Source organism: Accipiter gentilis, chromosome 10 (assembly GCF_929443795.1).
Source record: "Accipiter gentilis chromosome 10, bAccGen1.1, whole genome shotgun sequence".
NCBI classification, from domain to species: Eukaryota; Metazoa; Chordata; class Aves; order Accipitriformes; family Accipitridae; genus Astur; species Astur gentilis.
Window position 1 is genome coordinate 16198901 of NC_064889.1, and position 60948 is coordinate 16259848.

General features: G+C 38.5%; 2 long non-coding RNA genes across 2 annotated transcripts; both read left to right on the forward strand.

Annotated features, from left to right (window-relative positions):
• The first annotated feature begins 27121 nt into the window (after window positions 1–27121).
• LOC126043623 (uncharacterized) lies at window positions 27122–32410 on the forward strand. The gene is made up of 4 exons (XR_007507485.1): window positions 27122–27205; window positions 29596–29706; window positions 32026–32123; window positions 32277–32410. It is a non-coding gene; the product is annotated as an uncharacterized LOC126043623 (long non-coding RNA).
• Window positions 32411–38317: 5907 nt separating this feature from the next.
• On the forward strand, window positions 38318–60737 carry LOC126043622 (uncharacterized). The gene is made up of 6 exons (XR_007507484.1): window positions 38318–38387; window positions 38617–40532; window positions 54837–54926; window positions 56358–56583; window positions 57049–57193; window positions 59622–60737. It is a non-coding gene; the product is annotated as an uncharacterized LOC126043622 (long non-coding RNA).
• The last annotated feature ends 211 nt before the right edge of the window (window positions 60738–60948 follow it).

Below are 60948 nucleotides of genomic sequence, written 5' to 3' on the forward strand. Positions count from 1 at the left end.
AAGTGGAGATAGGTGGGTTTTCCTGCAGAAAAATATTTATATTTTACAATCTAAATCCTGAAATGGAATAACTCCCAACCATACTTTTTGATCTGCATGAAATGATGAAGGACCAGATTGTGTGCAACTTGTCATTAGACCCATAAGGCTGTTTGGGTTTGGGAAATACAATGCATGCCTCAGCACTACTAAGGAACATGCAAAGGCTTTCTTAGTATTGTTTTTTCACAGCGTTTAAAAATAAAAAAAAATATCCTTGTATAGTTACATTTCTGAGCCCTCACTGTCATTCAAAAATAGTTTTCCCTATAGACAAGAATTGATGTAGATCTTAGATCTCAGGGTGTGAATTTTTAGCAGGCTAATAAGAAGGAATGCAAGTTTAAATCTTATTAGAGTCAGCACAGGAAAAAGTGTACTGTGAAACTGAACATTCACGAAGGCCTTAGTATCTGAGAGTCTTTATGTCCACAATTTAAAATCTGATCAGTTTTAACTCTTCTAAAAAATATTTAGTTTAAAAAAACCCAAACCACCACAATAGCCATTTTAGATTTGTTTTGATTACATGGATTCAGATCATAATGATTTATATCTTCGGAATTAAAAAAAACCTAAACACATTTGTTGCTTATTTTTCATATCAGCTTAGTACTACTTTATTTTTGTGATTAAAGACCACATGAAGGAATGCAGTTTCTAAGCCACAGCTTTTGCATAGAGAGAATCAACTAAAGTTAGAGCAATTGGAATGACTTCTATTGATTCTATGATGTATTCTTTTATTGCTTTGCCTCAAAGTGAAACAATTATAAATCTTAAATCTGTAAACACTGATATGGGATGTAATACTTTCTGTTCTTCTAATGTTCAAATAATCATATTTAGAGGATTTGATGCATGAAGATTCTTGTATCTCTATGTCCTCCCTATTCTAATTCAGTTGAAATACCAATGGAAAGCAGAAGAGAAAATTCTGTGAATTTTTTAAGACCCAGTCAGGTGGAGCCTTCCCTTTTCCTTATGTCAAATTACATCTTCAGTATTTCAATCTTTCCTGTTTCTCCTTAGAATGAACATTTTAACTGTTTCTCGCTTACTTAGTCCAGCTTTATCAAACCTGACACCAAAAACTCCATACTACATAGCCTTCCTGTTTAGAAAGGCTCTACAACATCCTGTTGTGGTTGTGTTGTTTTGTGGGGTTTGGGTGGTGGGGAGGGTTGTTCGTTTGTTTGTTGTTGTGTTTGTTTGTTGGTTTGTTTTTTTTTTTCCTGACAGAAATCTATAAGTCTACAAATGCTTTCTCACGTTGTATTAATGAAGGCAGCCAAGGCACTTACCTGGATGTGGTGGACAGAAGAGAAGAACATTTACAGAAACGTTGAACTTTTGAAGGTTGGCTCTGACGTACAGTGTAACTAGTAATCATTGTAATAATCATCCTAGTTTTTCTTTGTCACATTGGTTAATAACAACCCAGGATTACATGGCCATGAGTCTAATGGCTAGGTCAGACTTCCCAGAACAGTTAGAACTTTAATTCCCTTGCATTAATCCTTTTGATGTAAGTCATGAAAGTATAGCCTGTAGCTGTCAAATTACATATGCACTGTGAGCGTAGTCTGTTTAAGTTCAGGACTTAGCATCATGTATTCCAATTCAATTTATTTTTATATCTCATCTTTCACACAGAAGGTCTGAAAATGCTCAACAGTGAGAGACAGAATAATGAGATAATGCTTTACAGAACTGTGTAAAGTGACTTGCATATAGATAGCAAGCAAGGCAGAGGTTGGACTTGAGTGAGAGAAGACAGCTGTAAATTAAAAGCTGTAGTAGTACTGTAGAATTGCAGAGCAATTCTGATAGAAGAGACTTGAAGGGTGTATGGAAAAGGGTTGTGTTAATGTTAACTTCTAGTAAGAGTCAACAGTAGACGAATAAATCTTTCTATATATACGGTGATGAAACTTCATGCTAAATAATATTTTGCACTACAGGAATTTGTATTATTGGGATTGAACACCATGCTTCTAAATTTGTTAGCTATGGGAGAAATAATATAAGAATGGAAAGGTAAAAATTTTATGATAGCATCTGCCTGATGGCAAACAGAGTTCCTACTGAGGGGATTTGAAAGGATAGCGTGATTAAACTGTGTGAAGGAAGAAAAAAATCAAGAAAGGGAGTTTTAAGGGTCATTTTAGATGAAATTAATCCAGGTCTGAGCAAGAGTCATAGTGACAACATGGAAATAGTGGTAAGCTTTCTGGCAGGGAAATGTTGGGGGAGGGAAATAAAAATATAGGAGTCTGCTGAGATGACTAGGTATCTTGGTTTGGGTGTTTACTCCCAGATAGTTTCACATGTCTTTCATCCAGGACATGGGACTTTTCCCATTTCTCCCAGCCTGCAGCGTTCAGCACTGCAGAAGGAAAGTAGAGTTCCCCATCATGGGATTTTATCCTGGTTTTGCTTTGTTAAAATGGGGTCTTTCCTGGTAAGGTCTGAGTCTTGTGATCTTTAGTGAAGTAGTAAAATTGAGTTCTTATTTCAAGAGAATAGTAGCAGAAAGAGGGAGAATATTCTGCCTTTGAACTGCTCTATAGCAAAAAACAATATACTATAGCTTGATAGTGTTTATACTATATACTACATAATATACTTGCCCCACATTCCTTAACTACCTTAGCTGTATGTACACAACTTATATTGTAGACCAGATTTGAGTTGAGGACTATAAATACATTTACATTAATTGCATAAAATTGATGGGCTAGGCTGAAACAAGCATGGAAGTTCAGGAAAAAAATGTAGTTGAAAACACAGAGCCTTAAGCAGTGAAGAATAGACGAGATATAAAGCCTGGCGGAAGTGGAAAAAAGCTTCAAATACAGAGTTTGCTCTTTGAGGACAGCATCAAAGGCTGATTGTGGCAAGGTTTGCGAATGACAGACTAAATAATCAGTGCTGCCATGAAGATGGCTTCGGAGAAGCCCCGTACCAAAAAAATAATAATATTAAAAAAAAAAAAATTAAAAAATGGAAGTGGCTCAAAGCTGGGAGGAAAGATTTGGGAAGAGAATATCACCTCCATTGAATGTTCAAAGAAATAGTTACTGAGAAATGAAATGGTGATTATCTAGCCAAGAAGGGCATGCTGTGAGGAGAAAGAACAAGTAAAGAAAATGGGGAAAGAAATCAGGGATGGAGAAAATGGGATGAGCAGGATAGTGCAATGGAGAGGAGATCTGACATAGCAGATGGGATGGAAAAGAAATATGTTAAATTAATTTAATGGTATCTCCATGCTTTCTGGCACAGTTGTGCTCATTCTAGAAGTAAAAACTAAAGTCTTCCCTCTCCACTCAAGTGTTTTTAGAAGTAGACCAAGACTTTTCACAAGATATAATCCATCTATTATGAGCAATTCTAACAGTTCAATACTTAAAAAACAGTGAAAATAATGTGCTATGTCTTCAAAAGTTGACGGTGAATTTTAGGATTCTGCCATTTTTTTGGATTTGCAGTATGCATCACCTTAAAAAATTGGTTTGGACGAGAGGAGTGCAAATACAGTATAGCTACATTAAGGGAGTGCACATTTTTGCTTTCATGGAAAAGTGGATTGTCTCATTATTTTCTGTGTCTCTGTCAGCTGAAAATATGAAGACTCATCACAGCAACAATACCATTTTTTATGCATCTGCACAAAGCCGCAAGCCAAAATTTGCAAATCTTGCACTGATCCTGTTAAATGGTTTTGTGACATCAGGCATGCTCCTGGTAATGCTCTGTTGGTGGTTCTTCTGGTTGCTAACCTCAGTTGACTACATGTAGGTTGCAGTCTGAGGTGTTTCTGTTGCTTGCCTTCTGTAAGACTGAGTCAATAACTGATTTTAGATAAAAAGCAGATGTCAAATAATGTATTATCGTGTGGTTTATGGTCAGAAGTACTTGGAAAAAAAGGCGTGGCAAAAAGATGAAGTTATCACTGTGGGAGAATACATAATAGGGAAGGTATCAAGAAAGGGTAAATGCACCTCTTTGTTGAAGAGGAGAGGAGTCCTGCCTCAAAAATTGCCAACTGGTTGGTTGGTCTTTGCAGGCCTTCACTCAGCTTCTGAAAAGACTTGGTTTTAGAAGGTAACCTCACTCTGATTTGCTGAGACATGAGCATCTGTGTACAGCTTTCTGCAAATTTTTGATATACACCTTAATATGCAGTGTAGTCTGCTATTACCACATAAGTTGTTTTACTCCTAAAGTACCTTTTTATATAAATGAGCTGGCTGGAATTCTTAGACAATTGTGGGGTTTTTTTTCTCCCAGTGATGGATTTGTCATAGGACTACAATTTAACTAGTTATTAAGTATTGCTAATATAGTAACTACTAATAAAACAGTCAAACTGTTTAACATCATTATGCTAAGAAACCACAATGACCCTTAACATAAGTCCTGACATAAATTATTATTGTTTACACAGACCTCCCAGCAGTCTACTAAATGCAGTTTGCCACTCAAAGTTTTATAGCTGTGTTGCTTGAGACAGACTATTCTTTTACATACAGTACTGGGCTGTAACACACACTATCAGTGTAACAGTGCATAAATAAGTCCTGCTTTCTGCTTCTTCTCATGATGCCACATATGTTATGAAAGCAGAAAATATGTTTGAAATAGTATCCTCGCAGATTACCTGGGCAATCTTGCATCTTCCCTCTATCCTTTTCATCAATAACTTTCTCAGAGTTAGTGTAAAATTCCAGCATGCTGAGAAAGGTTTTGGATCTAAAAGATTTCATCACCTTTAAACTACATTAAATGCTTGAGCTTAGCTGAACACATGCACTTTCTGCTCTATGGGGTTGTTAATAAAATATGAACTTAGCACACAGTCTAATATTGATTTCTCTGGAAAGAGTGGATTGATATTAGATAATGATGTTGCATATGGACAGCAAATGACTTAAAAGACCTCCTCAGCTTTTTGATATTCACACTGCACTTTCAGCATGTTCTGCAAATATATCTGAACATTTCCTATGTAACCAAAATGACTGCACCTGATACTTGTCAGAAAGTTGGTCAGCTTTCTCTTGGTGTCTCAGTGAAAAGGTTTATGGCAGTGTTCGCAATTTAGGGGCTTGGTTAGAGAAAGTGGTGATATACCCTCTAATATTCAAACAAGGAAGGCCTCTAATGTACCTCAAAATAACAGTCTTGACTTTGTTATCTTCCAGAAAGAGAGTTAAAGAATGCTCAGGCCATTCTTTGGTGAAAGCAAACCCTTCACTTTCTGTTCCCTTGCATTGCTAGCCCAGAATCTGAGCTGTACCTCTGCAAAAACATGAACATAGTCAGGAAAATAGCAGGGAATGCCAAAATTTTGGTTAATGCTAGGGTTGAAAAAGTGAGGTCAGAAGAGCTATGTCAACTACCAGAGTGTGGCAAGTCAGTCCTTCAGTATCCATTGGTACCGAACTTGCCTTAAGCTCTTTTATATATTAAACCACAGATCTAGTCAAGGACCAACAAGAAGCAATTTACCTTTGTTAATACTATCTCTTTATTGAGGTTTTAAGTATGCTGTATGGAATAAAGGTTTACATAACTAAGAAGAACATAGCTTCTCCTATTTTTAGAGCCTTATAATTTTGCAGTACGCCTCAGCCAGTATCAGGGCAAAGTGGTCATATAAAAGAAATGGTTTACCAGTGGATAATGAAAAGCCTAGCAGTAGTAACTGGATGGAAATGTAAGCAAGAGGTTGGAGATTTGCTCTGTGGCATGTGGGATATAGGGTGCTATAGTTAAGACTGGAATGAGCGTTGGCCTCAGGGGGTAGCAGTAGAATTTTGTAAATAGTGGGCTGAATAACTTCCCTTAATAAAGCCTGAGCACCCTTATGAAGAAGCTACCATAGCACAGTCTGAAATTATGGGCCTGATCCAGAAATAATTGAAAGAGGATACTGGCTTATGTTATACAGCAGTTACATTAGATGATAGGAATTGTCCCTTCTGGCTTCAAAAATATGACTACTCATTTCTCAAAGGATCTGCTTCATAAGCTGAAGAACTCTGGTAATCTTTTTTTTCTTTGTCTTGTGAATAGCCATGCTTTTGGAGTCTTCTGACATCAAATTCTTAAACTGAAAAAGACTTACAAAATGTCAAATCAAAGCAACTAAAAATGAAACAAAACAAAAATCTAGGCCTTTTTTCACGGTTGGGAAGCCACTGTGAAAAAATAAATACATAAATAAATAAAAGCTACATTTCTCATCCAGAAAATCATTCCAGTGGAACCAGAGTTTTTCTTGCTAATATTCTAGTATTAACCTCATCTGACTCTTTTTTTTCACTGTAGTTGCATTGTCTGTATATTTATCACAGATCTGCCATGCAAAAAATCATCTGGGGTTTCCTTGCTCAAACTCAGATACAGTAGAGCCTCCAGATAATTGGCTTAAAGATTGGCAGAAGCCTATAGGTGGTGACTTGGTCTCTAGTATATAACTTTTTGAATGCATATGACCACCTTGTACATTAGGATAAACAGCCATGTGCATTTCCAACTGCATGCTTCTAACTTATATGTGGTGACAGAAGTTCAAAAGTTTTCGTATTTCCTTCTGAAAAGCGAGTTATTTACTTACTACATCTTTAAAATAATCTGGACTGTCTTTTCAGAGATTGGGGTGGGTTTTTTTGGAAAACTGTATTGATTTTCTTTTCCTTTCATAATTGAAAACTAATAAGTAATTCCATAAGGGATAAGTTAAAGAATCCGCTCAAGGATGTATTCGGTCGTAAAGAGTAGGTGTGACAAAGCTTTCTTTACACTAAGGGTTAAATCTAGTAAACCTTGAAGCTTTGGAAGTGGTTACAAACTCCAGGAGACATGTGCTAGTACTGTCCTGGTTTGCACAACCTGAACTGCAGATGTCTCCTGCTCAGGAAACTCAACCCTTTTTTTATTTGCAGCATTGGGCTGCACAAACCACACCGTTCCTCACCCTACAGAAGCGTCAAGAGGAAATTTGGTGGGCTGCGACTACCAAAAGGGAAGCTTGAACAGGACGCTATGATTACCACTAATATTCTGGAAAAGGTACTTTGGGATCTTTGACCTTGTGCGATTAAAGTTCTCCCTGTAGTATCTACTTCATCATATAACATCTCTGGCACTTAGTAACATGCTGGTGCTTTGGTTCTGTACCAACTCCAAGGGAAGAGTGCCACCTACTGAACTACCGATTTTGTTTCCTGCAACATCTGTATTTGCCAGTTTCTCACCCAAAACAGTGACCAAATCCTGTCTTGCTTATTGTAGGAAATGTGTGAGGATCAAGGCCTTTATATGACACAGCCTTATATAATGTTGTAAACCTGGATGAGATTACTGCAGCATGGCACTTGCTAACAGATTTATTTTAATTATTTTTTTCATTGTGGGCATTGGAACTTGTATTTTAACATGTTAATTATAATAGATTGCAATAAAAGTGAAGTTAACAACAGCCCACACAGCATTACTATTATCTGACCCTGATTTGAACTCTTTACTGCTATAAGTGCTAAAATATACTGCTAATGATTTCTTTGGAAATACACTAATAATTGATGTGATATTTCAGTCTTAGTCTCATAAAAATTAGAAATGTCTTTAAAAAGAAACCAATGAGACTCCTCATGCTTCCCACTAGACACTCAAGTGCATTTCATCAAAGTCTCTCATGCAAAAAATTTCAATTATCCTTCCATAAATATGGATGAAATAAAGTATATATTTATCCCATAAACTCTTCTGCTCATTCCAGCATGACTGAAATTGCAGATCTCGCTATGCTTTTTCCTTCTTAAAATCTTTCTTTTGGCAAAGCAGAGGGAAAAAATTCCATATTTGGACACGTGCGTGTTCATTTCCAAAGGAAAATAGGACAACTTCAGTTTTGTACAAAAACTGAATCTCACAGAATGAGTATTTTGGATGCCTTTCAGATAGAACTTCAGACTTTTGTTCAAAGTTGGTAATTTGGCTTCTCATAGATTATTTGGATTAGAGGATGACTACAGTAACTTCATGGAACTAACCCAAGTATCTCCAGAATATAAGGCTTTATGTTTTACATGCTTCTGTTAGAAAGAAGAGATACTGAAATAAAGGTTAAAATAGGAGCAATGAGGGTCTTTCTGATTGGCAAAAATACTTTGAGAATTCTTCAGAAGTGTTTGCTTAGATTTAGACCACAGTCCTTTTGTGACCTTATATGAACAAACTTCTGCATCTGACAACTTGAGGCCTTTCCTTTAGGCAGCTGCTGGACCATTTGTAAAATTAAGATTGTTCATAGTTCCTGTCAGACTTCAGCAAAATCTTCTGCAGATGCTCCCTCAAAATTTGGCAGAAAACAAGATAATGGGCATGAAAGGGGGTGGGAGAAGAACATGTAGAGAAAACAATTGCAGAAGCAGCAAATCTATATTCTGCTTTTTTTATTATTTTTATTTTTTTACATTGGCAGGATTTAACTGTTACTGTGCAAAGTAGGCAGTGCTGCTTTATGCATCCAGCCTGACAGAAAATTATCTTCAAGGAAAATCAGCAAGATCTTGTATCCCAGTTTAGTTACCTCTGTAGTCTAGCAATACTGGAAACTCTTGCCGAGAAAATTCTCACTACTTCAGTAGTTATATGTTCCCCTTTATTGTGCAGTGTATTTTTTAAGAGCCATCACAGTTTGCAACTGGTGTACTTGAAGTAGAGCTGAAAGTTATTTTAGGTGGCAGGTGGTTCTAGATATTCCACATGTTGGACAAAGCAGGTTATGACTTGGCCATAACAGCACCTACCCATATTTCTTCACCTTATTTTTGCATATATTTAAAGGAATCATCTCATGGATCCACTCTTGTTTCTCCCAGGTAATCAGAGCCGCTGCTGTAGCTCTGTACTTGGAGAAGGGTGCAGAGGAGACCGTGGTGCAAATTCAGCAAAACGTTCACCCCAAGCTTGGTGGTCCTGGGTAAATAGCGATTTAGGTTCTAACCCAGCCCTGGTTTTTAGCTTAACTACATCAGCACTGCTTCAGGCATCCTGAACTGGTTATTTTGCTTTGGGAAAAGAGCAGCTGATATAACCATTTTTATTTTGTGATGAAGCAGAAAATTCAGTAGAAACAAGCTGTTATAGTATGCTTTTTATGCCTTTTCCTTTGCCCCTCCTCCATAGTTTCCATTCTTGGGTTCTCTTCAGGTGAGTTCTCCCACTCATGAAAGCTGACAGGTTTGAAAGGATGCTCAAACAGTTGGTTCTGATGAGATGGTTACCTTTTCCAGCAGGCTTTGGCTTGAAATGCAGCAAACCTTAGCTATCTTCCACAGGGATCAAGGGCTCAATTCTGGGAAACATTAAAGCATCCAAACACTTGTGACTGCAGTGAGATTACTCATGGGCTTAATGTGCTTAGTACCTGGCTGATTCATGCTTTAATAGGAGGCTCTTTGTGCTGTAGAGGAAATTAACAAGAGGCTTGACTCTACCTTGTTACGCTTGTTAGGTGAAGTTCACTAGTAGAGCTCTTCTCCCCAAACAGCCTGTATTTAGGGGATGGTTTTATTTATAGAAGAAATTCAGTGATTATGGGGGAAAATTTTATGCACACTTTCTTTGTTTTATTTCTTTGTATTGTTTATTTGGAGATTTATCTTTTCTGATTATCACAAACATGTAGGTTGCTAGAAGTGCTTTATATGTCATGCTTCTTACTCTGCAAGAGCAAGCTGATGCTTTATTCTTTTTGCAGCAAATTGTTGCTGAGTATAGATGGTGCAGAGCATAGAGTTTCATGTGTTTTCTTTGTTTCTTTGCAGAAAAATGAAGTGACAGGTGCTTAGCCTCATTTTTCATGCTAGCTTTGCCATGCCATTTTCACCAATAATGAAGGCAGCTGCCAGAGCTTGAGGAAATCAGGCGAAAAATTCAGCTGGCAGGTAGACACAGTCACTTTAAGAAATGTAATCTTATGTTAGCAGATGGTAATTAAAAGGCAGAAGAAATAAAATTTTGTCTCAGTTTTCTGCACTGTTACATCAATTAAATCTGCAACAGAAATGCAAGCAGAAAATATAATTTATTTTCGCGTGGCTACACGGTATGATTGTATGCAAATCTAATGATTTGTTTCGCAAAGACAATTGCAATTTTTTAAACCTAAGTAGAATAACTGATCATTTCCAGAGAGTATGTGTATGCAGTAAATCTTCAGTCTTCAATATGCCTAATGCAATGAAAAGCATCTCCTTCTTGTTTTCTATTCATTGTTAAATCTCAAATTGGGTTCCGCTGTCTATGTGCTTCCAGCTTTCAGTAACACCAATTTTAATCCTAACAGTTCAGTAAATCTTCGTGCGGAGAGCTAATCTAGCTCAGGCCTCAGCAGGGGTGCATCCTGTTAAAAGAGGATATCCAGAAAGTGCAAGATTGAACCTGGTAAAGAGCTGTTATGATCTTGCAGGAAAATGATGTTTCAACTCTGAGAAGATTCCTAAGGATTCTCTGTTGTTCCTCCTACCTGCAGACGTCTAGCTTTGAGGACAGAGCCTTATCACTCCTCATGTGTTACCTCTTAGGGCTGCTAGGATCACGAACAACATGTGCAAATCAGCTGAAGTGTGAAATAATTACATAATTAAAGCTCATTATGGTAGCGGTGAAACTGAAATGCTGGTGTAGATATGTCACTGTTTCCGTAGCTAGCTTTGATTTGCAGGGGTTTTATGAGTCATGCATATTCACCCAATTTTATAAAAATTCACCTGATTTGGAAAGTTACAGTATAGTCAAACTTGAAAGATATTTTACTAAATGCAGTCAGTCATTTTTAAAAGACATGAGGTTGTTTAGTTTAAAATTTGATTGAATTACTAGATCTTTATTTTGTATTTCTGTAACTCCAAGCCAGGTTTGTCTGTGATGCTGAAACCACATGTCCTTTCTTACCTTTCTCGCACAAAGTCTGCATTAAAGACAATGAGACATAACTAAGATATGTTGCTTAAAAATGCAGTTCCCAGCTCTTCTGTCCCATTGACTGATTGCTGATGCCTCTAAGCATAATGGAAATTTTATCGCAGTAGCTCCCATTCTAGTGAGACTGGTATAGCAAGCAACGTTTTTTAAAATAGTTTTTTCTTAAGTGTTCAGTCGAGCAGAAATGCAAACACACTCCTTAAAGCTACAGTGATCAAAAGCATCACTTCAGATCAACTAGTTAACTCTAGTTGAGTCTGGTGACGTTCCTGCTCATGTAAATATATAAAAATAGAAGATCACATAAAGACGTAGGATTTTTTAAGTTCTTATGAGTAACGACAAATATTAGTTTTGAATCTGAGTTCACATTTATTTCATATTTGCCCATGGAGTATCTCCAAACTTTTGCATTTAAGAAAATATGTAGTATTTCAGTGAGGGATTTCACTTAAGCAACTCTACCTGAGAGAGAAAAAAACTGGCAGGGGGAGGCATCTAATTTGACAAAATTTAATTTCTCTAATTGAGAGGCAGCCATATCTCTCTTGGCAGACACAAATTTCCATGAGTGGGACCACCAGTCATAAGAAGTGGATGGGCACCAGACTCTTCATTAATGCAGCATAGCACAGAGAAACCTGCAGGAACAGGGTAGCATAGAAAGCAAATGCAGTGTCACAGCTTCTGATCCAGATTAGGCTGGTGGTGACTGGAGACACTTTTATCTCCTAGCATGGTCTCTGAGGTTGGGTTTTGCTCTGGTTTTTATTCCAGGTCACAAAATTTGCCTCATGGTCAGTGGTGATGAGCACTGATGTCCACAGGGGCAACCTGGAGGCAGCGGCAGAAGGGGAGCAGAGACTGCAGCTCCTGTTACCCCCCCGCCCCCCGCCCAGGGAACTAAACACACAGGGTCAGCAAGCAGTGAACTTCAGCTTCTCCGGGGCCCAGGTGTTGGCTTTTGTAGCCCCATCAGGTAACAAATCACTCCGTATATTGCTGAAGGAGTGGCAGCTGTGGGCAAGCAGAAAGCAGAGCAGTGGAGTTTGGCTGTACTAGAAAAGCCTCTGTTCGTGGCGTCTGGGCAGCAGTGGGCAGCTGAGCCTGTGGCTGGGGATGTCCTCTACAACTCTCAACATGTTTTCTTTGCTCTTGCCACCACCCTGACCCGCAGTGCCCTTGGCACTCCATTCCCTGAGCTCTTGTTCCCCCCAGACTACTACCGTTGCCAGGTGGCGTGGTACTCTGAAATGTGTTTGCATTCTCAGAGGACTGCAGATAGGTTTTCCCTAGAGACCCAGGCCAGGGCTGATTCTTGGACTTGGCTGAAAGGCTAGGGCAGTTAACCCATCTTCCCAAATATCAGCTTTTAACTTCCTAGTTTTTGTCATGTTTGCCTCCCCACATTATTGAGTCCTAAGCATTTCTGAGTATCAGAGATTGTAAAGGAACAAATAAATAAAAGAATTAGCAAGGTAAAAGTACAAGTGTGTGAGAAACTTTTCCTGCCTGCTCTTTGTTAAATGGGGGTGCTATTGATAACGTTGCTTAGTATTTATACTTTTTTCAGCAGCCTTATCATTGCACTTTGGCATTGCGTAAGCTACTCTACCACTCTTAAGCCTTTTTGCCTTCTCTAGAGACCGACATTTAACCTCTGAGGTGTTCAGCCACAGGTTTTAGATCTGGAAGCTGTGTTTGTACTTGGCTTTGCCACACACAGCAAGTCCGTAGCAGACTATGAATTCCTGGGGTAGCTGGGGATGTTCGTTATTGTCTGAGAAGCCAATGCTGCTGCTTTTGAAATTTTATCTGCGTCCTTTGAGACAGGATCTTTTTATATACCCAGAAGGATAAAAACCTTTCAGCTCAGGCCTTCCAAAAAATGAATGCTGTATTCCTCCTGCTGGGACTTTGTGTTGAAGGAGGAAACAGATGCTTCATTTGGTTTCTCCTCTCACACAGAAATCAATGAAGAAGGTAATATAAAGTCAAGATTTTGAAAATGTGCAAAGCAATCTCAATGCAATTACACTGGGCATTCTTTAAAATACTTAAATGCCATTAGGAAATTAGTGGCCCTAGTTTTAAAGTGCCCCATTTGGGGCATTTTGCAGGGCCCAATATTCTTAAAATGCTGAACAGCCTTTCTTGACAAGCTGGGGTTTCTGGCTGTGTCGTATCCTTCATAGAAATCACTGATAGTAATAAATAAATAAACATTGGCTTCAGCATTTATGCCCTATCCCTTATGAATCTCCAAAGCAGTTTCCTTCTCCATTTTCAGAATTAAGACAGAAATGTTGGGAGTGGTTTGGAAAATGGCAGGGGTGTTGGGGCTAGGAAAATAAAATCAGAGGGGTTAAGTAAGTTCTTAAAGAGGGAGGTGAAGTGGGAGAATAAGAAAATAGTTTGGATTCAATTTGACATTTTCTTTTATAATACTTGCCCTCAGTCAGCTCGTGCAGCGGTAGTAATTTCTCAGCACAATGTCAGGCACATAAAGAAATGTGACAGCCTTCCCTGCTAACCCAGGCTGCCTACTAGAAATTATCATTCATTATCATTATTATTATAACTAACCAACTCCAAGTCTGATCCCACTCCAGTGGCACGGAAATGGCAAAAATCCCAGTCACATCAACAGTATAGGCTCAGGCCTGAGGCTCTATTATTTAAAGAAATCCAGTGGTGATTAGTGGCTGTAGTTCTGTTATTGTACCTGGGATTTATGTTCTGGTTTTTAATGGAGTGTGTTAAATGAGGAGCTGTAAAATAGTAGCTACTATGAGAAAAATAGTCTAATGTGATTTTAGAGTTTTGATATGTTACCAGATGTAGCCACTCAATCAGTAAAACAGCTTTTCTTGGACAGCGTTCTGCTCCAGTGGATAAACTTCCATAATTACCCTGCCACCACAATTAAAAAATATCTAGACTCCTTCCTTCTAGTTTGTTCAAGCTGATGAGAAACTGATAAGATGGAGTTTCAGCGCCTGTGACATGTTGTTATCACTTGGCAATGTTCAAATGCAGAATATTTCAAAATCAAATCTGTAAGTCTGCACATTACTTTGAGGAAATGTGTCAACAAAATGCTGTCAGCTCCTTGCCTCTGACAAGCTGTACAGATTTCAGACTACTCTGAACCGTAGCTTGTCCGTCAAACCAGCAGATGTCCTTTTTGGCACTATTGGTAGTGCAGTTAGGTCGGTTGGTGGCTTTTTTAAAAGGCAGGAGAGAGATTCTGGTTGTAACTGAGGCCTAAGATCTGGTCTTAATGGAGTAGAGATGGGCAAGTGAAGCTTCTTTCTGATGTATCTGGCAACGAGAAGAAGGAAGCCCTGAAGACTTCCACGTTTTGCTCATTTGATTTCAGATAGGGATGGGGTGTCCTGAAAGACAAGAATGGCTAATTGGAAGCTGCTTCCCTCAGCCCTAGAAAAGGAAATAAACACTTAGAGCGCTTGTTCTGACTGCGAAGCATCACATGTCTTGATGATTCTTACTGCTGTCGTTGTAGTATGTAATTTTCTACTGTTTGAAGAGGGACAGCACTGAAATAGCACCCATTTTCCAGAGAAAATCCTCTGCTTGTGAGGTACTTCTGGTTGCTATTATCTCCACTTCTTGTGAATTGGCTTGGCTGGAGATGTTCAGCTGTTTCTAGTTTTCATTGAAAGGGACTACAATACACAGATTCAGCAGGTTTAATGTTTTACATGCCAGCTTAATAGATTGTTAGACTGAAGCATCTTGTCATGAGTTGAGAGATGGTAGACTGCCTTTCTCAGTTAACTCTGCAGATTTACGTGTGTCTTTTGTGCATTCTGGTGCTGTACTTACCTAGTGCCTTTTTGGGCCCATAAGCCGCTTTTATTCCGTAAGGCCACTGTGCCTATGCTTCTCAAATAACACAAAAGTAAAGGCTATTTGTAGCCTACCAACTAAAGGTTTGTAGAAAAGAAAGTTGATCTTTTCCATTATATGGATTCTTAAATTTTGCACAATTTAAGCTGGTTGAAAAGCCTTTGAACAGTTACACTTTCAAGTATACTTATTTAAAATGTATGTGCTTTGACTCTATCTCTTGCTTGTAAATTAAATCTGATTTCCTTACATTCTGTAATAGCTTGCAGTTTTCTTTTTCCTGGCATAAAAGCTCTTTCTGTCTGTCCTTCAGTTAGTCAAAGGTAGAAGTCTCTCCCTGAGAGAGATATTAGTTTTTCTCACTGGAATTTCATACTGCAGGATGACAGTCTTCTCTGGCACACAGTAAGCTCACCACCATCCACAGTATACATGAAATCATAATCAAAGACAGATGCCTTTGCCTGTTTTAAATAATCAGTGCTGCTTGCATAGACCAGGAAAAATCCTTGTTTAGACTGGGCTTGCTTTCTTTCTTGGACCTCTGTATTTCCCTTGGCCTTCCCTTTTTTCATCTTTTCTCTGTCTCTAATTCTAGGTATTTGCCTAAGGAAATAAAAAGGAATGGGGAAAGTAGATCTTGGCACTCTCTGAATTCTCAGTGGATTACCCTATGGAGTGAAATTAAATACACATGACATATAAAAGGGAATGGCCTTTTAATTTATAGCAAAAATCCCAGTTCACAATAAATCCGTTCTTTCCTGTTTGTTCATGTGCATGATGAGAACATGTCATATGCTTCTGTGAAGCTGATACAAAAGCTCTTTGTTCTATGTAGGAATAATTTTTTTGAATTGGTGAAAGCTTCTATGTAAATATCAAATAGCAATTGTGGATACACGTTTAAATTTGTGATCAAATTTACTTGCTTTTCAGCAAAACCCAGTACAGTACTGTCTATTTTAATAGCTTCTTGTAAAGGCATGGTCGTTCTAACTACAAGCTGTCCTCAAGTAGTGGTGAGATTTCTGAGATATCAGGACTCAGAAGAGAGCCTCTTTGGGGATAGTGTTTTCAGATCTCTTTGTGGAAAAATCCTGCACTAAAGGTAGATGCCATTATACATTTTTAGCCCTGGACAGTGCACAAAACACTTCTTTGCTGAGTTTTAGATAAGGTTTTCAGCTGCAGTCACCACCCTACCAGAATGCTGCTTATTTAAATTTTCTGTGCTGTTCCTGACTAAGCAGTGTGCATGAATGTTTTGCTGTAGTGTTTTGTATTCTAGGCTTCCAAATTCTTGTGCCGTTTTCTTTTTTTCAGGAACATATAGTGTGATGAGGCAGGGATTGCGAAAAGAGCATTGCACAACTAATAGGTTGCTGCTACACAACCAACATTAAGAGTTCTAATCCTTCAAAAATCTAAGCACTGCTGGGTTCAAGTTCTTGCTATGTCCTGTGTTTTTACAGGATTTTGGCAAAGGCCTGCCATTAAGAAACAAGACCATCATTTGGCTTTGCAAGGAGGGTCAAACGATGTGCTTGGGGTATCAATTTTATGCCATTAGATTATTCTGCTGCAGAAATATGCTTGCAAAACGTACTGTGATCTGATCCCAGTAGGACTGAATTGGGTAGCACAGCAAATCATAATCATTCTTATACCATTCATCAGCAAGGCCTTCTAATGTGGAAAGTAATTTTAAAAGTATCTGACTAAAAAGGGCTGTTGTGATGGAAGAGCGAGATTTTGTTTTTAAAATCCCAATGGTTTACCATAAAAAACACCACTGCCAATCGTTTGATAAAATTCTGGGCTGGTCCTCTCTCAGAGAACCAGCGTTTTCTCCCCAAAGGTCAGCTTTGCTCATGATAACGTTGGGGGCTGAGAAGCTTCCCCTCCCCCCCCCCCCCCCCCCTTTTTTTTTTCTTTCTTTTAAAGTATATGGGCCAATTCCAGCATTAACTGCTAAAAGTCTTATTTTACCATGGTAAAAAAGAAATTGCTATGGTTGCTTGCCCATTAGCATTTATAGTTTTCTCCTTTACAAAATGTTTTCCTCCTCTGCACAAGACTATAAATACATTATGGGGCAAAGGAAGTGTCCTGGGTTCAGCTGGGATAGAGTTAATTTTTACAGGAACCTGGGAGGTGGGGGCATAGCCGGGGCAGCTGACCTGAACTAGCCAAGGAGCTATTCCATACCATGTGACATCCTGCCCAGTATATAAATGGGGAGCGGGCCGGGGGGTGGTCTCTGTTTTTTTCGGTGGGGGAAGTGGCGGAGCGTCGGGTCCCGGGTGGTGAGCAGTTGCACTGTGCATCACTCTTTTTTGTATACCTTTTTTCATTAGTGCCGTTGTTGTTGTTGTAATCTCTTTTGTGTTTGTCCCAGTAAACTGCCTTTATCTCAACCCTCGAGGTTCCAGTTTCTTTTCCTTTTCTCTCCTCCGTCTCCTCCCCATCCCACCGGAGGGGGGCGGAGGAGTGAGCGAGCGGCTGCGTGGTCCTTTGTTACCGGCCGGGCTGAAACCACGACAGGAAGTTATGATCATTTTGCCTTTGACACATAGACGCTCAAGCTTGTTGACATTAGTCACGTTAATTAATCATTTTATAAACTACAGGTTTTCTCAGCAGAAGCATCATCTGATTCAAGCAATTAATCCACTCATCCGAAAAAAACACCCATTCCTGGCATTAAGGTGACTTATTGATACCTGTTGCCACAAAAACCATGCCAGATAGGTCAGGTGCAGTTAAACTGGCTCTTAGATTTCTGCACACGGCAGTCAGGCTTTGCCTGTCATAATTTTGCCTGGTTTTCCACTTCTCTGGGAATCACTTAAGAATATAATAGTACAAATCTAATGAACTGAAATGCCTTGGTTTCAGCTGCCTTGGTAATATTTTTGGGTTTCCTCCCCTTCTGCAGTGAGAAGGATCTGACTACATTCAGCCACTTACCTTTTCCTCTCATTGAATATACAGATAGTTAACCGTGCAGGGCACATGCAAGAAAAAGCACAAATCAGTCTATGTTTGCAGACTAGCTCTATCTGTCGTAGCATGTTCAACTTTGACACCGTTCTCTGATGATATGGTTCTAGGGAATGAACACCCTACGGAGCAAGCTACATGCTCAAACTATCACTGAAATTCCTGCTCTATCTGGAATGCCACGGAGTCTTTTTGAAGCCTTTGTGTTAGAAAGCGGCGTGTTTCCTGATAGCTGAAACTCTGTGTTTTGAAAAAAGTCATGGCAGAAACGTCACACTGAAAAATTGTCCAATAGATATTTACACCCATTTAATCATCCTTTGGAGAAGTGAGGCACGTATCACTGGTGATATGAATGCTGTGTGTTGACTTTCCAGCTCTACTGGATGTAGCTTAATCGCATGTCTACATTAATAAAACCAAAACATAAACTGTGCTCCATTCTCTGGAAGCTGTTTCCTTTTATCCCCCCCTCCTTCCCTTTTTCTTTCTTTCCATCCTGTTGTTTTATTTCTCTCTGCCTCTGGCAAAATGATCAATCAGAATGGAAGCCAGCTAAATCACTTTATTAGGAAATGCTGACTCATACTGTCTTTGGGTCACAGTTGCAAACAGAAGCATGAATTTCTCTAAAATTTTGCATAAAATCCCTTCACCTAAGCCAATGCAACCTCTTTAAATGTTTGTTCTTGTAGATTCAGTAAACCCAGCTGATAAATATTTTAGGACAAATCATGCAGTCACTAGATTAAGGTAAATTGCTAAAGGAAGTTTTACTGTAGTTTATGCTTTTGTGATCGACCAGCACAAGCTACATCACTGTAAGCCATCTGTAAACACAGTCTGCACCTCCAGCCACTTTTGGAGGCAAAATCAGGCAATATAACAGTATCCTTTGTGGTGTACTCTGTGCATAAATAAGATTATTGCTGCTAAAGCAGTCCATTAGACTGATTTTGTGAACACACAAAAGGTATGAGCACTTACTTTCCAGTTAGTAGTTGTATATTCGACCTAATGCGCTACGTTTGCAATCCTTTCAATTAATGTCACTTGAAACTAAGTCTAATTCCTCCTTCCCCTCACCCAGTGCAGGATAATTGTAAACCAAAACCCATGCAACTGTGATTTCATCTTAATGCATGTTACATGACTGAGAAGTCTGGCTTAATGTTGCTAATCGGTAGCCAGCTTGTCTGCATAGAAACAGTAAGTGAAGAAAAATAATTCGCTGTTTGTGCACGGGAGTGCAACACTGAGGATTTCAGTAGGGATACTGTAAATAAAAAGCTCATTACAAAAATAACCATTTAGGAGCTATCTAAGGTCATTTCATCCTCAAGCATGAGTTAAGTTAGCATCTCATAATTCATCAAAGCTGGGATGCCTAGGACTGTGTAAGCCTCGTTTGGTTTCTATGATGTGCATGAGGCCACATCACAAAGTCAATTCGAAGGAATTGGGTTTTGGGGCAAGCAAGAGTCAATAGATCAGAGCAAGGGCTGGGTGGTTGCCAATGCAGAGACCTTCAGCTCTATTTTCTGAGAGGTGTTTGTGTCTATACGTATGAATGTGTGTATCTGTACCTCAGAGGCAGGTGTGGCTAAATGGGAGTGGCCAAGAACAGGGACAGACACAATACTAGATTGGCGAGGAACAAAGATGGAAGGCAACATGGGACACATCAGAAGTAAAAAGACTCAGAGCTGTATCTGGACCGGCCTCCTTTTGTAGTTTACTGGGGAATTAGCTCTCTCCAGCACGTTTCGTTTTGCATCATCTCTGTCTTACTTTCCGGAAGTCTGCCTCCGTCACCCACTGCAGGTCTTAAAATGGCCTCTCTTAGCTGTTCCTCATCTTGGCAGTTTTCAGTGGGGCTGCCAGAAAAACTAAAACCCTCTTCCTTAGTCGTCAAAAGCATAATCGGGGAGCTAAGAGGCCATGATTAGTCTTGCTAATAAATGTGTACAAGAGAACTCCTTTGGGGATTTCTGTTTCTCTATTTGCTTTAAAGGATCATGATTTTCTACCCTCCCCCAATGAGACAGTTGGAGTTTGCCTCGTCTTCCAGCGTGTTGTGGAGGGCAAGAGAAATTACCCAATCAGTCGGCCCTTTGGCTTTCTGAAGACCTTTTTTTGCTATTTTGGCAGTTGCAATTTTTTGCTTTCCAAGGGCACTACTTAGACACCCGCCATCCCCCGAGGAACTGTGGTCAGTACTATCTGCTTCCTCCAAGGAGTAACAGCAGGGATGGTAGCTCTGTCAAATTAATGTGAGTTAAGGTCACCATCCCTTGGGCTAGCTGGCTGGCTTGCCTTAGAGAAAGGGGCACGGTTCTTTAGGTAAACAAAAATCCGTGTGTGATAGTGAGCTGACATTCGCACATATTCAGAGCCCTTATTTCAAGTTGCTTTAGGCTGTGTGAGAACCTGTCGCAACATATCTTTGTCCGATCTCAGCTAGTACGCTGGAAAATGAGCAGACACTTGAGCAGGTCTGGAATTTCCAGCTGGGGAGGGGGAAGCTGCACACCAGCCCATCACGTAGCACGTTAGCCTCTGTCAAAACCAGGCGAATGGATTCGGGCTGATCAATGACTTCGTGCTGGCTGCAGTCACTGATTACTCTGAGACCATTCATAAATTATAGTTTAAACAGTAACCTTTTTCAAGAGCTTGAAACAATTGTGTGCACAGATTAAAATAATGCACTGCCATGGTAGTTTTATATTGCATGTTTTGAGTATACGATACTTAGCCTTTGCTGGTGGAAACCTCCATCTGTTCAAACATTATAACTGATACCATTCCGAAAGAAATTTGATGAGTGGCAGAAGAGAAATAAGTTATTTAATTAATGGTTTGGTTGCACATATGGACGTGTAATCCCTGGCCAGATGCATTCAGACATTATTATTTTATATAAGCAGCATGGCAGGTCTTCAGATATCCAGTTACAGGCCTCCACAATAAAGTTAATATTGCCAAGACCCCATTTTGAAGGGGTCTTTTTGGGGGGGGAAGGAGGAGGCAGGTTTTTTTATCTATACAGCATCCCTCTCCTCCTCTTGTTTCTCCTTTTTTGCCTTTTCGGTTCAGTAACAATCACTTCACCAGAGGCCCTTTGGATTGCTTTGATAAAAGCATTCAAAAAGATCAAAGAGAAAGTAAAACTCAGCTGGTGGCCTTTCTCTTTAAAGCAGTGGCTTTTAGGCCGTGCCTATGCTACAGATGTTTGCTGGCAGGGCTACGTCAAGCCCGTTTTGATAAGGAGTTTGATCCCTGTCAGGCAGATTTGTGTAAGGAGAAGCCCTCAGAGCAGATGCAATTTTTCTGGCTATGCTATATGTACTTGCTTGGCAGGAACGAGCAAGAAACGGGCATAAGTACGCTCGGTGGTGCAAGTGCAGTTTTATCAGTCTGGAAGGCATTTGCACGTAGGAGACCTTGACCCTCCGACCGCAGTGGCACTGACCTGCCTGCAGTGCCTTGCTAGCACGGCCTCAGCCCACGCTTGGAGGTTTTCACCGATGTAGCTGAGCTGCACAGAAGCAAAGCAACTGAGCCTAAAAGTGATACAGCTCTATTGGCAAAGACCCTGAAAGAAATGTGGTAAAATAACTCTCTGGTGTTGAACTGTCTTCTGTTTTAGCAACTGGTTTACCCTACGCTGGCACAGAAACTCTTGCTGAGGCAGGGTTTTTTTTCGGCTGGAATGGGTTTATCCTCTGTAGTTTAATCCTATCTCACTTGCTGGAAAACCTTTATATAAAAGCAAGACATTAGTTTCTCCCCCATAGTTGGGTTTTTAGGAAGTAGAAATCCTGCTGTGAAGATCAAGAGAGAGGAGATGGACCTCTAAAATGTGACTGGCCTCGGAAGCCTTTCCATTTTTGGTGGAAATGCAGCACTGCAGTGTTTGCCAGAACGGATCCTAATTCCACTGTTCTAAGCAATATTTCCTCTTGGTAATGATTTGAGTATGTCAGTAATTTAAGCACTTAAGAAAAGGAGAAGTCCTTTCATTTCCAGGACGTTCTGTTTGTAGTGCCAAGGAGATGCATTTTGGGGAAAGCAGCCTCCAGCTTAAACCCTAAAACGCTGAAATGGAATTATGGGCTGCTGAGACTCTATTTGACTGTGGCACTGGTCGGGATGCACATCTATGGCTAGAACCGATACTCAGAACCTCACCTTCTGGAACAGAAAAAGAAATGGCTCTAATTTTTGCAGTGACAGCTCTCTCAGCTTGCTTATTTTAAATGAAATTTTGCATGTGGCATTGTTCTCTCCTGCCACAATCTAGACTAAATTAGTTTTCCTTCAGATTCATTTCTTACTGTGTTTGGGTTTTTTTGTATAGGCACTAAAGGTGGTCCAGAATGTTGATGACATGCTAACTCTAATGCATATTACTGAACTCAACTATTATGAAATCAGGTAAGTGCTCTTTAAGCACAGGGTTGGTTTGTTTGGGATTTTTAATAAGAGAACTTACCTTTACTGAAAAACAAGCATTTACAAATGCTGTTGCCTAATGCCTGCATCCATTTGAATTAATCTGGAATTTACTCCTTTCCTGGACTTTTTTTGCTTTTATTTTATGTAAGGTTTTAAGGTTTACAATGTTACTAGGTTTACTGGGCTTCCAGTAAAGGATTTATTTTTTTTTAAATAATGATTTGAAGGTGTGCGGGGTTTTTCCTCATGTTATAGTTTTAGTCATTTTTAAAAAGTATGATCTTCAAGCCTGCTTTTGCAACAACCTACTCACTTGGGAGACTGATCCAAAGCTCTCTGAAACAAATGGAAAACCTCCAGCAGGTTTCATGAGCTTTGGCTAAGGCCTTTTTTGAGAGCATGAGAATGAAGCCTTTTTTGGTTTTCACTGTTGCATTCTTAAATCTGAATAAGTAGAAAATTGGATTTATTAGTCATAGAAGTGGATCTGCAATAACAAAGGACCTGTAGTTCTCTACTGTAAAGGATACAGTCTGGCAAGATGTACAGCAGGTAAGTCTTACGATGTGAAAAATGTAGACAACCGGAATTAACTGCAACCAAATGTACCCTGGAACCAACGCTGTAATTTATAATACAGTCAAGAATGCATTGCAGACTCCTCAGTCGATAAGCTAATGAGAAAAAGGTCTGCAGTTAATTACAAATCAACTGGGTCAATATCCTGTAAATGAAAGATATGAAATTGCTAACATTTGGATGAAACTTCTTTGCCAAGTATATTTATAAACCTCATATAAAATATGATCTTTATAAAAAGAATAAAAGCTCCTTTCACTGTTCAAAGGCAGCACCGTGAATGCTTGGTTTCCTTTTGCTCTGAAAATTCAGCTGAACTACCTTTATTCAACAAGTTTTCTTCTGTGTATAAAAGAACTGAAGTAATCTTTTACCTTTAATTTGAGACCTTACAATGAAGCATAAGAGCTATAAATAGGAATCCCAGCATGATGCTACCCATGACTTAATGGTCAAAATATCTAAAATGATGAAAGTCTGTGGCCAAATGCTTCTCCTAGTAGATGGCAGGACCTGCAGTGTTCTAATCGGTGATCTTGGCAATCTAACATCTTGTCACATTTATAGGAATAGTCCCAAAAAGGGCAGCCAGGGAGTGAAGACATGGGCTAATGCTGGCACTTGAAAGCAGCTCATCGTTTGTGTGGGTCTCCAACTTCAAACAGCTCAATGCCTTAATAACTTGCAAAATTGGGAGTGCTACTTACCCGGGATCCTTTTCATCTGGTAGTGATGATTTTTTTTCATATATATTTTATAACACTTCTGCTTTTTATTAAAAAGGCAGAGGACAGTCCTTCTAAGAAGGAAATAACAGTATTAAACATGTGAATCTCTACTTTTTTTTGTAAGATAAGTTTATTACCTTGCTGCATACTTTTTACTGTCCTTTTTGTGTGAGCAATGGAAATTGGACAATTGTACTGTAATTATAGGCAATATTAATGAGACTTTAACTGAAAAGTAGCTATTCTTGAACTGTAACACATTCGTTGATATTGGAGAATTTTTTCAAGCAGGTGGACAAAATGCCCTAAAAGACATTGACAATAAAGGAAAAAATTAGGGCTTTATTGCTTAGTTTCCCCCCTCTATCTTCACTGGCTGCTGGATTTAATTTTTATCATCATAGGATTTCACAGAGATGTTACTATGTTTCCCAGGTTGTCTGAGGTTCCTAGGGTAGCTTGTTCACATTAAAAATATGCCAGTCCTGTGTGTTGTTGCAGAGGAGAGCAATTTTTTTCAATATACAAACAAGGAAATCAAACTCTGCCCACACAATGTTGCTGGTTTCACCACGGAAGTCCAAACCACAGTAGCCATGGGAGTTGCTGAGACATGATGTGTGAACCAAGGTCCCTTTGTTTTCTTCATTTTTCAGGGTAGACTGAGGCTGCATTTTTCAAGTTAGTGAAAGAAAACACGAAAATGGGGAGAGAGAGAATCTGGAAGAGCGTGTGGAAGTCAGCACTGACCCACTGAAAGAAGGTCTTTTCTCCACAAGGGGCAAATGTCTGGATCAACCCTTAGCAGCAAGTACAGGAATAAGGGTGTTTACTAACTTTTTTAGACTTTCCAAATTCTGAAGTACATCGATGCTCCATTTTGTTTTGCCACCGCTTTATTAGTTGTTTGGGGTTTTTTAAACAAGCCCCTGTAGCCCCTCTTTATTTAATGATAAAATACTAATAAATCAGAGTCTTTTAATTTATGTTAAAATGCTAGTATTCATCACATAGACTACTGACTGCTGGTTTAAAACACCAGAATGTTTGATTCAAAAATATACTAAGCCTTGATTCTTTTCTGATATATTAGGAAGAATGCGTAGTAAAAAAATATAGCTAAGGTATGTAGTATTGCATGATTTTAGAGAAAACTGTGCCTGACAGCTTGCGTCATAAGAAATGGCAGGGGTGATATGTGACTGCTATCATCGTAGCGTCAATTGCATCTCTAGTTTAGTGCTTTTTCTGTCTGACTCCAGTGCAGCTATCGTCACACCTGAAGTCAAGAATTTTGTGGTAATGTTTAAGGAACATTGAGTTGTTGCTTTTCCACCTCATGAATCTTGATGTTTAGAGTATCTTTCTTTTTCCCCCTCCTTTTTCCAGATTGTAATGGTTAAGACACAGTGACCCCGTCTACCCAAGCCTTCAAACCCATAGGAGTAGTCCCATGAGGCCAGTAGTGAAGGAAGCTTTCTTGGAGTCTTGGCTGCTGTGGGGGTTTCATGAGACTTCCATGAAACCTCTTCAATCTGGGCTGTGGTTTTCTTTTCAAGTAGCACATTGCTGAGCCAGGCTAGCTCCGTCGAGGCTAGAAGTATTAAATCACCACCAACATTGCAAGTTTTTAGGTGAGAGAGGCGTGGTCTGTCTCCACATGAATGATGTCCTTGGCTCACGAAACACTTTTGTTACTTGGGACAAGGGTGGGATCTGCTTCCAGTCCTCTTTGTTCTTTCTTATGTGACATTTTTTCTTGGCCTTTTCCAACAAAACCTTTCGGTTTTATAATGTATAAGAAAATGTAGATATGTTAGTGTATTGTAATTTGTCCATTAGTCTAAAGGTAGGAAGTAAGAAAACCATAATGACTGTTCATGATTCCATCAAAGGAAACCCTTTTTGGAGTGCAAAGTGTGTCATGATGGTTGTGTTATCACAGCAACTAGAATTTCCTATATCATTTAACTCTTTCAGTATATTTTATATATGGCCGAGAAGTTGTCCTACCACTTATTTTTCACCTCCAGACTTTTAGTACTTCTGTTTTGGTCATTTCATCTTTTTGGAGACTCAGTTCTGATCTGAGTTGCTCTTTCTCACTTGCAGTGACAGTGAGAAATATTAGTCAGCCTCAACTGGAAGAGGAATTTATTATATAAATGTCCAAGCATAGGCTGTTTTTAAAAAGATAAAAATACAGAAAATTAAAAGAAACATTCCCAAATGAACAACGAATAATGAATGTATGATTCTATTTAAATAAAAGATAATATTAACACAACACTGACCAATATATTATTGTGTTAGTCAAAAAGTTAGTGGCGTTGGTGGTGGCAGTACAGACACCTGCAAATTACCAGCGAAAGTGCCCACGTTTCACATTTACAGAATTAGCACTGCAAAGCTAGGACTGCTCCTATTTCAAACACATTCCACCTGCTCAGGAAGTTGCAGATAGATTAGAAATGTCCATGAAATCTGTCCAGCAATAAATTCTGTTACAGTAACATTAGCTGATTTCCATTCAACCTGGAGAAGCACAATAATTTTTTTTGTCTGCATTTTCCTCATTAGATATTCAAATGAAATTTAAACACATGAAATCTGCATTACTATGAATATATCTTTTCATTAAGCTACAGAAATTAATTGGTATTGAAACTAGATTTCATACAGAGTTCATGAAGTTAAGCCTTTTGAAAAATCAAAACCACAAACCAAACACAACAAAAAACCCAATCAAACAAAACCTGCTAGCAGTTTTACATAAAGATATCTGCATTTTTAGTCAACTAAGGAATGCTGCATCCACAAGTCCATTGTAGGCCACACTTCATTTCTTTTGATTTTCTCTTCAGTTAATCATTGGGTTTCCTAAGTACAAATGCATTATGACAATAATCAGGTTTTAATTTAAATGCATTCCTTAGTGTATCAAGTCAAGCATTCTTCCTTCCTTCCTTCCTTCTGATGTGGCTTTTGGGGGGAAAGTGAGGGTAACACCACAGAATTTTTTTCTGTCTTTGTCATTGTTTATTCAATTATTCTATTAGGGACAGACTGTGAAACTTTTACAGTCATTAGCATGATAAGTCTATTGGTATTGATTAGTCTCATGGTGTAAGTGAGAGAAGAAAAGGGTCTCAGTATTACCTTTATATGGAATTTTTAAGTGATGCAGCACAGATGAGTTGAGAGAGCTGGGAAAGGGAGACATCTTGAAATATATGAAGCTAAAGGTAATTTCTTGTCTTATGTGATGTATTACTATCTCTAGAGTTAGAAGTGGTCAGTTTTTAAAAAAGAAAAAAAAAAAGAAAGAAAATACTTATCCCAGCATTACAGGCTTCTTGTACTTTTTTGTTTTGAAGATTAAAATTCTAAGACATAACTATAGTATGGCCATTTAATAGCTGAACAGATGACAAAACAGAAAAACAGACAAAGCACAGTCTCCTTGGTAGGGTTATCTCACCATATAGGCATGTTCTTCCATCTAAATTTCAAAGGTAATGTAACATTTTCTTCTTGAAAAAGAAGGGAGGTGGGAGGGAAGTCTATAGTATATATGGCCCCTCTTCTGTTGCATATTCATAATTTCCAACAAGGGAGGTAACTTTTGTGTTGGCAGTTGACATTAAGCAAGAAGTAGTGCTCTGGACAGTAATGAGCCTCTCTCTAAGAAACATCTGCTGCATGGGGAAGGCATGCAATGGAGAGTATATCATATGTGTGTTGCTTATATCCGGTGGGCTTAGTTAAAATAAATAGCAAGATAAGATTTCTTGCTTCGATTTCCAAGTGTGCTGTTACTTTGTTCCATCACCTTGGTCAATTCAGTTCAGTTTACCTAGTTGTAAAATGTGTTCCATAATATTTACTTGATTTACTGTGATTAAATCTTCCGTTATTAGTTTAGGTCCCCTTTGTTCTAGTTATTGTATACATTTATAAGAAATCAAAGTCTCTGCTTCAGGGAAGGTATTACCTTCATAAATAATGTAGGTAGAGGTAGCAAGAAATTCTAGGGTGAGTTAGGGAGAAGTTGGGCAGCTGGGAACACAGCTAAATAACACGGCCACTTTTGCAATGAAAGTTGGGAGATGTTGGGTATTGAACCAACATCTGGTAATTAATGAATAAGTATGTTATCTGCTCTTTCTTCTAGAGGCGCTAACTTATATTTTTTGACAATTTGTTAAAGGATTTTCTGAAATCCTTGAAAGCTTCCAAAAATAATTATATAAACCATGTATGTGTTTTATGCGAACTGTACAAAGTAAGCCACATAAAAACAATATCCGGGAGGATTGGGCTTTTTTAAACATGTATTTTACCAAATTGACAAATGGAGAACTTTGTATTTTTTTAAATTAACACAACAGCCAATTTGTCATGAATTTTAATACAAACTAACTTCTGCACTTTCCTCCTTGCATGTCCTCACATAATTTCTGGAATTGGTGTTAGCAGCTATGTAGATTTATTTAAATGCTGTATCTGGAGTCAAATACTCCTTCTGATTTAGCTTTTAAGTGAAAAATACACATGTTCATGACTCATGCTCAAGTCAGCCTATAAAACAAAGCTCAGTTTTGCTGCTCAGTTCTTACGAGACAGCAGTGTAACAGCATTATGCATGGGCTGCTTGAAACAAACTACAAAAAGGTATTCTGTATAGAGCACTTTCCTGGACTTTTAAAAACTATTTTAGTATCCTGACACAGTGTTTCTTTGCTATAAACTGCTGCCAAGAGTAAATACAAATCAAGTGTGTCCCCAGCCTGTTTTGTGAAATTATGGCACAACATTTTGAAATTATGCCAGCTTAAGATACAAGCAAAAGTGCTGCTGGCTCTGGCTTGCTACTGTAAATGTAAAACATTAAAATGATGATTAATGAGAAATGGATGGAATTCAATCCTGCCCAGGAAATTCAAAGACCTAACGGGCAAAGGAGGCAGAAATATGTATCATGGCTCTGGGGCCTGATTTGTTGTCTTGAAACTTGATTCCTCACTGCCTGAATTCTGCTAGAACTTGGGGAAGATCAATAGCATTTGATTATGTGCCCTAGGAAGGAAGGGACTGCTCTAGGTGGTGCTAACGAGTGGTAATTTGGTTTTGGTGCTGGTTTTCCTCCCCTCTCTTTTCCTATATGCCAAATTCACTTTGACGCTGGTCTGTGACCTTTTTATCTAACTTGCTTCTGGGGTTTGTTAGTTATTTTTCTTCATTATCCTCATCATGTAACCTGAGTGCTTGCCACTGCTTACACATCCTTCTCCAAAGGTAGGGACCATCATCCAAATTCTGGAGAAAATGCTTGGCCAGCATTAAGAGCTAAACATCAGCTAGTGGGTTAAAAGTAGGTAGACTGAAGAGTTGGTCAACACCAGCTTTTTTTCCAGTTTTTGAACATGGTTAGAGAGCCCTCATGTCACAGGGAGACATAAGAGAAAAGGAACAGAAGCCTGTTGAGAGTTTCGCTTCACCATCTGAAAAACCTTGCTTACTCTTATTCTTTCCTTGTGTTGATTTCATTTTTCTTCCAAATGTTTCTTTTGCTGCCTCTCACGTTCCTCAGCTGTAAAATAGCAATAGCATGTCTGCCTAGCTGCTGCTCAGGTGAGTGATTCGTATTTTCAAATTCCATTCAACACAAAGTATGAGGTGTTATTACTTATCTGTTATTACTTATCTATTATTATCCTAGCAAGATTCCACTCTAGGCATTCATTTTAATTGCTCTATATATTTCTTCAGAAATCATCTCTCCCCTGTCGTTTGGAAATGCAGATGGATCTGAATGACATACAAGCAAAATCTGACTTGGGATATACTGATATGGATAGAAGATACATTGATATGCTTCTTTAATGCTATATTTATATGACAGGTGAAGTCAAGAGAAGAGAACAGTTATGTCACTTATGCAGAAGACCCTTCAAAAAAAAGTCTTCACTGGCACTGCTAGAAATACCCACAACTTCATTCTGATCACATATAGGTAACTTCATACTTCGGTAGCTGGTACTTTTTGTTTTGTGACTACATTATGGTTGTGCAACAAAATTGAAAAGAAACGAGTAACATATTTGGGGTGAATTTCATGTCATTTAAGTTGAAGCATATCATTTCCTTAAAAAAGTTAACATGGCAAGAGATTTAAAATGTGTGTTAATAGATACAAATTACTGTAATCACATCGAGATATAAATGACTGTAATCATGTCCGCTTAAATCTTTCAGTGATTATAATGCCATCATTTCAGTGTCATGTTTCTAACAAGATATTAATTTCTTGTCGCGAGTAGCTTTTGAATTGGTATAGCTGTGTATCTTAAAGCCCATTGCTCTTGGGGGACACAAATATCATTTTCAGTGGCAAAAAGAGATTTGTAAAGGAAAGAGAATTTACTGTAGGTGGATGTGCAAACCAGGTAACTGTGAGTCTGTATACACCTAAATACTGGAATGCCATGCCATCGCTATCCCTTTTTTGAAAACAGTTGTGATTGCACAGGGAAACTAGAATCCAAGGAGGCATCCAATGCTAACCATTGACTTCTCCCAGCTTAAATGAAAAGGGGTCGGGGAAGTGAAGATTTTTTCAGAAGAGGACATCTGATGTGTATAATACATAGAGAGCCCTAAGGCAGTGTGTTTAAAGGGTTTTAAATCACCATTTTCTCCGCTGCTGTATGAGTCCTGGAATTTACCGGGGACTGCACACACACAACACGGAGGTCCTCCGTAGAGAAACATATGCCCACACTATCGTGGATATTGAGTGACTTGAGAAAATTATTATGACAGTGAAAGGGGCTGCTATTTTCCAAAAGTTTAAGGGCAAACTGCTGTACTATTTAGCTCCTGCTTTCATCAAAATTAATGTGGACATTTGTAAGCCAAAACAAGGGAGAGGAGTCTGTTTTGTAATATTTTTCTGAGTGTTACTTTTCCCGGTGTGGGTAATGCAGAAGGAACTGTTTTGCCCTGGAAGCTTCTGCACTGTAGTCAAAGGAGGGTGTTCACAAGCTACAGATCTTTACCGTGTCAGGGATTTTTTCCCCTCTCTCTTTTGAGATGATTTTTTAAAAGAATAATTGTTTAAAAAAAAAAAAAGGTGCTTCATAAGTCTAAACTGATTTCCAAACTTCTGATTTGCTTTTAGTTAACTCCTTGCTTGATAGCATCTTTGACCATCTATAATTTAAATAATTGTACTTCTGAGAAATGTATTGTCCAGTGAAATATTTTCCTTATTTCCTCTTAATGACCGGCCCTGTTCATTGAGAAGAAATATGTAAATAATGTTATTACCAGGGAGGAGAGTTAATCGCCTTTAATGGCTTAAATTCTGTGAACAATCATGCCCATGAGGAAGTCCTTACACAAACAGTCCTGGTAAACTCAACAGGACTCTTCATGCGGTAAAATTACTCACACAAGTAAGTGAGAGCAAAATGTCAGTGGTGCTCTCCCACATTCCTCCTGTTCCTCCGTGAAAGAAAGCCAGCACATCATCAGAAGGCATTTTTAGTCTAACATGTCCCAAATAAGGATTTAATCTAGACTAAACAACTGTTTTGAATATTTGCTGTAACTATTAATTATTGAAAATGTTTTGAATTTTTCTATTAATTTCCTAGCTTTAGTTCTTGATTTAAAACATCTGTAGTGTTCCTACTTAGTGTGTTCACTTAGTATTTGATATTTATAATTTCTGTTTATTACAATTTAACAAGCTCTACAGTTAGCTGCATTTTACTTCAAGTTAATTTATTAGTCTAAAAGGGTTCTGGAATGAGTGATTTAGCAAAGAAGCAAAAATACCTGAAACTCTCTGTCCTGCTAACAAGGTACTGCATATTTGTTTAATTGTAAATGCATATTCAAAGCATATACAATAAGCTGTAGTATACTTATCAAAGAGATACTGTCTGCAAAAAGCTGTCATTTTTGTCTGATGTGAGGTTATTTCAAAAGTCGCAATTTCCCCTTGCAGGTACTGAAGTTATACACTTATTTATTACAATTAGTGCATTCTTGGTACAGCTGTTTCATGGACACGTTTTAATTAATTGATAAACCAACTATTTTTCTGAACTGGTTAGTAAAACTGATCACAACACACCTGTGAGTTTTTGGAGGCAAGTATGCAAAATTTCCCATAGTGTTTTTGGGGGGGTTGGTTTCGGGGTTTTTTTGGGTTACCATGATCCTAATGGTAAAATAAAAACTAACTGCATTTAATTTAGGCTGATTGTAAGTCAACACTAATCTACGGCTGCTGAGAAAGTTGACTGATTCACCCTATAATTAGGTCTCTGCATCATCTTCCTCATACATAAATGGGCAGATGGATTCCTGATTGTTTTCCTGTGGTCACCAATGCATCTGAGGGACCCATCTGAGTGACAGGTACTTACATTCATTTGGAATTTTTAATCATGGCTTAGCACTTGCCGGCTTCAGAGTATACACTGTTGGGAAATTAGTGTCACATCATGTGATACAGTGGTTGTAAGTCTGCAAAGAAAACAGATTGTTTGATTATTTTTTTTTCTTCCATAGCTAAAGTTAACTGTCTGGACAGCTGTGAGTCAAGCCTTCAAGACACGCTGCTTTATCTGATTGGTCTCAGTCTTGATCTGGCACATGAAAGAAAATGTGAGGAAGTTTCAAGCAGAGATAATTTTGCAAGTCCAAAGATGAGGATAAGGTCAAGTTCGCTTGCATTTTCACAGTGTCTCATTACAAACATAAAACAAAGTGCCATGCAGACAATATGAGGTTTACTGTAGCAATGTAGTATGGTTTTCACCTTCAGGAGATTTACATTGCTGGAGTAGTTTTCATGTTCTGTTTATCAGTATCAAACGAAAATACCACAGTAAAGAAAGAGCAGTTATATTTTTTTAAAGGTGACTCTTCCTTCTAGGGAACAAGCATACGGAGACTTTAAGTTTTGAGGTTTAACTTGCACAGCTGTTGCCAACATCTCATGGGGCTGCAGGGTAACATTAGCATTCAGTTAAGGAGTAAGTTGTCATTATTCATATTACATTAAGTTAGCCCATAATGTTACTGTAACTGCTTTCCTCCTGTAGGGAAGTACCACTTCTTCCATGCATTCAGAACTGTGGATGTTACTGCAGGAATCTATGGGGTGAGAGAATACAGCTTTTTTTTTTTTTTTTTTTTTTTTTTTTTAAACAGTGTCCTTCTTGGTTATTGGGAGGTCTGTGTGAAACTTAAGAATTTTAGCCTGTAGGGTGGAAGGAGCTGTCCCTGCCCCATGAGGCTCACCAAAACCACTTCCTGAGCTATGGAAGAGCATTGCCTTTCCAAAGCCAATCCTACCTACTGCCTTCCCTCTGCAGAAACTCTGTTCCTGTCTCAGGGCTGACTCCTCAGTTTGTACAAATTGTCTTAAGTCCACCAAGGTCTTTGTGAGATTTCCTAATTACTTATTTTTCTGAATTTTTTTGCATCTTAAACGTCTGCATTGTTATGCTGCAGTGCTTTATGGCTTTATGTAATCAGTTTTTCTTACGTGAGAATTGTTGGTTAGCTGTACATTTCAGTAAAACCACAATTTAAAATTTTGTTAGCTGTTTTAACATGCAGTAAATTCTGTGGTTAAAGGAAGAAGCATATTGAGCAAGACTCTGCGCACTCTTCGGTTCAATTGCGTAAAATGCTATTTTGTGTATGCTGTGCATGAGGTCTGCGCACTTGTGACTGTTGCAGTGTAAATGTTACATTTCCTAACGTCTGCCGCAGAGAAGCAGAAGTTGGGAGGATTTTTCTCTCCAAAAATACAAATGCAGAAGAGATAAGAACAGATGCTGTCATTAGTTACATCTGAGCAACTCCCATGCGGTCACTGGGTATCAGCATTTTTGCACTTTGCACATTCAGCTATGCATGGGGGCCTTGTGCATGTGGTCATGGTAGATGCTTAATGTGATACACACCCAGGGAAAGCACTTTGTTTCCTTAAGCATTTTCACATTTCCAGCTTTTATGTACAGCTCCTTTACATGTTGGAATGTAGACAATGCAGCTCTGTGATGAAGAATCTTTTGAGGTCTTCAGATGTCTTCATCTGAGATTTTAAAAAGTAATGTTGTCATCCCCCAAACTAAAAATCCACGCAGTGAAGTCAGTCAGCCTTCTTTCATTAAGATGTTCATTATAAATGCCATGAAAATATAAGATTATAAATTGGCTGTAGAATATCTTAATAGCTGGCATGCAAATTATTCTACCACTCCAATTACATAAATAAGCACAGTCAACACATTATGTAAATGGCCACAATAATTGGACACCTTTCTGAATCCTTTGGGGATATCTCTTCAGAGGTAATTACAGTGGTGCAAACTATAATGTAATGGTGACATTAAAGTGAAGTGAATGATGTGTTGCTAGACAAAGCTTGAAAAGATAGAGCACTGATCTGTTAGAAATTAGCTATGGTTTTATTTTATTGTAAATTTGTAAATTCTCCACAGTTTTAGTCTGGTTTGGATTTGGGGGTAGTTGTTCTCTTTTGTCTTCAGAGAAAACATCTTTTATAATCAGAAGGGCACAGTCGTGGAATGCGCTGGTCACTCGGATGGTTATTAGGGAGAGCTGTGCACAAGCTGGAACTAAACTAAACCCTCAGTGCAAATCCACACTGTGCTCTAAGATGAGGATAATACAAAAAGGAGCATGACTCGGTCTCCTGTCTCCTTTCCATGCCTTAATAAGAGCTGGGAGGATTTAATAGGGAATAATAATATGTGCGTGTTCAGCTATCCTACAGCAATCAATTTAGAAGTGCCCTCCCATTAGGTAGCAGAGTATGTTCAAAAGGCTCAATGATAGGTGTTAGGGCAATTCCTGCATAATTTTTATTGCTTCCTTTAAAAGTCCCTTCGTTTTACAAACTCCGAATGTCTCAAAGTATTTCTCTGCTTTTCTGTGCTGTTTTCGTCATTTTTTCATAATACCATGAAACCATGTTTAACTTCATGTAGCGCTTTCTTCCAGGGAGAGCTGATCTCCGCACAAATTTATCCTGATCAATCTGTGTCCAATCTGTTACTGGCTTGATCAGACGGAAATGGATGGTATCAGTGAAGCTGGCATATTGCTCCTAACCCTTCCTGATGGTATATTCAATACTTGAAAATACCAAAGGTCTAAATTTAAAGGAAGATCTGTAAAATCATTGTCCCCTTTCCAAGAGAAAGGGGCAATTCCTGTAATATATATCTCATCTCTCCAAAAGTCAGTTTGAAATCACTTTTTGCTCCTGTTTGGTCTTTATTCCCATTTAACTTCTAGGGCATGCTATATTGCCCCAAAATACACCACTAGCTTTCAACTTTTCCACATTATTTTGCAGGTTTTTATAAATAAAAGCATTGAGTGTTTGCCTTTCAGCAGACCTGTTTTCCTTTTCAAGGCAGTGTCTTTCATTATTAACTTTCAAAGAGCAAATCAATCCCACTAAGCTGCCACACTTTTTATCCTAATTATTTTACCATTTACTGTGAGCGTTTCTTATTCCACATCTGCATTAATATAACTTTGGTCTTCTCCCTTTTAAAAATAATATTAATACTCATTTATGTCCCTTTACCTTCCAGCTTTATTAAGGCATTATTGACCCTCACCTTTGTGAATGTTTGCCCTTGAAATTTTTAACGTTTGTGATAAACCTGCACTATTGCTGCTTTCATTAGCTGGCATCAGCCATAAATTAACTACTTCAGCTCAATTTCAGGTCCCAGTTCTCCTAAGGTAATGTCAAGAATCCTTCTCTCCCAGCCAGCCTTACACCAGAGGAACAGGGAGACCAATTTTGATGTTTTAAGAGCTGAATCTCAGTATAATCTTGTTTATCGTCAAGAATATCTCCTCCTTAAGCATTTTCTTACTCTTTCTTGGCTAATGGAAATCCTTTGGATATTTCTGATAGTGTATGCCCCCTGCACTGTCTGTGCTAAAATATCCAGACATTCCAAGACAATGGTGGCATGATCCTGAATCGTAACTGTAGTAGATTTTTCTAGGTGTTACTGCCTTTTTAGTTCCTTGTGACAGATCATATCTTTAAGCCATGCAGTCAGACTCTCCTCTGTTGTCATGTCTGTGTGCATGAAAAGATTAGCTGCCCAGTAACATAATACATTTCAGTGATGTATACTTGTGACTTTGCTAATTTTGAGGTGTGATTACCGACTACAAGAAGAATCTGGCAAGATACAGGTTCTTATTTTGGTCCTTAGATAAAAATGGCATGCCTTCTGTAAGCATGTGATGCACTATATGAAAGATGATACTGTTTGTGTTTGATAATCTGTGGGTTTAGCTTATTCAGTCAACTGAGTTTGAAAAGCAAAGACAAAACCAAAAGGAGATAGTTTTGGAGAGAAGTGATAGCCAATCTGTGATATTAGTCAAGAACACTTCAGTGGTGTCATGAGTCAATTGTAAGGAGTTAAAAAAATTCTGACAAGGTCTTCCCTGTTAACAAAGTTTATATTTTAGGAATTCTATATAGTCTGTTGTTGATTTGTAATTGATATTATACATATACGCACACGTTTTTACCAGGTAAACAACACGGGTTGTTTAGGCCTCCTGGCAAAGCCCATTTGTACGGCATGTACCACAGCTTTACCTCCCTGTGGCTGAGCCTTTTCATTCCTTTCCTCTCAAGTTCACGTGGATTCCTTGTGTGCTGATATTTGTGCTAATGATGTGTATCTTTGTGGTGGCTTGACCCTGGCTGGATGCCAGGTGCCCACCAAAGCCGCTCTATCACTCCCCTCCTCAGCTGGACAGGGGAGAGAAAATAGAACAAGAGGCTTGTGCGTCGACATAAGGGCAGGGAGAGATCACTCGCCAATTACTGTCATGGGCAGAACAGACTTGACTTGGGGAAAATTAATCTATTACCAATCAAATCACAGTAGGATAATGAGAAATAAAACCAAATCTTAAAAAGACCTTGCCCTCACCCCTCCCTTCCTCCTGGGCTTAACTTCACTCCAATTTTCTCTAACTCCTCCCCCTCAGCGGCGCAGGGGGATGGGGAATGGTGGTTGCAGTCAGTTCATCACACGCTGCCTCTGATGCTCCTTCCTCCTCAGGGGGAGGACTTCTCACACTCTTCCCCCGCTCCAGCATGGGGTCCCTATCATGGGAGACAGTCCTCCATGAACTTCTCCAACGCAAGTCCTTTCCGCGGGCCGCAGTTCCTCACAAACTGCTCCAGCGTGGGTCCCTTCTCCAGGCTGCAGTCCTTCAGGCACAGACTCCTCCAGTGTGAGTCCCCATGGGGTCACAAGTCCTGCCAGAAAACCTGCTCCAACGTGGGCTCTTTTTCTAAGGTATTAGAAGACTAGTATTAGCACCTTCTCACTGGAACAGAGGGGATATCTGTCTGGGTAACAGCAGGTTGGGAAGACGATCTAAAAGCTGCAGAATGCAATTTAAGAGTCTTGGTCCAAGGGAGAGGCTAGAGCAGTATCAAGTCATCCCAGAATATTTGACTTCTGCTACAAAAAGACATGCTAGACTCGAACATGTTGGAAAACTGCATATTAATAAGCTTTTACAGGGTCAGTCTGTGGGGAGGTGCTGTACTCTATAGAATGGTAGAGTCTCTCTCTGAACATAGGCTGCCTCAGAAACCCAAATGTTTTGTTCCCTGACCTTTTTAATTTTTTTTTTTTTTTTGCATTCTACCCAATGTATTAATTCCTTTGCTAAAGTTACTCCTTAATTTACACAAATATGTGCCAGTCCCCTTCTGTTCCTGTCTATCTTAGAAGCAGCATGAGAAATTCAGTTTTTCCTCACTTACTTTTCAGTAGAACACAATAATAATTTTTTTTTTTTAAGTAGAAAATAAAATCATGCTAAGGATCTTGCATTTTGACAGGCAACACTTAAAAAAAATAAAGACTGATGGCCTGTTGTACCCAAAATCGTTTGTTATAAAATGCAATTTAAATTACTCTCAGTTGGTTTGGAACATCTTTTTTCTAGGCATAAGCCCAATTTTTTTTCCCCTCTAGCTTACAGAGAAATATACACTAGATAATATAATACTTTGCATAATTTCTTGCTCACTGTGAGATGCCTCTTAAATATACCCATTGTATACATGTGCACATATTGCAAGCTACAGTAAGAAATCGTTATACAATCTATAATGGACAGTCATGTAGATTATTCAGGTATTTTAATACATAGAATCAAATAATTCTTTTACAATTTAAAATTGACAGAAAAAGTTCTTAGGATGCAACTTTCCTAGCAAATGTATCCTCCAATATTTCAATATATTATACAGTTAATGCCAATAGGAAGGGTACAATGTAGTGATCCCACATCGATTGTAGGATAGCTGATGTCTGTGGTGTGTAAGCTGCTATGCATACATATCTATCCTGGTATTTTTACAAATAGTGTTTCCCAACATTGGTGCTGTACCTGACATTTCCATTTTAATAAGACGTAAATGTATTTTTAAACAGCGATTGCATTTGAGATGCTTCTTTAAAGGCTTTTCTCTTCTCTTAGAGGGCTTTCTGGCCTCTGATTTCTCCAAGTCCTGGAAACTCAAAGCTAAATGCTTCTACTAGGCTGGCTTAGGCAAATGTGGACTTTCAGGAGGTACGTTCACATGTGTTTCATCTTCAGCAGTAAGGAATGGACATAATGAGAGGTGTTATAGACAAAACGTTTAGCTTATGCCTCTAAGCCAGTTGTAGCCAACAGGTACTTCTTTAGCAGCCTTGCATAGGACTGACTTCTGTGTGGAGTAAGGATGAATCATGGGGCTGGTCTTTGGTGACAACATAAACGAATGTCAGGAAAATTAATTCACTATATTGTCTTCTAGGTCTTTGTTTCATCTCTGGAGGAAGATGGAGGAAATCCATGCAGGAAAAATTCACCAAGGGATATTTAACAAAAAGATAACACCTGACTTGAAGTCACTGAGCCAGAAATTGCTGGAAGCTGGGAGAGGATACCTGGGAAAGTATCACTTACTCTTCTATTACAGTCTTCTGCATTTATCTTCTATCACACAGGATAATTTGGCTTAACCTAGTACAGCTGTTCTTATGTCTTGCATTCAGATTTATATGGATTTATTGATACACAGTGGATATTTACATGTACATTTTAGCTAGTATGTGGTATAGTTCTTCCTAAATCCCCTGTAGAGTCAATGGGGAGCAAAATGTTCCTGCAGGAGGCATTTCAGAGAAAAAGCCTAGCTTGGGTTCTCTTTCTCCAGGTAATCCTCTATCCACTGACAGCAGAGGGAGATTAAAACATCTGAGCTGGCTGATACAAGCTGCATAGCGTTGAGAGGTTTCTCCTGACCCCAGCCTGTCCATCACCACTGAAAGTCCCCCTTAACACCCACAATCTATGGCAAGTCCCATGTAATGAAAATTTGCGTTGTGCTGTATCAAAATACCATATCAGATTCAACAGAGAATAACAATCATAATGCAATTACTCTATTTCATAGCTACAAGGAGAACAAGACACAATGGGGCTTACTGTTGGGTGCATGTGGCTTTTTATCACTATTAAGCTGCAGTGTAAAATTCACTGCATCTCTGAAGCCCCCAAGGGACATCTCTTGACCCTTCTGACTGCTTCGCAGCATGGTGGATTAGGCAGCTCAGCATCTCTGTGAATAGCTGTCATTCTGGTGGCGTACCCGTTTGCTGCCAGCACAGTCACAAGCGGAGAGCCCAACAGAGAAACAACGCGCAAAGATTTGCCCCTGCAGGGTGGGACAAAGGGGAGGACTGTGGTAGGTGGGGTGAGGCTACTGCAGTTTGGAGGCACTGGTGTAAATGCTGGTGACTGAACGTGCCCCTTAAGCAGTGCTGGAGCTGCCATGGCACCTGGTCCCGTGGGCCTCCAGCCCTGCCTGTGTTTTCTCACTTCATATGAGAGAACCAGCAGAATAACAAAAGACTATTTCTAACATGTTTCACTGGGTGTTTTTCCCCCCCTCTTTGTCTGGGATTATTCTGAACATAGCTTAAACCTTAGTGCCCTCTTCTGATCTTGAAATAGGTGTCAGCTCTCGGCACACCTGTCCCTGCAGCTCCAGCTCAGCAGTGTCAAACAGTTGTTTGAAGTTAGGCAACCATTTGGGGACGCAGATATTTTAATTCCTAATCAGCTTTAAAGCCTTCAACATTTACTCTGATCAGAAACAGGAGCTCAGGCTCTTTCCTACATATAAAAAAACGATTTTTTTTTTCTCCCCAGCAGGAGCTGTAGGCTTGATCTGAAGTCCACAGAAGTAAAGGGATAAACCCTTATCAGCTCTGGCCCAGCCCTTAACACAGCAAGTTCTTTGGCCAGTAGAGTCGCTTAGGCTGAAAGAGGCGTACTATTACAAGGTCTTCAAGGGACAAATACTAATTAAGGATAATCTGGTAGAAAATGTTGCCTTTCTGGACATGTTTAACATGGGAAATACTCGTAAAGTGATAATTCTACAATTCCTTACATTTGTAAGGCTTTTCAATGCTAAAAACCAAATTTAGTTTGTGTGTCCATATCTGTAGACAGATGTATGTAATGCATATTGGGTATATCTCTTACACTCAGATAGCTGCAGACTGTATGAATAAGTTCATTCATCATTTATAGGCTGCCACCTCTGGGATGGAAGGCAGCAGCTGTCAAGGAGAGCACAGCAGTCTCAAGGCATATTCAGAAACTCTGCATTGTAGGGTGATTCCACGCAGACGGAAGTAGAAACCTCTTCTTTACAAAAATGTATGTTTTTCTTCTAAAATCATCTTAAAATCATGTTTTTTACTGATCGCCATCTAAAAAAATTCTTATAAAATGTTTGCCTTGAAGGCATTTGATATGTCCAAAGTCTGCTAAATGTTGCTAAATCTTCTAACGCTAAATTTACTGCAAAATAAGGTTATGAATTAATTGTCACGGTACTGACTTTTCTAGACTGTGGCTGTTTGCTTATGCTTTAAGCAGCTAATATTCTGCAAACTGAGAGTTGTGCAACTGCAAATAAACATTCTCTACTGACAAAACTATTTGTTGATATTTTTAGATGGGAATTGTTGAGACACTGATGGGCAGATTAACACTAGAGGCCTCTCGAGCAAAAGGTTTATCAACACATTAAGCAACAAAAGGGATATTTATAGTACTTTCCTGGAATATGTTTTTTCCAGCTCTCTATTGCCATCTTGAGCCTCTTGCCGCCTTCAACAGAAAATCCAGACTGGGGCGTAACACATATAGAGACAAAGGGAAAATAGATTTCCAGCCCTGGTGACTAGAGCCCTCCCTAGTCATCAGGTGCAAGTCACCAAGTGTAAGAGAAACAACATTATTTAGTTTAGTTGAGATTATACACATCATGACAAAGTATAGCAGGAGTTAAAACGGAGTGCCAGGGCACTGTGATGCTAGTGGAAATTTGTTGTAAGAGGTGGCAGAATAAGGTTCTTGGAAAGCAGCTGAGCTTAGGCCCAATGTGGAATTCTTGGATACATGCATCATGCAGACACCACTGCGGCTGTCAGAGCAGCTAATAAGGGTTTAGAGTACATTTGCAGGGGGATAGAGAAATACTGAAAGTGCTATCCTACCTGTTATGCAGATGTTTTGATACCATTCTCTTTGTCCAGTAATTGCCCTTCACAAATTTTTCACCTTCCTCTGAAAATCAATACAACAGGACAGATCAGGTATTGTGGTTCCAGTGATCCTAACTGCATACCAAAGAAAATCTACAGATTTCCAAGTCCCTTGAGATAGATGGCATAAAAAGTAGAAGCCTGAGGCCTTCCTATGTGGGCATTTCTCTAACACCTCCTGCTTTCTGCTTTGTAATCTCAGACTTCTTTTTATAGGTTTATAACTTTTAAAAGTCTTTTTTCTTATTATTCCCTATTCTTTCCCATTGTCTTATATTACACTTGGTTACAGTATTCTCAGTCAGTATTCAGAACTCAGTATTTTATGAGTAATCGGTGTCCTAGGCAGCAGGAATATGATTGCGAAATCATTGTTACTAATTGAATACTTGGTGGGGGATCTCTTCCCCTCCACTGAGTGCTTGACATATACTAAAAATAAGTTGCTAAAATTTGATTCTAATAAAATCTACTGCCCATAGCCTGTTTTAGAATCTTGAGTGTATATGGGCATAGTATTAGCAATCCCAAGTACTTTCCACTTCCAAACAGAGGATACTGGTTTAAAGCACCATTTACACTCCTTTCTAATAAATCTCATAGTAGTAGCTGACACTAGCACAGTTTAAACTGTGTTAGCAGAGGGTTTAATTAAACCCTGATGAAAACGGTTTTCCACCCCGCTTTCTGCTACTGCTCTACTGCAGCAAATATTGGTCCTCTCTCTTAGCTTGTTGACCTGGGAGTTTCTAGAGTATGTGCCAAGTCGGTACACCCAGCTTCTAGCCTCTCCTGACTGGTGAGGGGGATACGCTGTGGTGAGATACAGAGGTGCCATTCATTAATGACCAAATGCAAGTAAAATTTTGAAGGTGTTAGGCCTCAAGATCATTACTCTATAAAATAACTGGGACAAAGGAAAAGTGTATGTTTTGTGCCTGCAGCAGCTGAACAAATAGGTGTCTCCCCAGTCCTCTGGAAACATAAATTCACTACTTTTTCGTGGTTTTGTACTCATTTCAGTGCTCGTATTGGCTTCCTAGGATTTGGGTGGTTCTTCAGACACTGGTTATTTATCAGCCTTAGCATTTCTTCAAAAGAATGGCCTAATTTGTTGGATTCTGCCTTTTGTAATCTGACTGCTGGCAATGGTCTTCCAGAAAGATACTTAGGCACACCTATCTTGGGCTTTCAGAATTCATAGAGCTGATTATTTTTAACTACATTCTTGGGAATAATCTTTGGATGGTGTGTGTTTGCATTTGTACTGATGTCACCACACTGCTGTAGTGCTGCCTTCAATGCTCCTTTTTATGTATTTCCTGCAAGTGCCACATGAAATGATCAGTGGATTCTTGGAAAAACAACAGGAAATGATATAATAGTACCCACAAGTTCTCTGTATTGACTCTTCCACAGACTTGCTAGTCTTTGAGCCTAAAAATTGTTGGTAAAACAAAGATATTTGATCTTATTCTCTGTTCTTGATTCTTGTTTGTGTGCTACAAGCCCTGACCTTTTGCTGTTTTATTATGGAAGAAAAAGGGAAAAAGAGACAAAGAACTAATTATAGAGATTATTGTGGCTTTGATTATAGGGGTAGTTGTTTAATTTAGTTGCTTTACATTCCTAAGTAATTATTAGCAGGAATTCACATGGAAACATTGTGTTATCTGCAAGTAAGTTACAGCTTGCATTGAGACACTGCAGAAATGTTTATATAGTAGAATCATAGATCTGGTATAAAATTTGTAGGACACGGAATAAGTAATTGCCTTTTAAGTCTACCTCAGTACATTCAAACCATAAAGGATAAGCTATAAAAATGGAGGAAAGCTACAGGAAAAACTGTTGTCAGTGGCATTGTTCCTCGGTAGCCTTACAGAGGTCATGAGCTGTGGAGGACGAGACAAAGATTTCAGTGGAAAATTATAGAAAAATCACCCAATGCCAACATCACAGAAACAGGAACAGCTGGAAGGTTTGTGCTTTTGGCCACATCTAAGGGGATCTCAAAGTTCTTCTTAGAAGATTTTGAATATTTATAGCTGAGAATTCAAAATCCTTATCTCATTGTTGGCCTGAAAATAGCTTTTCTTTTGGAGATATGTTGACTTTTTCTGGTTTGTTGTGTAGAATTTACTACATAACTTTCCCTTCTTACGGGTTTAGTTTCCATCTGAGGGATAATTTATCCCCTAGATGCTAGCAATAAACAAGACCTATTACATTGTTTAGAGCCTTCCAGCCTCATTTGGTTAATTCCTTCAGTAAATTCCCTCCTCATCTGGGATGATTCCTCAATAAATTCTCCAGGCCGAGTCGGGTTTTCACCACATTCCTTTAAAGTCTCATCACTGGATGAGTCCCAATAGATGTCTTAGTCTAGCAAAGCACTGAGGTGGTGAAGCTGTGCATCCTTGCCTGGCAGGCAAAGTGCCACCTCTTCACTTGTGCCATGCTGTTGACAGTGGCTTGCCGGGAGCCTTCCTTGATGCTCCTACCTTGGGCATTACCCGTATATGTTACTGTAGAAGGTATGAATACAGTTTTAAACCGATAGTCACAAACCCAAGGAAATGAAAAGAGCAGTCTGCCTTCTCTGAATCCTGCAATGAAGTCCTTCGCTATGTTAAAATAACTCTGGTACCAGGAACAGTCTAATCTTACCAGGATAAGGTCAAAAAGTGCCTTTTTACCCTAAAGCAGGATATTTTACTCAAGCAGTAGATGAAATTAATCTCTCCTGATCTCTCCATTGCAACTGCTGGATAGCTTCCAAGACTCAAGCAGGCCTGTGTAGCATTAGCTCGAGTACTTCAGGATTCCTGTGGTCTGAAAAAAGGCATATCCCATAAATAGTGCTTTAGTTCTTTATTCGTGGCATTGGAAGCTCTGTAATGAGGTAGAGGACAGAAGACAGTGACAGACCTCAGTGGCTGCATTTACTGAGACTTTCAGAAGGACTCAAACCAAGTGCAGTTGCCCTGGTTATAGCTCATCAGCCCCAGACTTTACCCTCTCTAGAACAGCGACACTAACAGTTGTTCTAAATCATTAAGCACTTTCACGATGATTTAAAAAAAAATTCAAAACCCCCAACAAAAAAAAGTGACCCCCAAAACCCCCAGAAAACACTTGGGGTGTGACTACTGTGTACATTTTAACTCAACAGGCATGAGTTTCTCAGACCGACTGTAATTCCTTAGTTTCCTACTTCACAGTTAATTGAAATGGGATATGGATTTGTATTTTCTGAATGCGAACAACCCCTCTTCAGCATTTATTTTGTTAAGATAGGCAACATGCAACATAAATTCTGAATAGAACTGGCATCAGCTTAATGTAGTAATATACTGAACAGGAAGTTTACTGAAAAATCTTTAATTTTGCCCTCCTCCAGCACAAACCCACAGTGTTACTGTGTAATGTAAGCTATTTGCTTTATACTGCTTGGGAATTTAGACTGTTTGGAGACCCTGCAAGTGAAAACAAAAAGTATTGGACACTTCTACTGTATTTCTTAAAAAAAATATTGCTCTTATTTAGTTGTTCATTTAAATCTTTTCCCACAGCAGATTTTTGTAGCCATGCTATACTACTATCAAAAAGATTTGATTCAACTGAGGAGGCAAATGAGACCAATGTGTTTTGTCATGATTGAGAATGAAGAAAAATTAAGCCCCTTTCCACTGTAAATACTTACACGTTGGGTAGTGCAAAAATTTGCCTTGGGAAAAGTGTTTACAGTAGAAACACTGTTCTTTAAGTAGTCATAACATTCTGAATGTTGTTGCTAAAACTTAGTTACTCTTTATTCTTTGTTTTCTGACAGACTCTATGAAATGTCAGGTAATACACTTTCAGAGCTTGAACCGTCATGCCACTTTATTGTTTTAATCATTGTGAAAGGAATTATTTCATTCACTATCCAATTACATTTCTGAGTATGCTCATTTTAATAGGTTAAGTATTTTCCTAATTTGTCTGCTAATCACTAGAAACACATTTGGCCTCAGTTCAGAGTCTGTTGTGTCCTAATTTCAAGCTGGGATTAACACAGTACTAAGAAATCCAAAACAAGGCTGTGTAATGGAATTAGAGTATTTTGCAAACGCTCAGGTGAGAACAAGTAGGGCTGATTGTTTGTATGCTTAGGGTTGCGTGTACTTATCTCCACCTACACCCATAAAGGTCAGGATTTTCACTGGTTAATGCAACTTCCTTAGCAGGGTTTAATTACCAGAAATAAAAGAGCGTGCAATGACAGAAAAGTTAGTTTCTCATGTAATTAAATTGGGTTTGCACTGTTTCTGGTAGATGGTTTTTTGCTGGGTGAATAATTGTATGTACTTTCATTGTGGTGGCTGTACTGTAAATGGATTCATGTATCTTCCCCAGAATGAAACATGGTTTTCTGAAAATTTACCACCTGGCAGGTGTCAGGAAAGGTGAGATTAACTTCTAGCACTATTACAATTTATTCAGCACAAATCTGAAAATGTTTTCTATTAACCAGAGATTAGTTTTGTTAGAATCCTTTCCCCGCACCAAATTAAATGCCTGAAAAACATTGCTCATCTTTCTTATCTAACAGAATATAATCCTTATTATTTATTTATGGAATTATGGATATTATTGATTTCTACAAGATTACCGACTAAATGTTTATTAGAAATAAGCCTGAGAAATGAAATGAAGGGTATGGTTTTTTAGATGTCTAAAATTTGGTCATGGTTTAATTTGGACTTGCCATGAAGACAGTATGAAGAAAAAGGCTTCTAATAAGTCTCAGAGCATTCTGCTAAATAAGAACTTGTCTCAAAAGTAATCTATTTTAAAATATGATTAGGTGATTTCATAAAACCCTGAGTCTTATTTTCACTACAAATGGCAGTGCTTGGACATGATATATAATGTTCTGTTTCCTGTTGGGCTATTATTAGACCAAGAAAACCAAGCTTCCCAGACCACCCCAGAAATAGGCTTATTCTCAAAAAGAAAAGCTGACAACAAGAATTATTAATGTCCCCAAAAGCTAACTCCTACACTGCAAGATAAATAGAAATATTTCAACCATCTGCAATAGTGTTAGTAGAGTTAGATAACTTATATAATATCTGGGATCAAGAAGAAAAGATAAGGAAGTAATTAAAAGTCATCTTATAGGCAATATAATACTTTGTGACAGCTACAATATTTATGAAAGTACATATATACTAAACATAGTTCTGGTATCACTCTGGGACACCTATGAGAGAAAATATAGAATAATTTTAACAGAACTCCCTAACTGCGATGAAATGCCTGGTTTGATGCCCTCTTGAAGGCCCACGTCTTCCTATTCCAGAATGATGCACTTGTTGCTCTTAGCTTTTTATGTTTCTAGTTATGCAGTGAGAGTGACTGACAAACAACAAATGTCATATGCCTCCTCCTCACCCTGTAACCAGAAGGGTGGGGTTAAAAGTGGGAGGGAAGAATGGAAGAGGAATAAATGAGAGCGCAAGAAATTTGGCAGCATCAGAAATCTGTATGTACAATGGAGTGCTGAATGACGCATTAAGGGGAACCACCTTAATTATAAATTACGTGTGGTAAATTACAAGATAAAAGTATTTTAGAAACTAAATCCATCCCATACTGGTATGTTGCATTATCCTGAAGTGACCCTGGGTAGCCAAATGGTCTTGCAGTCTGTCCTTGGCTCCTTTTGCGTTATACAGGTTCCTAAGCCAAATTTGTTAAGTTAAACATCTGAGCTGTAAATAAAGATCCCCAAAGACTACTGTGCTTTCCTTGTTCTAAGAATCCCTTCACAGTATGGCCCCAATTCAACTAAGTACTTAATATGTACTTAAATCCCACTTAAATCAATGGGATTTAAACATTTGCTTAAATGCTTTGCTAAATCACAGCCTATTAAACTGTTTATGTTGGAGATCAAATTGTAATTTATATTGCTGTGATTTCTTTTTCTGGTGTTATACATGAGACCCCAAACTACATTTCACTGTAGTCTTGCTTGAACCAAAGCTGGAACTGTTTAGAGGGAATGTGTGCAAGACCTGTATTCGTCATGTGCAAGAAACAGGTTTTAAACATTCTAGGCATCAGCTATTGCAAATGTGTGTTCTTGATAAAGTGAAGTCAAATAAACCCAGTTGAGACTGAATGTTTTTCAAGCACCATCATTTTGAAGATTAGTAACATGAAATTTTCCATTTTCAGTAATGATTAAAACCCCTGGTTAATGTGGGAATATATAGTTTTTACAGAATGTAGACAGGTGAAAATATTTGAGGAGGAAAAGAGTTATAAGTTTTTTTCTTCTCTTGCTGATTTGTTGGCAATCTTGTCTTGGCTTTTTTTTTTTCACAAACGCAACTAGGATTGACAAGGAAAACAGCCTTTTGTAGCAGATGAGGCACCAAGAAAAGCACTTGCCAAAAGGGCTATCAAGAATCCCCAAGTAATTTGATATGTAAGGAAAATATGTCAAAAATATTGCAACTGTATTTACTACAAATTTTTTTAGAAAAGAATCACATCCCTCTATGCCTGGGATGCCCAAAGAGATTACTTTGGCCTTATCACTGTTTTTTTGGAAAAGAGTGAGGATGGATGGTGGGAAAGTGAGGACTCTTCTTGACTTCTCCTATAATGCAAGCTCTCTGCTTGTAGTGGAATTCAGCCAAAAGACAGCTCATATGCCAAGAAAGCCCAAGTTAAGAGATGAGTGGAAAATACCAGATGCTTAAATTTGCCTGGGATTTTCTTAAAGCTGCTAATACTGGGTTTCTGCTTAATTAGCCAAATAAGGGATGGACTGTGCTTGTCTTTCATATACAGATATTTCTTGGATCAAGTAAGAATGAGTTGGCCACCTCTAAGGCACTTCTGTCCATGTAAGAGGAAGAGCTAGATGTTGGTTTCTTAAACAATATTAATAGGACATAATTGCTGTAGAGCATATCCCATACTCCTCACTCACAACACAGCTACCCTACCAGAATTGCCCCAACATTGGGATTCCTGAGACAGCTTGTTGTCTTGATGTTAGTTTAGGTTTCTATCGTGCAAAGAAATTACTCTCAATGGGTACATTTTCCCAGTTAGACAAGATTTGTTTCCAGTCAAACTGTTGTGTCTTTTGTTCACTGCTTAGCTTTCTTTTAAGCAACGAGGCTTCTCCCAAGCGATCTCAGTATTTTGTCTATAGCCTCAGGGGTATGGATGGACAAATAAGTCTGTCTCTGCTGGACATGAAGTGACCTTTCTGTGTGGAATGTTTTTCATGGGCATCTGTAAGAGTTCTTCAGCATTTTTGTGCCTCCTGAAAGGTAAGAACAAGTCAAACATGCGTTGAGGTTGTTTAAACGTGCAGAATCATAAGGCCATACAGAAGGACATTTGAAGTAAAGAAAAGGTGAACCTCTCAACTGAGAAAAACTGTATGGTATTGACTAAGTGTTGAATCAGCAGGGTAAAAAAAGCAAGCAGGGACTGGAGAGGAGTAGGTGGGATCAACAAGAACTTCAATATTAGATATCAAAACCATTTAAACTGTACTGTTCTTTGTGTCACTTGTTTCGCTGCATAATTAAAAAGCTTACAGCACTTGATAGTCTACTGAATATATCTGATATGGCCTTTTCAGACAGCAGATGTAAGTGGTCTGAACATATATAATTTCATAGTAATTTTAATGTTCCATTTGTTGCCATAATTTTATAAGACATACTTATATATTCATTTGTATGTATCACTTATAGAAAAATTAAATACATGCAGGATAGATTATAATATAAAACAAATTGATGTGAAGGTAATGTTTATATTCAGAATACAGTTTAATAATAATTTAACACTAACATTTTTTTCCAAATTATGTTGGATGAATTTTAATCCTACTTCAGAATGTAAAACATTCAAAAAATTAGAGTTCACCTCTGATTGACAGTGCTTGTTATGTATTAATTGATATGTATTGTAAAAGTGTTTCTTACCAGGATTTTTTAACATCTGCAGTGAGCCATTACAGGACTTCTGTGAAAGGGGGAAAATAGTCATTTGTTGAGCAGGGAAAGTAACTCTCCTCTCATACTTCATCTGATAATACAATTTCTTCATCTGTGTGTGTTCATTGAGGAATCTTTCTTTTGCAACTTTCTTTGTTTCCAAGCCTGGACAAAAGTAATCACTTCTTTTAAAAATCTTAGAATATTGCAGTGTGCTTTATTTCACCTCAAAGGCTGGTTTATGAATTGTACATGAAAGCGTTCCATGTTTTCATGTTGTTTTTTGAAGATTTAAAGTTTCCCCAAATATTTATTACTACCCACTCTTTTCTCACAACTATGAAGTGTAGATATAAAAAAGATGCCCCCTCCCATTTTCACATTCTTTATCACATATTGAATTCAATTAGAAAGGAAAATGGAAAAGAAATTAAATTGAAATGATATTACTTTCTTCAAATGATCATAATATGGTTTAATTTCAAATAAAATATTAATAAAGTATTAATTTTTCTTGGTGGGAAATTCCATTAACGGAACAGTTTCCCAGGGAAACAGAAACAAAGTGATTGACTGTTCTTTCTGTTTTAGTAATGAGATATTTCTAAAATAAATAGTTTTGCCTGGTTTAGCACTTCTCTCTTACATATTTATGCACAGTTCTAGGACCTCAACCTATATATGGTATGTTCTGGACCTTGTTTTGGGGTGTCTTAACTCTCTTAATTCTCGCATTTTTTAGAGGCTGTAAATTACAAGCAGGCTACAAGAGAATCACCTTCAGAGTCTATAATAAGAAACAGGGAAAAAGTTATACACATGTCTAATTTCAGTGACACAATGACTGGAATTATTTAAAAAAAAAAAAAACAAATGAGAAATATGTCCAAATGCAAATTCTCATGAAAAGGTTCAGAGTTTCAAAATTAGATCATTTTAATGTACTCTTATGGTTGGTTTTCAGTTAGAAAATTAAACCCCAGAAATGTCCCCCTAGCTAAATGAGGTTTCTGCAATGCTGAAATTAATCAATCAACTCTTCAATAAGAGCCAAGCCTCAAATCCACAAGCATGAAACAACAGCTAGTAATGGCTGTATAAATTGATTTCAGAAGGTTAAATGTGCACATTCAGGGCTTAGAGAACAAAGTCTTTATGGCCTTATCCAAATGGATATCTGTGTGACTCACATCACTTTGCATACACTGTAATCATGAAAATTAAGGGATTTAGATGAGGCCATGAGGTTTGATTCATATTGGAAAGTTGGATCAGGGTGGGTTGTTGTTTGTTTCGGGGTTTTTTTTCTGATGAACGAGGTCCATGGAAGTCTGACACTGATTCATTTCGTTCACTGCTGGGGCAGGAAGAGGGATATAAAAAACCCGAAGGTACTAAGTATGCGTGTGAAGGTAGCTTTCTTTGGCTGATGGTTGGGCACATTTAAAGGATAAAAATAGGGTTTCTCCTTAGACCTAGGTGAAAATCAAAGCCAGCAACAGTAGCTGGCTTCCATGCTAAGGTTGTGGCTGAGGCTGGCATCAATACTTTGACTAAACTTTAGAATAATCAGTCTGAAAAATGGATGCATGGTAAGAAGGGGATGTAAATCTATAAGTAATCATGCCTAAAGCCTGACTGGGTGGAAATAGGTAGGCTTTGGTTTACTGTTTAGCCAAACGTTTGCTCCAATATAGGCATATCAAATGGATTTGAATAAGTGTAAGTATTCTGAATGGCAGAGAAACCTGGCAAGAGCTAGATTTCAACCAAGAGAGGGATAGAGATGCATTGTGGAGAAGTCTTCTGCAGGTTTTCTCTGTGGGACTTTCCAAACTAAGGCTGTAATTAGATACAGGCAAAAAAGGGGTTCCTGGGCTGTGTTGACATTTAATATCTGTCACAGAAGAGGTTCCCAGGCTAAAATCAATGTTATGTCCAGACCGCAGAAAATTACAATTAGGGTAAGGGCATAGAGATCTCCCTGGACTAAAGTTTTTGCATTACCCATGCTAAAACTGTTTCAGATAGAATGAGGTAAAATTTGAATTGCAGTAGTTCACAGTAAGACAGAATGAGTAGGAGTCCTTGGCTTAGATTTCTGTTTAGGTGGTGGTGATCTTCTTTGTCAGGGCAAGGTTTCCAGGGCTAGGTGACTGGCCAAGCTTATGTTTAGATTTATGCATCTGTTCCTTGGCTTAATTAGAGCTTAAGACCTACAGCCAGTGTTGTCAAGCTGGGGCATGGAATGGCCAATTATCAAAAAATAGAAAATGAAAAGGGATAGGTGGTATAGTGACCGGGCACCATGAACAGTAATAAAACCAGCTGAATGACAGACAAACACAGGAAAGATGAAAGGTTTGACAATCAGTGTAATCAACACAAAAAGCCTAACTGCAGAAGACAGAAATGTAGTGGCTTCAAAAGTTCTCCCCCCACCCCTCCAATTTATTTCAAAAAAGCAGAAAGTAAAGATAATTTGATGCTGATGATTTGAATCATGTGCAGCATATAACCAAAAACAGAACAAGAAAAATAAAGGAGAAAAAAAAAATCAAGAAAAGGAGGAATTGTTTATTTTTGTTCATCTTTTTTAATGAGGTTTTGACAAATCTCAAAAGTATTTGCATTTTTGAAAGAAGCAACTTTTTGGAGCGCCTATGTGGATTTGAAGTACTCTGAGCCCTTTGACTGAGACCCCACACCTCCAGCTCTAATGCCGCAGTCTCTGCAGCCATCTCGCGGGGAGTCTGTGCATGTTCACGGCCACAGAGCCACGGAGGGACACGCGGGTAGTAAGCAGCACATAGTCGTCTTGCCGGTAAAGTCTAAACTCTAAGCTTTACGTCCTTGTCCCAGTGAATTTTTACTGGGTCAGAGTGAGCAGAGTCCTATGGCATGTGTCAATAGCGGCTGTAGATAGTGGTAGACAATTTCTCCTTTACATTTAAATCCTGGTTCCGCCCCCCCGCCCCAGTTACCATAGACTTACTTAGTAAGTATGCAGAGTTTGGGGCACTGGCTGCGGAGCAGCTGAAGGTTCCTTTCATGCTGAAGCTAAGTCTATGGTGTTATGGCACAGCAATCATCAGAGCTGCTGTTGACTTCCCTAAGGAGCCTTGGAAGGGTTAGCTGTGTTCGACAGCAGTACTGAAAGGCTGAACAGTCCGTTTCTGTTTCCTCCTTCTGTCAACTTAGATGCCTTCTGTTTTCCTGTTCTCTCTGATTATACCCTTACTGTTCCCATCCTGCCAACTCAACCAGCCAAATTCGACTTGGGGACAGTTATTTTCGTTCTTTTCATAACTGCTTTACTGTCTTCCTCACTATGTCTTCTTGCCTGTTCTTTGCTCTGCGAATCAGTGAAACAAAGGATGCTCACTTCACTAGAAATAGCAATCATTTTCCTGGGGGTTTTGTAGATTCAGACAGAGACGAAGCAAGCTTCCTTTCAGAAACAGACTTGTCCTGACAGGATCAAGTGATGGAGGTACAGGCCATTCAGTTCACTAATTCTTCTCTAAGGACTCTTAATGCCTTTTGATGATGCTTATCCCGGTGTCCTGCTACCATACTGCTGCCAGCAGTCAGCCTTTTCCCACGTACCGTTACATATTCCAGTCAAAGCTTCCCTTACTGCTTCTAGTGCTTCATTGGCAATTCAGGTCAGAAAGGTAGTCAGAGCTGTTAACCCAGCCAGGTAGAAATATGTTCATAATGTTGAACATCATTTTTCTTTGAATTCCTATGGGGAACTTCCTGGAGATCTCTAGCAAGCTGGCCTACCACCACCATCCGCTCCCGATGTGAGCTGGCCATGTGCAACCATCCACTTGCCAGCGGGAGGGCTCCAGTCCTCAGGTTTGTCTCCTAGTGACCCGGTTTCCTTGATACAGTGGGCAGTGTGGAAATGGTTTCTTGGTGATGGCTTGTGCCTTTGTTCTAAATATAAACGTAGTTTATCATGGGTAAATTGCTAAACTGAAAACCAAGATTATCTGTGCACCATTTTGGGAGGCTGTGGCAAAAGGCTGCCATGAGAAGTTCACGTCCAAAGCTTTATGAAGAGCTGAGTGGTTGGAGAGGCTGTGGCCTCTGCTTCCTCCTAAGGTTCCTCTGGCTTTGGTCCACCACTGAAGGTAGCTCTGTGAACTGTGCTTCAGAAATACATATGCAGAAACGGATAAGAATTTTTTTTTTTTTTCTGTTTAATCAGGGAATTGTAGTTTATTGTAGCACTCATATAAATGCTCAGAGACTATTATCTCCAACAGATGATCTTGCAATGAAAAGGATTAAACAGCTGAACCACCTATGTTTGGGTAAAGAAGCAACATAAATTGATTAAGCAGTTGTCAACCGGATATGAGATGTGAGACCTAAATCGAAGTGTAATTACCAAAAGTGTAATAATTATTGACATGGCTATCCAGGTTTTGAAAGATGTTTGTTACTAAAAGAAAAACTTCAGACATCTCAACGTTTCCTCTGTAATTTCTGTTCCTAGGAATCTCTCAAGAATTTATCCTAACCTGATAATTTATCGTCATATGTTACTCATATTATTAGCTGAAGCATGGACAGTTCATGAACTATCAGTGAAACTTATTGCTACTTGATCTTTTAGATATTCTGAGATCTGGACTTTGTGGCACATTTAGAGATGACAACGAGCTGTTTATCATACCAGTCTCACAGAAAAATTTCTTTCAGATTGGTTTGGATATGGTATGAGTCATAGCATCCTGAATAACTGAGCTCCAGCATCAGGTCTTATGCAACCTGTTCCCCTCCAATTCTTCCTGTTGTTGTCTGGTAGCTGATGCATTGCTACATTTCCCACTTTTATAAAATTGTATCTTGCGGACACTTAGCCTAATCAGGACACAAATGCTTTAGGCATTGCTTTTATGCCTTTTCTTTCCATTACAAAAATTCCTGCTAGGTGCTGTGCTGGCCAGAGTGAATATATTACCATCAGGAATGGGTGCATGAGAATTTTCACCTTCTGAAGCGGAGATTTGTGATCCCATGACTTGAACACTTCCCTTTCAGTATTCTTGGTTCCTAATTGATCTATATCAAATAACATTAATGTTAAATGTTCCAGGAAATTAGTGTATGTCATCTCAAATGATAGAATCTGGTTTAGCTACATTCATCTCAGATTCCAGTTGTTTTGTCTCTGTGTATGTCTGTGGATTTATTCTGTTGGGTTTTTTTTCCTCAGAGAAGTGCAGGTTCCTAATCTCATTGATCTGGTTGCTTCATATTAGGTCATGTTACAAATTCCAAATCAGGTTACAACAAAATCAGATTAGTTTCTTGTTCTTAAACAGAACAGCTTAAATGTCTGGACCTGGTACTTAAAAATTTATATTTTACAGAATCTGTCTACTTTGGCTGTGCAGGAGGAGCAGAGCACTCAGTATTGGATTCATCACCACCTTAATTTTATTTCAAGGAGACTTTCCATAGTAAGTAAACAGTGGGTTAAACTAATAGCCTGAGAAAGTAGTTTTCAGAACGCTCTGGCAGTTGAAATGTCGCTGGTCTTCCCACCAAAAGTTTCATTTACTGTCTCAAAAAATTCCTATGAAAACAATATATCATGTGGTCTGCACTCCAAGTTTGTTTTATGATCTAGCACTTACAATATATTGACTTTACTATTCATTATTATGAGAAGAGATTTGTTCTATGACAGTTAGACAATGGAGTCACATTTCTAGGAAACACATTACTCATCTGAATCAGGTGTCTCTCTCTTATATCAAAAACATCTAATTACTTATGAGGGCTTCACCTTCCAGCAGAAGATGTTGTTTCTGTAAATGTATGAAATTTTTCTACGTCAGAGGGTGTGGGACCAGACTTTGGAGAAAGCTATATTGCATTGCCACGTTTTCAGCTGCTCCATGATGGGCAATTAATTGGAGGTGGAGTCCTCATCCTATAGAAACGATATTTTCAAGGTCTTCATGGCTAGAATCCTCAGTTCCACTAGAGTATTTTCAAAGCCCTTAGAAACCACAAGAAAAGGTACTGAAAACCTTCAAGTAGGCTTTGAATCAGAGCCTAAACTTCCCTTAACTTTGGTTTCCTGTTGATAAATGTTAATAACAATAATACTAATTTCTAGTCATCTGCAGATATTAAGCATTTAATGTGGCATTGAATATTTATGCTATGCTGAAGTAGTGCTTAAAAAGTTCACTGAAGAGTTAAGCAAAAAGGATAAAATAAAAAACATTCTATTCTTAATTATTCTGATATTAAAGAAAAAAACCCCAACCTTAGCTGAAAAAGTAATGCAGCCCATGTATCTGAGGGAGGGAGGAAGAAAGAAGGATAATACAAATATCTTTCATGTTACATAGGTTCTCTTTTTTATTTCTAATTAATTGCTCACTTTTTCTTATTAACAGGTCTGAAGAATGGTCTTTGAGTTTTAAATGCTGGTTTGGATTTCAAATGGGGATTTAATTGTTTCTAGACTTTCACATCTATTTCCTGTGACTTTAGTATTCTTGGGCTTATCTCAGCTTCCCAGTGCCACCTTATGCTGTGCAATTAAACCAGATATACACAACTGTATGTGAAGTTCTTTTTCAGCTAGAAATGTCTTGTCACAAGTGTACTCCAAGTAAGTTAGTGGAAAGAACAGGAAGGGGGAATAATTAAAAAAAAATATGTATAAGTCAAAGTTATTGTTATTTGAATGGATCATACATCTGAAGCCGCAAATTGTACCAGTTACTAGTTCAAGAACTGTAAATGTGGCAGAGTTGCTAGTCAAATGGCCAAGGAAAACATTTCAAGTCTTCCAAATGAAAATGTGATAGTTGAAAAGAAATATTCAGGTCAGAATATGTCCTAATAAACTATCTATCCTTTTTCTTGTTCAGCTGAAAACATCTTCTTTTCAATGTTTCCCTTACTTTTCCAAGAGCTGATCTAAATTTTATTAAAAGTAAAACACATTTACCAAAGGAACCCGTTAAACCTGCTAGCAAGCAATACACAGGGAAGCAACTTGGCCACATGGTGGAGCTTTCTGCTCTCTCTGCGGGAAAAACGGCCACAAGAGCTGACTGCCAGCATCCTCCAGCAAAGAGGGAGATACTAAGTCCTGTAAGTTCTCCTAGAAATACCGTTCTTTATGGTCATTTATGCTTATATGTGTAATGGGGGGTGTGGATGGCTTTTTTTTTTTTTTTTTCCCCTCCAAGTCTGGAAACTGCATCTAATGGTGAAATTAACTACCAATGCATTTAATTCAGACTGGCAAATTCTAGTTTGCTTCTGGCATTACGGTTGCACTTTTAGTCTACTGTCAGATGCAGATGAAGGGGTCCCCAGCCTATTCATCATCCCTAGATGCATCAAATTCATCATACATGTACATTTATTTTACAAATAAATGCAGTATACTATCCTTGCCCTGTTTCCACACTGGACTTCTGCCTACAAGAAGCTTATATGCTTTACCAGGCTCATCTTGTATAGTACTTGGATCACACTGAAGGGAGAGGCTAAAGATCAGCAGTGGATGAAGGAACATTACTTAATAAATTGCTAATCCATCCTCATTAACAGAGAAGTCCTTCCAGAGTGGATATTAAGACAAAGAGCTTTTGGCGTTTGTGCAGACTTGAGGGAACATCTGTGTTTGTGATGGCAGAAGATTCATTGCGTGATAATAGAAATGAAGCCTCAAAGGAAAATCCTTTTGCTGATAAAAGTAAGACTTTTTATAAGAATTAACTTTCACTGATGTTGTGTTCTTTTTTTTTTTCTTCCCAGATTTATTTTTGTCATCTTTTCTTACCTATTGGTAGATGTTTTATCCCTTTAGAAATGAGTCTTCATTTTGCAAGAACTAATTAGATCATATAACAATATTTTCAGTGGTTCTGTCTTCTCACTCACTTTTGTGTGCTTTGAATTAGAATACAAATTTAAAGGTCTGTCTATACATATAAATTGCACAGGCTGAATTAAATAACTTCCTAACTTAGAGTCAGTTCAGTTTAATTCTTTAGGCATTTAAACCAGTTACCCAATTAAACAAATCAGTATTAGTTACAGCTAAGATGATTTACAAGTGTACAAAGAGATTGCACTCATTTAATTAAACCTACAGAAGTTGATTTAATTCCATCAATATAATTTCTGCATTTAGGTGTCACCTTGAAACATTTTTAAATTGTGAAAAGAACCGTATAGCTTAGAACTTTGTGAAGAACGTATGTCTTTAAAAAATGTGTGAAGATTAAATTTTGTGACTAGAAGAGAATTTCATGATTACTCTGTAAGCAGGAAAAGACAAGAAAGGGGAGCAAAACAAAGCTGATCAGACTAATTTTGTTGTGCAATCTTAATGAAGAACTAAATGTTAATGATAGGTTGTGAGCCACAGACCTTTCATCAAGACTTAAAAGCGCTTTGCAGGAGCTGAGCCCTAGAGACTGTCCATATGCAACTTCATAGCACCTCTCAAATCTTAGATGAGTTAATTTAGCCAAGCCCATGCTGCCTATTATAGGGTTTCTCAAAACATTGCACCTACAGTGCATATAAAAAAATACCATGAGACCAGTGAACACAACAGACAAACTTACAAAAAACAACACGTGTTTAACATGTGCTGGCAGGAAGAAGATCATTACCACCATATCTGAGAAAGTCTCTACACTGCTTACATAATTTGAGGGTTTTCTTCTAACTTTTGGGCTCAAACACTCAACCTCCATAACCTTGATGATAACATTTAGTTCAGCAGCAGAATAAGGCTTATGTATTTGCATCAAGAGGTCCGTGGAGGAAAGGACGATTTGAAATATATATTACAATTTTGTTAGTATTTACTTAATGTTTGTAAACTATATTTTGTACTTTTTGCATTGTTTTTATAATCCTTTTGCGCTTACGATAGCACACACAAAAGCCCCTCAAATCCAAACAAGCAAAAAATCCAAGATCCTTACTCTGCAAAAATGGGCTAAGAAAGGATCTTCCCTTGAAGATGTGAGTGTTCTGCACTCTCTTCTAAAAACTAAGCTATGAACTTTTAATGCAAAGGCTATGGGTCTGACTTACCATCCACTGAAGTCAAGGGCAAAAACGGGATTTCATTCATCATTGTAGTGCTCCTTCTGTTCAGCTGAATCACATCAATTCAGAATACTCAAAAGCTCCATAGCTGTGTCTTTTCCTTTTGAGACTAAAAAGCTATTATGAGAAAATTTGTTATGTTAAAAAAGTGAGGGTGCTAATGGATTATTAAATATTTGGGTTAACCTTACTAGAGATGTTTTCATTGGGATAACCCAATTTAATACAGTATAATAGAATTTTCTAGTATATGTTAAAGTCTAAATGGTGATGTATAAAAGCAAAGAATGAAAGTCCCTTTGAGAAATCTGCTTGAAAGCTGATTATTTGAAATTTCTGTAATCTTATAAGTCCTTATTCCAGTGATGAGATAATGATATAATTTAAAAGTGGGTGGCTTAGTGATATATATGTTTCATTTAGATTCTTCCTAATAGGTGACGTTTATTGAAAGCTGACTCTTGAACTGTGTTCCATTCCTTGCGCTATCTATCTGCCTTGGAGCCGTTAGACACTGTAATTACATTTTGCTTCATTTCCTGTATAATTTATGTGAAAATCCTTCCATGGTAGGAAAGCACAAAGTCCAGATAATGAGAACATGACAATGTATAAGATTTAAGATGGTTGTTGAGATTGCAGCTCGGACTGCCAATGACTCAGGCACTTTCAAGGTCACCCAATATGTAGTGAGCTCAGGAAGCACAGCACTTCTGAGACTGTATAAAATAAAAACATTTTGCTGCTTTTAATAAACATCAGTCTTAACATCATTATTCCTAGAAATAGAGGTGTGTCTTATGGGTAGAGCAAGAATAAATGCCAAATCTTATTGTGTTGAATTGCTGTGGCATTTGGCCACTAGCACACTGTCTTTGTGTGAAGAATACTAAGAACAGTTTTGCGTCAGGGCATAATGTTTTGAAGTCTCGAAAGCTTTGCTATTTTGTTTTGTTACACTTTCAAAGTTTCCCCCTTGGCAGTTTCTTGATGGCACTAGATGTATTTTTTTAACTAATGTGTTTCTTAATGCTGATTTTTTTTTTCCCCTTCAGAAAACTCCTGTAGCTAAATCATTATGCTGCCAGTTCCTCTCATCACCAGCCTGGTCCACGTTACATCTAGAGGTAATCAGCTGGATTTGTTTTCCAGGCTAAGGATATTGTGTATCTTCATTATGCACTGGTGACTCTGAGGATTTGTGGACTTTGTCTAGGTAGAACTTCTGAATCCTGTTTTAATACTGCAAACACTGTATACACTTGGGTGCCTTTCACTGCATTCTTACCATATATTTCATGTCCTAACAAACAGAAATGGGCCACAAGACAAATGCTAATGAGCATGTTGGCCACTGAAAGCAACATTTGGTTCGCTTTGCCTCCTTGGTGTAAAGAGAGAGAAAGTTTGCTCCAAATTCCCTGTGGGAAAACTACGGGGAGCAGCTTTCCCCAGAGAACAGATGGATGGATTTTGGTGAAGCCTTTAAAGTCTGATCTTAGGAAGACTAAAGGAGTTTTGGGTCTGAATAAGGAAATGAGGAGACAAGTTTAACAGAGGAAGCAGGTACATTTCCAAGGAAGTGAGGAGGGGACCAGCCAGAGCTTGAAGGAAACATCCTGTAAAAGGCACAGGCTGTGAGTGAACTACTGCAGGGGAATCCTGTGACCCTTAGGCTCTCAGGCAATTGTTACATGGTACCATAAATCCATGCTACAGTTGAAAGGGATGAGCCCACCCAGCTCCCTGCATTCCCTTGGTTCATTCCCACCACCTCTCTTGTGTTCACAGTAAGGATTATGCTGCTGAATGGTAGCTGAATCAAAGAACTGATCTGCTGAAAACTAATCTGGAAAGTGGGGAAAGGCAGAAGATTGTAAGAAGTATTATGCAGAGGTGCTGAATTCAAGTGATCATGCAATCACAGCCTCAATACTTTTCTAAGTACTGCATTGATGCAATATCCTGGAGAGCAAGTGGAACAAGTGCATCTCTTTGCAGACAATAATTTGAATGGCTGTGTTTGGGTTTTTTTCCTTGGACAAATGATGATTGTTGTTTGCTAATGAGTTAACTGTTGTGTATCTAAACAACTTCCTAGGTGATGCAGTAATAGAATTAATAACATTCCTCATGCAATGAATTAAGCTGGTCTGGATTTCCTCCCATTTTTTGTGAACATTGGGTTTGTGAAGAGGTTAGACAACAAATGCCAGAGAACTATACTATTTCAATGCCAAAGGCCCTCTAAAATTGGGGTGCAATTTTAGGCTGTAAAATTGAGTGGCTGTTACAAAAAGCAAGGGAACTAGAACAACAGATTTTTATGGATGTCTGCTCCAGCCACACCCCACGTCTCCCAGGCTTTTGCTTTGTAAGACT